The 72089-nt window shown below is 43.2% G+C and overlaps 1 protein-coding gene across 1 annotated transcript; it reads right to left on the bottom strand.

The window, feature by feature from the left end:
• Nucleotides 1-27688: 27688 nt before the first annotated feature.
• msx1 (msh homeobox 1) lies at nt 27689-33947 on the bottom strand. The gene is made up of 2 exons (XM_008115904.3): nt 33403-33947; nt 27689-28506 (listed from the first exon to the last, which is right to left on the bottom strand). Exons 1-2 carry the CDS (start codon nt 33797-33799, stop codon nt 28058-28060), a joined length of 846 nt encoding a protein of 281 aa, XP_008114111.1. The 5' UTR covers nt 33800-33947; the 3' UTR covers nt 27689-28057.
• Between the last annotated feature and the right edge of the window lie 38142 nt (nt 33948-72089).

Here is a 72089-nt window from a genome sequence, read left to right on the forward strand (position 1 = left end):
CTTCACCAAACCCCTTTCCTCTTTCACCAACAGTCTCTTTGTCAACAGTTCCTCCCATCCATCCTTCCAGCTTTTCCCCCATTTCCTACCTCTCTCCCACATTTCCTGCCTCTCCCCTCACTGTTCTCAGCATTTTCCCCTATCAAGCCCTGCTCCACAGTATCATCCTCTCTTTTTCACCCCTCCAAGCTTCCACACTGTTCTCTATTAATTGTTTCTATCCCACTGTGCTCTTCCAAGTTTCACCATCTCCCCTTCAACTCAGGATCCTCTGCCTTCATTTAGCCTAAGGCGGTTTCCTCTGTAAGTGCAACTTGCTACAGTGGTTTATTTATTGTGTCAGAAGCAAATTGAGGGTACAGTTATAATGTATTTCAAAAACACAAAGTTAAAACTTGACATTATATTAGATTTCCTTTGACCAGAAGCTAGCCACTTGCAGTGCCTCTGGTGTTGCTGTGAGAAGGTCTTCCATTGTGCATGTGGCAGGGCTTAGGCTGCATTGCAGTAAGTGGCCTGTCCTTTGCTTTTCTCTAGTGGTGCATTGTACTTAATGGCTAATCTGCTGCTAGTGTTTTGAATCCTGCTGGTTAGCACCAAATACAGTAGATCCATTGACTCTGTTGCTGAGTACATTGTCAATACATTGGTAAGTCCCATGTATTCGATGAGTCTACTCTATTTAGAACTAGCAACAAAATATGGACCAGTTTTCTGACTTAGTATAAAGTAGCTTCAGACAAGATTGGGAATGTTCAGGGTGGTATGACCAAGCCTCCAGATCTGCTATCACTTTTCCTTAGGTCAATTCTATGCATCATCCCAACCAGGTTTAGCATGCTCAGTGCCATTACTCCTGGCATCTCTTCATTGCGAGGGTTATGAAATAGTTCAGTAGTGGGCAGAGCAGGTTTATAAGTTCCTTGGTCCTGCATAACTGAATAATTGTGGTGAATATTCAGTCTCACACTGGAAGAGTAGGGAATTTTTTTCTCTGTTCCATCTGCATTTCCTCAGCAAAAAGAAATAAGCCTCATAAACTAAGTGATACTGCTTTACAAGCAATAGGTGATAGGTTCAGTCCTGGGCATTGCTCATTAAAGGCTCTGAGACAGCAAAGCTGGAAAAGAATTTAGAGAATCTGTGTCAGTTATAGTAGATACAAAAATGGGCTTAATGACACCCAAGAGAAGCCTTTTACCATTATTAATTTCTCCAGAACAGCTAAAATGTCTTTAATATATACATTCCCTTGGTCACAGTATAACAATAGACATGAATGGATCTGCTGTTCCATTTTTCCCCCAATATATTGCGTGTCATGTTTCCTGTTCTCTTTTCTTTCATTTGTGCTTGAGAATTTTTCCTATGAGTTTTGATTGGATGCAAAACATCGAGCCGCATTATTTCACGAAGTACAAAATGTGCCTGGAGGGACAGATTATCTTTGCTTGGAATGCATATCATTGGGTTTTTTCCTGTTAGGACCCATAAGGCAGACAGAGTGACGGGTGCTTTGAGGGAGATGCACATTTGATTATTCTATATGAAAAGTTTATTTCACTTATTTTCCGGAGTCTTCAATTAAAATGCATGGGTTAGATATACAATACTGGGGAGTTACTTCTGAGAGACCTGTCTCCTACTGCTTGGTATATTACTTTGAAAACAATATATCTCTACTGTTCACAGATTTATAAAGACAATAAGCAGAAATAGTGCTACTTTAGTCAAATACATCTGATAAGAAGAAATCAACTACTAGAGGAAAGTGTTTCATGTGTGAGTTAAACAGAGGAAGTGAGGGGAAGAAAAAGGGAATGTGACAGTGCTATACTGAAACTGAAAATAGCACTTCATTTGTACACCTCACTATGTACACCTCCCCACCTCCAGGGTTATGCCAATGCTATAATCAAACCAACCAGCATCTTTAGCAAAAGTGTTACCTACTCACCACCCCACTATGCTCCTTATGATTTCTACTTCCCTACCCTGAGTCCAGCATCTCACTTGGTCTGATTTCCTGAATCTTTCTTCCATCTAAATCAGATAGAACAGGCAGCGGTGACGAAAACATACACAAATGCAGGGCTTGCCACTTCCTCCAGTCCGTTTGCTTGTACTCACTACCACTCTGCTCGCGATACACACAGGTGCTCTAGTCTCCTTTTCTCCTCTATACTTATCTGCTTCTCACTTGCTTGCTCTCTCATTGCCTGGTGTACACATATATGACTGAAATACCTAATCAACCTAATATTTTTCCCCATATTCTCTCTCTCATGACCAGCAATCCAAGTGCAGGCAGCAGCAGCTTCTTGAGAATCCTCCCCTAGAGGGCACCAACATGGAGTGAAGAAGGAAGAAGTGAAGTTTAGGTTGTACTGGGAGTGGAACTCCTGCTCTCATTGCTCCTACCCCCTGATCCATTCCCTTCAAAACAAACCTGGCCACACTGGGCAACAGCAGTGACCAATGCCAGCAGAAGCAGCAGTTTGCATTGACCATGCCAAGTAGCAGTAGTGAGGCTTTCCAGGGGCTGGTCTGGGTAACTGGGAAGCTGAGCAGCGAGATTTGGGGGGTAAGGACTAATTTTTAAAAAACAAAAAAATGAGTTTCAAATAAAAGGGATGCGTCCTAGAATAAAAAATGCCCCCCCCCCCCATTGGATTTCAAAAATCAAGCTGCTTCTTGTTGATGGTGTCTTATAATCAATGAAATACTGTAAGTCAGGAAGTACAGACACATTGATAGGAACAGCTAGCACTGCTAGTATCTGGAAACAACTGAATCGAATAGTCTGAAAAGTAGAAAGATAGGTTACAAGATAGAAATTTCACAATGCCTACTTTGGCTACAGTAAAATTCTTGGAACTATCCTTCTCATCATAGCTTCTTAAATTATCTTTGTATCATTGTTTATGTAATATAAATGAAATGAGGAGAATCTCATTTCCACCTAGCTGTTTTCCATTTCAATGCGTAAATGCACCAAAGAGTACCTTGCTACCAAAATTTTTTCCAGTTACTTTAGAAGAGTTCCAAGTGCACAAGTTGATGAATGCCCTTGCTGGAGAAAAGACCATAAACTGAAGGGTCTTACTAAGTACATTATAAAACACCTGGAGGTACTCTAGAAGTTATCCAGAACATGCATGCTGTGCTCAAATAGTTATTCCTTGAAATTGCTATTTAGAGGTCTCTGCTGCTGACTGTTTCATTCAGCAATCATCACACCTTAAAAGATTTTTTGTTATAACTATAAACCACCCAATAATATAACTTAGTAGGATTTAAGGACCATTAAATTCATGACATTGCATTGAACTCTGAATATTTCTAATTTTACCCAAACTAGAGGGCTTAATGTTAATGATGATGGAATTGTGAATGCTATCCTTTACACTTTTGGTGCGTTCCTAATATTTGATCAGGTAGCCTAACAGGTATTCCCTGAACCACGTTGGCAGTGGCAGAGAATCTCTACTCTCCAGTTCAGTGCCCCCGGGCAGGGGACCTACCTGGTACTTGGGGTGATATTCTGCCTTCTTCCATGTCACATGACTTGAGAAGGAGGATGAGAAAGGGAGAAGGGAAGAAGCCCCTCCCTCCCTCCCTCCCTTCCTTCCTTCCTTCCTTCCTTCCTTCCTTCCTGCTGTCTCCATGAGTCATAGAATCATAGAATCATAGAATAGTAGAGTTGGAAGAGACCACATGGGCCATCTAGTCCAACCCCCTGCTAAGAAGCAGGAAATCGCATTCAAAGCACTGTTGTCGACCGCGCTTTAGGGGATCGGGCCCTTAAGGAGAGTCCCGATCCGGTCCTGAGAGAACGGACCTTGGCGGAGCCAATAGGAAAATATGAGCCGCAATACAACCTGAAGCCGAAATGAAGAAGGTCCGCCAAAGTTGAAGGAAAATTCCGCCAAGGAGTCTTTATTGAGCAATTCAGCTGAAGAGGACTCTAGTAGCGATCGTTCAGTCTACTAGGGTACCATATAATCAAAATAAAGCCATATTTATACAAAATTTCAGTCTGACAGCCCTTTGAATTTCCCGCCCCGCTCCCCCGCCCATCTGATCGCTGATAGGCTAGAGGGTTGAACGAGGCGGGCTTTCGTTTCCCGCCTTGCTCTGTTGGCCCAATAGGGAGCTGCTTTTTGTCTCTACTCGAGCCAATCAGGAAGGAGAAGGCGGGAGTTATTGAAATAATGAAGTGACAGGGCAGGAAAGATCGGATTAATTCCTGCTAGGCTGATTTCTAAAGGGATTAATGGCAGCAATCAAGGATGTCCGGGTTTCTGTCACGTATACAGATTTTAGATATGCCTTGGGGTGTCAGGGGTGGAAGTAGAGATGGGTGGTGATGAGCCATAATTGACAGGCTCTGCAGGGCGCCTTCCTGAGGTGTCCTGGATTTTCCTTTGGATGAGATATGACAATGTTTGCCTTGGGGGCGAATCACCTTTAGGTCAATACTCCGAATTCGGCGACTCAAGCCCTATATTGTCCATGCAATCTGAATTTGATTGGGTTTAGCGGTGGCAGATTATCCTTTTGTTTTTGGGAAGGGAAGCCTGGGTCATAGGAAATGGGATAGGTTCTGGGGTTCAGGTTGAGTTCAAAATATTTCCTATTTGATTTCATGACTTGACAATTATATGAAATAAAATGAAAAATAAAATAAAGTTGGAATATAAACCCTGCTGGGAAAAATACATATTTTCCGGGGATCCCAAAGAGTACAAATACATATAGGCAGATAGATAGATTTCATGGAAATAAGGGAGAATCCATAAAAGTAAGTTACATTGCATAAAGGGGAATCATGAATGATATAAACAATTGAAAATATTTGATAAGAACGAAGTTCATAACATCTGGAGAACCCAATATGGAAATTCATAAAAGTGGAGTTTTAGCAGCATGATTTTACAATTCATGAAGTTGTTATCTCTTGCCTCAGAGTGCAGGGATAATCCACAGTAAACTCCAGTAAAAAGTCTCAATCACCTTCTTCTATAAATATATGGAATATAGAACATAAAGTCTTGATTTTTGAACTATCTTTTACAAAGTCCTGGGGGGGAGGGTGGTCACCTCGATCACAGCACCCCCGACAGATGGCCATCCAGCCTCTGCTTAAAAGCCTCCAAGGAAGGAGCCTCCACCACGGCCCCGGGGAGAGAGTTCCACTGTCGAACAGCTCTCACAGTGAGGAAGTTCTTCCTGATGTTCAGGTGGAATCTCCTTTCCTGTAGTTTGAAGCCATTGTTCCGTGTCCTAGTCTGCAGGGCAGCAGAAAACAAGCTTGCTCCCTCCTCCCTATGACTTCCCCTCACGTATTTGTACATGGCTATCATGTCTCCTCTCAGCCTTCTCTTCTGCAGGCTAAACATGCCCAGCTCTTTAAGCCGCTCCTCATAGGGCTTGTTCTCCAGACCCTTAATCATTTTAGTCGCCCTCCTCTGGACGCTTTCCAGCTGGACAACTTTAAAAGTTACACATCCTTTTGCAACTTCAAGTTGGCTTACTAAAAACATTGCTTCAATAGGAATTTTTCTGCATGGTTCACATACTCTCATCCAGACTTTCAGCATGTACTGTGCTGCTGGCAAACTATCAGCTGTTCTTTTGCTGGAACATTTCTGGTTATTGTCCCCAAATATCTTGTTGATGGCAGCTAGTCGGAATTTTTTTTGCCTTATGAAATAGATACCAAAATGCATATTTCTTTCCATTGTACCAAGTATCTCAGTCAGAAGCCAAATGTTCTTCTGTTTTGAGAAAAATAAAAATCATTAATACATAAAATACTATTTCAGGGTTTTCTTTTGTTTTGGACATATCATGCAATTGATTATTAAAAACATACATACACACACACACACACACACACACACACACACACACACACACACATATATTCAGTGCTTTTGTGTAAGTGAAGTTTTGAACCCTTTTAAAAAAAATAGATTCCAGAGATCTCTTGGCAGCAGTCTGTCTTTCCTTAGGCTCTACTCTCAGCTCAGGGTGCCCCACCGCATCCTTAAACTGACAGGATGACCCTCCATCCAGGCGTCAGGCACCAACTGCCCATCCACCCCAAGCACTACCCCCCCCCCACATCAACTACCCTGTTGGTACTTTAAAATCTCACAGGCATGGACCTTGGAAAACTATGACTCCCAGGACTGCACAGCATAGAGACATAATAATAATAATAATAATAATAATAATAATAATAATAATAATAATAATGGGTCCCAAAAGCATTTATTCTCCAGTGCAGATGCACCCAGAGAAGGGCCTGGGCCTTGGGAAACTATAACTCCAAGGACTGGATAGTATGGAGCTATGGTATTTAAACTGGGGTCCAAGAGCATTCATTCCATAGTGCAAATGCACCCAGAGAAGGGTATGGACCTTGGGAAACTATAACTCCCAGGACTGCACAGCATGGAAACATGCCATAATATTAATCCTCCTCCTCCTCCTCCTCCTCCTCCTCCTCCTCCTCCTCCTCCTCCTCCTCCTCCTCCTCTCCTCTCTCTGGCTTTCCCATGCAACACAAGGCACAGGTATACCATGGAAGGAAGGGATGGAAAGGAAAGGACCCAGAAAGGCTATTTTTAAAAAAGAAATTGTTCTGGCAAAGTAAAAACTCGGTGAGCAAAACGTAATGCTTTCCCTAGCAAAGATACTTTTGGCCCCTCCCACAATTTCCCCTCCCACAAATTGTGGAAACGTTTCATTTTAAACCTGGGAGCAACAAATGCCATCACTTTACAGAACTAGCCAAACATCCGGATCATTTCCAAAAATCCATTTCCCCACCACCTGAAACATTTTAAAAGAATGCTGGCCCCCATGCTTAAAGTATGTAAAGAATGCTCTATTCTACACTTGAAGCCAAGCGTATGTGATGAGAACAGTGGCTTCCCGGATTTTAATTGTAGCACTCAGTAAAATTTAGTAAATGTGATGAAGTGATAGATCATAGAATGTGGAAAGTACCTCCCAGTTTGGAGGAAGTGTGCCCCAATTACACCAAAGCCCTAATACTGGGAGAGGGATATTTAACTTACCCCTTTCTGCATGGAATTTTCCTCATCTGTATTGTCCCCACAGTGCTTCTTACTGAGGCAAATAATAGGTTCAAGAAAGAAAAACAAGGAGGTGGAATGAAGGGATGGATGTTAAACCCTTCCATCGTGGTGCTCCAGTCCAATCCTAGGCACTCCTTAGATTTTAACTAAAAATAGAAACTTGGGAGATACAGTCAGGGACCTCCTGCATGACACATAGTTTGGCCCTGTACTCTCTGTATTCCAATACATTTTATGATTTCACTGTTTTCTCCTCATATTACCAGACTGAAAAAAATATGATATTCAAACCTTCGCTCATGACTTAAATACATTTCTTATAAATTTTAATACTGGTGCCTTACCACACTTAACAGCCACAGGGGACTTGAGAGTGGGGGGAAATTACATGGAAAGTCAGTGAGAAAAGATCTGGTTTCCTCTTTATAATGCAGTAAAAAAAGGCATGAATTGAAAAATGCATGTTTTAATATTTTACACAGCCAGGATTGGGTGCTACGGGGAATGAATAAATTGAGCCTGAAAGCTGCTTCTCCGCCTTTTTTGTCGGTGGTTAATTTAAAACTGTATGGAGCGGTGATGATTATAGTTTTGATGTCTGTGTTCATATGTGCGTAGCCTGGAAAGGTGTCTGTAAAGAGGTGAGCACCCTGGATGCTGAGTTTATGACCACTTCAACTATTGCTGGGAGTTTTTTTAATCTGAAGAACTTTCCCTTCAAGGGAGGCAACCAATACGTGGATTGGATTAATGGTGGAAAAGGGAATTATTCTGAAATCCTGGAAAGACTGAGCTCCCTCAGTAGAGGCAGAGTGGATAACTAGCTTTACTCAAATTACACCTCTTGGGAATGTACTTTATAAAACACAGAACAGGGGGGATTTATTCAAAAACATATGGAAACTATTTATGGATTATGTTGATGGGCCTGGGATTAATGTATGAAACTATGTAATACTACTAAATTTGTTGGAAGGATTGCTACATAATGAAGGCTTCGTCTGTAAATTATGCATTCCCTCTTCACGTCATATGTTCAAAGGATTGGGTGGGGGTGTAAAAGGGGTTTCTTTGTTTTAGAGGTGACCTATTAGTTTGGTGCTACTACATTCCGTTTTGAAATAAATATAATTTAGAGACAAGGAGATCACCATATTGTGAACTGGAGCTGACATTGGGAGCAATACATGGCTATATAGTTGGGGTATATTCCTAGCAAAGGCTCAACAGGTACAACTATAAGTAACAGCAGAAATTAAATCAGAATATAAACCACACGACCAATCTGCAAGTCCATTGTCAGCTAATAGTTTTTCTAAAATTAAAGCTTCAAATGCGGGGTGGGGGTGTGTTTTGCATTTGATGGCACCTTAGATTCTTTTTAAATAGTTTTTAGAGTTTTCCCTGCATGCACAATACTGTTTTTGTTTTAACAAGGAAGTCAACCTCTCTACATAAATCTATTATTCTAAGTCTATGGGCCCCTTGGACAGGTGTGGAAGCAGGAGGTGGGGTTTAGCTCAGCTAGACCAGCAAACAGCCTCGTGGCTGAAGCGGAAAACAAATGATAAGGCTGTCAAACCCTTTGGGGCTGGATCTCTTTCTCCTTCTCTTCCTCTCTATGAGATAAGACAAATTTCATTTTTAAAAAAACACATACACACACACAAAACAAAACAAAATTGGATCCCTCTAGGTGTGGGGTCCTTCCGCCACCTCATCAACATCAAGGTAGGCACAGGCCCTTTTTACACTGTCACATAATCCAGATTATCAAAGCATATTATCTAAAACTACACTGCCATATAATCCACTTCAAAGCAGATAATCTGAATTTTATATGGCAGTTTAGAAGGGGGCACAGGTTTGTTTGTTTTTTTGCTGTTTTAGGGGGCCCTAAAAAACCACAGCTTTAACGCCCTATTGATTGCAAGGCAAACACCCTGTTTTGGGAGCCCCCTATAATTGGGGAAAGTGTGCCTTAGAATTGGTGAAATACAGTACGCCTAACCTGGAATTGGCTTTTTTAAAAAAAATTTAAAGCAGCAACACAGAATTTGTAATGAGCTATTCATTGCAAGCAAAAAAAAAAATTAAAAAATCTTTCTTGTGTACTCAACATCAGCTCAGACCCTACCAGTGTATGTGAATTTAAGGGTTTTAGTCCTGGTATGTCACATGGGTTGCCTGTAGTGAATTTTAATTGTCATTTAGTGTCCTGCAAATGGAAGGAAAACATTTCTGCTCTGTCCATCACAAACAATGTGTATTATCAGCCAACCAGATCCCCTCACTTTTCACACCCAACTCCAGATCATTATGAGTGACTTAGGACCCTTCCACACAACTATATAACCCAGAATATCAAAAGCTGTGGTGGCACAGTGGATTTAACCCTTGTGCCAGCTGAACTACTGACCTGTAGTTTGGGTTGCTGACCTGAAGGTTGCCGATTCGAATCTGCGAGATGGGGTGAACTCCCATCTGTCAGCTCTCGCTTGCGGGGACATGAGAGAAGCCTCCCAGCTAACACATCCAGACGTCCCCTGGGCAATGCCTTTGTAGACGACCGATTCTCGCACACCAGAAACAACTTGCAGCATGTTCTCAAGTCGCTTCTGACACGATAAAAAAATCAAGGCAGATAATCCACAATATCTGCTTTGAACTGGGTTATCTGAGTACACACTGCCATATAATCCAGATTAATGTGGATTTTATACAACTGTGTGGAAGAGGCCTTAAAGAGCATTAGAACTAATTTCCATCACCATTGCTCATGTCCCTTCATGGTTTGGTCCACTGTAAGGTGCTCTAAATAGGGCTACTTTTGAAAACTGCTCAGAAATTTCAGTTGGTCCAAAGTGTTGTGGCCAGGCTATTGACCAGGGTTGTATACAGAGATCACATTACAACCTCCCCCTCAGTCCCACCACCTTCAGTGCAGTGTAAGAACTCAGGAGAGAGTATAATCTGGCTGCTTCCAGGCTGTAAAACCACCTTCCATGAGAGGTCTGGTTAGCCTCTTCCATTCTATTTCCACCAACAAGTGAAAACAGCCTTATTTAAGGAGGTGTTTGGTGCTGGTAGATAGGTGGGTTTAATTGCATTTTCATTTTTGCATTGAGAGTTTGATAGGTGGGTATATATCGAATGTGTACCCATTCCTCATCTAGCCTTCTTAAGCCATCAGTTGCCTACTTAAAAGGCATTTTCTGTGGTGTGTATGATAAGGTGCTAGGTTTGCTAAAATGTATTTTGTGTGGGACTTTTCCAAAACACAATCTAGTCACTGGTTTGCTCCTGCCTATATGTATACCGATACTTTGAAAACATTCAAAATGAGTGAATGAGGACATAACGTTAGAGAGGCCTTGTTGATTCTTTTTGACAGACTTTGCCTTTGTATATAATCAGCAATTTTATCTTTACCAACACTTTACAGTTCAGCTAAAATTTATGTTAAATTAATCTATATTTACTAGATCCCATCTTCCACGTCCCCTTTTAAAAATTGTCTCTTTTAAAGTTTGGTGCTATGGCTAAGTTGCACATTTTAGATAGGATATCAGGAATTTTACATTTGAGTTTTTATGGACCCTCAGATGATTCATTTTATGGACCTAATGATTTGTTTATTCATTATTTGTCAAGAACATCTGAAACGTTCTCTCTCATCACCACAATCTGCCTCAACAACTCATCCTTCTCCCCTAAAAACACAAATTCAGATAAGAATAGCTCCTGTACATCTTGAGCAATAAAGACAGAAAAAAATTAACTTTAATTTCTTATCTTCTTTCAGTACTCTGTTTACCCCCATTGTTATCCAGTAGAGCAACAGCTACTCTAGTTGATTCTTTGCTCTTAGCTTGTTTGAAGAACTCTGTTGCTGTTTATGCAATTAGCAGTAGAAACCTTTTATGGATCCCTGATTGACTGCCTAGATTTCCTATCTTTTTGCTCACATGATTTAGGGAAGACTTTTGTTTACTACCTATGCTGATGACCTCCCAAACATTTTTTGGCGCTTAGTAAAAATGGAGTCAAAGGAGACAGCATCTCAGAATAGGAAGAACACCATCATATTGAGCCTTGGGAAAAATGGGTAAGAAATAAATTGTTGTTGTTGTTGTTGTTGTTGTTGTTGTTGTTGTTACCCACCACCTCAGGGAAAAAGAAAGAAAGAAAGAAAGAGATGCCTACTGCCTTCCTGCTTGTTTCAACTTATTCTGAACCTGATTTTTTGTGCTGGGCAATATGATGGTGGTCTGGCTATGGATGAACTATTTCCATTGTTACAGACAGATCACTACCTGATGGACTTTGGATTTACTGGGACTCAGGTGTGTGTGTCTTCAGGGGGGCGGGGCGGAGACAGATAGGATGATCCACTTCAGAAGCTTATGAATCCAGATGTATTCCTGATGGCCCTTGAAGAGTATCCTGTTGTGTTGGTGGGCAATCCTGTCAAAGCCCTGGCTGATCTCTAGAATAAGAAAATGGCCAGGGCATATTTACCCTTAAGTATCCCCACCTATGGAATAGAACATACTGACCCCCTTCTTTACTAGGAAACTGGCAATGATGAAATGAGAGAGCCAAAGACTACCGTATCTGTGCTGGAAGATATGTGAGAGTGTCCAACTAATTACAGGACAGAGCCCATTGGAAAGCCTACTTCATGCAAATGGTGGCAGCAAAGAAATGATGAGTTGCTTACCTGTAACTGTGGTTCTCCAAGTGGTCACCTGTGAAAACCACACATGTGGTACTTGATGTGCATGTGCACAGCAGGTTCGGAACACTTAACAGCTGAATTAAATGATTAATTATGTCCCCGCGCTCCCTCCCCAGCGGGTATATATATATGGCTAAGGAAGGTTACAGCCTCTGTTCCCCCGCCGGAAGCGGCAGAGTCAAGAAGGCATGACAGACAGAGGGGAGGAAGGGCGGGGATGTGCGGTTTTCACAGGTGACCACTCCGAGAACCACAGTTACAGGTAAGCAACTCATCGTTCTCCCACGTGGTCCCTGTGAAACTGCACATGTGGTAGATTAGCAAGCTACTCACCCTGAATGGTGTGCATCATGCCACCATTGAAATAAGACTGCTCTCCCAAAATCAGCATGCTTCTTGGAAAGGAGGTTCATTTTGTAGTGGGAGACGAATGTTGAAGGTGTGGCTCATGTCGCAGCCTTACAGATGTCTTCCAAGGCGACTCCATGGTTGAACACAACTGAGGTGGTGACTGATCTAGTGGAATGGCCCTTGAGGTGTAAGGGAGGCTGCTTGCCCTGTATTTCATAAGCCAGTCTAATGGTGGAGACTATCCAGCCTGAAAGGCGTTGAGAGGAGACTGGGTGACCTTTTGTATCCAATTTGTACTTGAGGAAGAGTCGGGGGGAGGAGTTGGAAGGGTGCTGTCCTGGTAAGGTAGAAGGAGAGGGCCCGTTGAACGTCCAACAGGTGGAGAGAACGCTCAAGTGGTGTCGATGGTTCTTGGAAAAAGGCTGGTAAAACTACATCCTGAGAAACATGAAATAGGGAAACCCATTTGAGCAAAAAGGATATGTCCAGACGCATGACAACCTTGTCGGAGTGGAATAGGATGTAGGATTCATCAGATCTGAGAGTGCAGAGTTCGCTTGTTCGGTGGCTGGAAGTTATTGTGAAAAGAAATGCAGTCTTCCATGTGAGATAAGCAAGGTCGCAGGTGGCCATGGGTTCAAAACCCTGCCTTGTTAGGCAAGTCAAGACCACGTCAAGTTCCCACGGGGGTGAAAGAGGAATGTGTGTGGGGTTAGTATTCTTGTAACCCTGGAGGAAGAGTTGAACCATAGGATCTTTAAAACAAGAAGGTAAGCCTTGTTTTCTCCGATGTGCGGTAAGTGCAGCTAGGTAGTGAATAGAAGAGAGTAATAGTCCCTCAGAAGTTAATGACGCCAGGAACTCGAGAAGAATGGAAGTTGGTGCGAGGAGTGAATCAACACCATGGAGTTGGGCAAAAGAAGTGAACTTATTCCATTTGGTGTCGTATGACTTCCTTGTGGATGGCCTATGAGCAGCCTGTAAAATATCCTTTACTGCTTGTGAGAAGCAGTGTTGTGGATTCACCACCCTGTGAGCCGAAGACGCTCGATGTCTGGGTGGCGTAGAGTTCCGTTGTGCACTGTGAGGAGGTCTGGGCGGCGAGGCAGAGTGTGGTAGTGCCAACCTGCCATGTGTAGTAGAAGGGGAAACCAGAGTTGATGAGGCCACCAAGGTGTGAGGAGAATACAGTTGGAGGTGTAGGAGTAGATCTTGGCCACCACTTTGGATAGAAGGGGAATGGGAGGAAACAGGTAAAGTAGAGGGCTGCCCCTGGCACAGTAAAGTTGGCACTTGGCATTGGATGGGGACGCGAATAGATCAATCCAAGGTTGGCCCCAGATGTCAAATATCTTGGAGATCTCCTCGTTGTGAATAGACCACTTGTGGGTGGTGGAGATCGAGCATCTGAGAAGGTCCGCCATGGTGTTGTGTTGTCCAGGTAAGTGAATTGCAATCAGGGAGATGTTGTGTGCGATACACTAGTCCCAAATTGTGATGGTAAGGTTGAGAAGGGATCTGGAACGCGTCCTGCCCTGCTTGTTGATGTACCACATTACTGCAGTATTGTCCGTACATACTTGGACTACTCTGCCTGACAGAATATCATGGAATGCTTGAAGGCCCTTGAACAGAGCCAAGAGTTCTAAGAGATTTATATGGAAATTTTGTTTGTGGTTGTTCCAGTGGCCATGGACTGATAGAGTGCCTGAGAACGCCCCCCAGCCATGAAGGGAGGTGTCGGTTGTAATGGTCGCACACAGACTGGGTGATCGGAATGGTAGACCTGCACAAACTCGTAGTGTCCACCATCTCATGGCGCGCCAGATGTGAGGTGGAAGGCAGAGACGGGTGCGTGGGTCGTCTCTGGATGAATTGAAGACCTGGAGGAACCACGCCTGGAGCGGCCGCATCCGAAAGCAGGCTTGTGAAGTGAGTGCCATTGTAGAGGCCATATGGCCTAGGATGGTCTGGATTTGGTTTGGTGAGGTGTACGGGGAGGAGAGGGCTTGCAGAAGTGATGTTCTGAGGGCGCAGAAGCGTTTGTCTGGAAGGCGAGCCATGCACGTGGGGGAGTCTAAGGATGCCCCGATGAATTTTATGTTTTGGATGAGCTGAAGCTTGGACTTTTTGGTGTTGACTACCAATCCTAGGGTCTGGAGAAGGGAAAGGGTAAGGTGAATATTACATAGAAGAGATTGCTCTGAAGTGTCTACAAAAAGCCAGTCATCAAGATAAGGCTAGATCATGACTCCCTGCAGGCATAGGTAGGCCACAACCACCACCATGCATTTGATGAATACACGCGGGGCTGTGGAGATACCAAATGGCAAAACACGAAAACAGAAAGCCTGATCACCTACCATGAAAGCCAAATATTTGTGGTGATGGGGGGCTACAGCAATACGAAAATAAGCATCCTGTAGGTCCAGGGTCGTGAACCACACTCCCCTGGGTAATAAAGGTAAAATAGAGGCAACAGAAATCATCCAAAATTTGCGGGTATGGATATAGTGGTTTAGAGGCTGCAAATGTAAAACAGGGCAGCAACCACCATCCTTTTTTGGGACTAAAAAATAACGTGAAAAAAAGGTATGAGGAAATAATGTAGGATCTAGAGGGGCAACCGCCCCTTTCTGTAACAAGACAGTGATTTCCTGCCATAGAAGTGTGGATGAGGGAGTGGACTTAATAGAGCCCGTCCTGAGCTGTGGGTGGAATTCTATAGAGTAGCCATTGGCAACTACCTCCAGGACCCATTTGTCCGAGGTAATCTTATGCCACTCGTTAAAGAAATGTGAGAGCCGATTCCCAAAATAAACGTCAGACTGTTGATAACTTGTCACAGCCTTTATTTCTGAACAGGGAAAAACACCAGGATCATGCATAAGGCCCATCACCAAGGGAAGGGGGGGGGCAGGTATCTGGAAAAAGAGGGGCTGCTAAAAGCGAGCCCTGGCTCTTGGTTGATAATGCCCTCTGCCTTGTGGGCGAGTTCTGTTGTCGGGGGGGGGGGGGGCTGACTCTGGCTGGAGCAGGTCTGCACGCTCTCCCCAAGCTGGCGTAGCCAAGGCCGGTTGTGTATGGTCCGCCCCTATTGAGTGCCCTTTTGACGTGGGCGGGGATGTGAGCTGGGCGTCCAGGGAAGGAAGCACCAGGACGCTGGCATCAGCTGAAGCCAGGGGGTGCTTCTTCCTCTTCTTCTCCGGCACCAAAGTCTCCGTGGTGGAGGGAGACTTAGAATGGCGGCTTTTGCTAGCCCTGGAAGGGGCCAGAGAAGGGAACAGAGCTGGAGAAAGCTGGAGAGAGTGGCCCAGAGTTGGAGGAGCAGAGGGCGCTCTCTGAGGTAATTTTTTGAAGTAATTTTTGAGGAAATTTTTGAGGCGTTTGGGGCAGCAGTAAGACACACTCGTATAAGAGGGCCTTGAGGCAAGATTCCCTGTTCTTCCTCACCTGAACGTGAAAGAACGGCAAACGGAGCAGGAGGTTACAGAGTGGGTCTCCCCGAGACACAAGAGGCATTTGTCATGCTTGTCTGAGTCAGGGAGTTTGCCCCCACAGGACAAACATTTCTTAAATGAAGCAGTCAACATATTAGAGAGTGTTCCTACTACTGCTGGTGACGGCGGAAAAAAAGGGAACTGAGGCCGTAACCTTCCTTAGCCAGATATATATACCCTCGGGAGGGAGCACATAATTATTTAATTCAGCTGTTAAGTGTTCCGAACCTGCTGTGCACATACACATCAACTACCACAAGTGCGGTTTCACAGGGACCACGTGGGAGAACTAACATCTCTGCCAGCATTTTATCTATAGAAACCTTTAACACTATACTACTCAACAGTAAGTAGTAAGTAAGTAAAAGTTTATTTGTATACCACCCTCTCTCCCAAAAGGGACTCAGGGCGGTTTCCAAGATAAAATCAGCATAAAACATAAAACACCGAAAACACTATAAAATGCTATAAAAATACAAAAAAAACACATAACAATTGACTAAGACAATCACATAAACAGAATAACATATGAATCACAGAAGAAGAAAAAAAAACACTGGGATGGAGGAGAGGGTGGCCTGGAGGGGCCACTAGAACTAAAGTGCAATGTGATATTCTCAGATGCTTTGGGGCAGAGGAATAAGGTGCAGTGTTTCAAATCAAAGAGATGACCTGTGCAACTACTTTAGCTATGGGCTCGGTTATCCAAAGGTGCAGCGGAACAGCCCACGTTAAAGAATTAGCAAAACAGACAAATCGCTCAGAACCACTCAGACTTGGATGCTGCAGTTGAAACAATGTATGTAATCTCTGCACATACTTATTCTATATCATTAGATGCATTTTGGTTTGTGCAGCCTGAAGATGTGGACAAGATCCTTGGAAAACCACCATATGCATATAGGACTCTTGCCGCTCTTGGCTCTTGAAAGCAGCTTGAGGGGAATTGGCTGAGGCGGTAAGAGGAGTGGTGAATGCCTCAGGGCAACAAGACACATTTTCATCCTGTCTCTATAGTGAGGCTATTGCTAAAACAAAAACCCCGAATCCCACAATGCTTGAGAATTATAGGCCAGTTTCAAACACTCTCTTCTTGTTCAAAATCCTAGAACACATATTAGCTCCTCAGATCCAGGGATTCCTGAATAAAAATTGTTATCTTGATCCATGTCTCAGGCCTGGTTAAAGGCTATAGGAAACACTCGGGAAGAATTCCTCTTGATCCCACCCAGGAGCGGCCCTAGGTTTTTTCAGTATGTAAGCGAACTTAGCCCCCCCCCCCCCGAAATTACGCCCCCCCCCCCCAACTTACCGGCGGCGGCGACCATTGGGTCACTCGCCGCAGTACAAGGAAGTACTTGCTATTCTCGTGAGATTTCGCAAGATTTCTGCGAGATCTCGCAAAATCTCGCAAGAATAGCAAGTATTTCCATGTTCTGTGGTGAGCGACCCAATGGTCGTCGCCACTGCTGCTTCGAGAGCGCCTAGCAAGGGCTGCGGCCGAAGCGGTGGCTTCATGGGCCTCCATTAAGAACCGGCCCTGAATTCCCACCACCACCAAAGCCTCATTTGTTGGGGACATGAGAGAGACACACACAGAGAGGGAGAGACAGAGAGGAGAGGAGAGGAGAGGAGACTAGCTGGAATTCTCTTCTATAGAGTGTTAGGCTGAACTCTTCCTTTCCTTTCCTTTCCTTTTGCCACCAGGCAATGATTTCTTTTGTTTAAGCAAACTTTTAATGTGTGATAACTTTTGCATACCTTTTAAATAATTGTATGCTGTTGTAATTTGATGATCTCACTTTGTAGCAGCAAATGTTATAAATTATTTACTTGTTGCACTGGCTTATCTCTTCCTGGAATATGGACTGTACATTACAATTCTTTATAGTTCGGAGTGTCTTGGCTTTGAGACTGTCTAGAAGACGTGTCTCCCAATTAATAATAGCTTTTCAATTTATGGCTAGCATCTAAAGAGTCCCACTTCCAACATTGAAAGAAAGTGGGGGGGGGGGGGATCGTAGCCAGCTATTGAGCTTACACTTAAATCTTCTAGTTCGGGGTTCTCAGTCTTTTTCATTTGTCACTCCTTCTTCTTTTCCAGATGAGATGACAATGAGCTAGCCTTCACAGTTATACCTAGCTATCTCATACTTTATCCTATGCAAGTAACTCCGTGGAAGGATAATTATAGCTACTGTAATTCACATAAAAGTAAGTTTGGGATATAGGTTCACAACAGAAGCAGATGTACAAGTGAGTGGCAAAATGGAAGGCAAGTAAAAGGCATCCTTAGGCGACAATCTGATGAATTATTGTGTAGCTCCTGCTTCTTAAGAAGAAGTTAAAATATTAAAATATGCTAATGAAATGGACTGTATCTGTGGATACAAAACATCTTGGGCTATGCTAAAAACAGGGCTTTGTTCCTGATAATGAAATCAACGACTTAAAATATGCTCCTGTACACTCCAAGAACTTTGACTTTTAATAAGTTGCTGGTGAAGCTACCCTAAGCCAACATCATCACAAGTTTTTTAAAGGGTGGGGGGATTCATTAAAGATAATTAAACAAATTGAATTAAGGCTTTTGTAGCTTCTTAATAACTTCCTTTTATTTGTTTAATGGCCCCTTTGGGTTCAGCCCAGAACCAATTCTGTTAGAACCAGACCTTCTAATCTGTATTTTACAAGAAACGGATGTGCTAAAGGAAGCAATGAGCCAACAGTGCTTCTGGTTGCATTTTCAGCTTGATTTATGAAGCTATAAAACAATCTGCATCAGGGAGCTGCCACTGACTTTAAAAGAGCTGTAAACATTTGTTTTCCCACATGACTTCCTAGCAGAAAGAGACATTGGAAATTGTCAAGAAAAAGTAGAAATGCCAAAGCTCTACAGTAGATGGAGCTGGGCTAGCACTGGAATAGAGACTGGGAGAAAAGCTAGCTAGAGCAATAGGATCAAGATTTTTTTTTTTTCATCATGATCCATCCTCGTGGTCATCAGGGCTGCTGTTGTTATTTTATTTATTATCCCAACAAAATGACTGAAGAAGTCTTAAAAATATTTTTGTTAGCATTAGTATAGATGGCATCACCCATCCATATACACATAACAAAAGCTAGCCTGCTGTTCCTGGAGTCAATGGCCTATATTTCAACAGCAAGGAACATAGCAATCAAAGAGGAAAGAAGAGACAAGACATGAGAAATGAATGCAACATGGGCAATTTCATGTTCCTGTGCTTCATTAAATTGAGTGTATGGACAAAAAGGAATAGGGTTTAAAGCTTTGTGGAAAATAAGGTATTTGAGGAAGGATGGGAGCAGAATAGCATTTTGTGTTCTAGATGGGGTGCCAGATACAAGGAGCGTAAAGGGCAAAATCATGAGGGAAACCTATTTAGGGAAACTGAAAACTGAGCTTTACAGAAATTGAGAAGTGGCTAGAACTTGCTGTCTCAAGATAAGGCAATGGGCAACAGATTTGGGCTAAACAAAGCTGACTATGTGGTGTGAAACTGACTGTGCAGGGTCAGCTTCTGAATTAGAATCCAGGTACATCAACAAAGAAGATTTAAGTTTTCTGTTTCACTTGTTTTCCTAGGTTATTCATTCACACATGCACAAGCATGTACACATATTCCCATATATAGGGGCTAAAAAAGAAGATAAAGGTGCAATGAATGTCAGGGAAGGGTTTTTTTTATTGCTTCATGCTGGAGGAGGGATGATATTTTGGGGAGGAAAAGAAGAAATGTGAAGTCTTTCTACCACATGAGGTTCTCTTGATCTAGAATGATTGTGTGATTTGCATCGCTCCAAGTTGCTTTGCTGAGTTATGACAGTCTCCCACCCAAGTTCTAAGCAAGCGGATCTGGTACACTGTAAATAAAAAGTACAGCAATTTCACTGCATGCTATATACTTTAAAAATAGCTTAAAATTTAGTTGACTTTAAAGGAGGACTAGACAAATTTTGGAGGACACGGCTATCCAAAGTTACTAGTCAGGAAGCTGTCTATGAAGACAGTAGTATCTATAGACCAGTTGCTGAAGAATTTGGGCAAGAAGGTGCTATTATCCTCATGTTCTATTTGTCAGTTTTCCACAGCTAGTATATAAACAAAGGTTAAAATCCTCTTTAAAGCCAGTGCAATGTGAATCTCTGCTTGTGTAGTTATGTACAGGTGATAAATCAGTCGAGTGGCTTTGGGGACAGTTCGGCCCATGGCTTCAGAATCTACCCCACAGGCAGTCACTGACTGTTCTCATCAGTGGGTGCACACAGCTGTTTTCAGATGTTGACTTACCTATAAATCAGCCTGTGGTGCTATCAGTTGACTGTGCATGCTTACATATGGAATTATAAGACTTTTCCTTTTAAAAAGCACCATCAGGTTCCTGGCCAGTGGGCTATGCTGGAGAGAGCCTTGGATCCATCCAGCATGTCTATTCTTGTGTAGGTCAGAAGCAATGATATATCAGAAGATACGTTGTGATGTAGTTATCTATATAGGGCTTCTTAAACCATGTGTCCCAGCCTCAAATGGGGTCCCCTGAGCTTAATGTTGGGATCATGAAAAATATGGCAACAGTAAAAGGTTTCTGAAGGCCAATCAATTTACACAAATCTGTTTGCAACAACATGCAGCATTTACAGTGGACTCTGCAGGATTTTTTTTCCAGCTGTACTCCACAAAAAGGAAAATCAGCTTGTTTAGCAAGCCAGTCAAACACTGATTGTCTGTCAGTAAATGTTTTATTTTCATACCTATTTTATATACCTGTAATCAGGTAAAAAATGGAAAGGGGTCGCAAGTGGGAAAGGTTTTAGAACACCTGACTTAGATCACTGCTTCTTAAACTGTGGGTCCTAACTCCTGAGCTCAATGTTGGGGTCATGAAAAATCTGACAACAGTAAAAAGTGTCTGAAAACCATGTAGTGACTGTTAGAGACATTTCCATGAATATGTTGGCAACCACATGCAGTCATTACAGTGGACTCTGCAGAAAATGCTGTTGTACTACAAAAAGAAGAAGAAGAAAATTGGCCTGTTTATCAAGTCATGCAAATGTAGAATGGAGCCTAGAATTCAGAGCAATGGGTTCAAATGACAGAAAAGGAGATTCCACCTGAAAGAAGTTTCTCATTGTAAGAGCTATTCAGCAGTAGAACTCTCTGCCTTGGAGTGTAGTGGGGACTCCTTTTTTGAGGCTTTTAAACAGAGGCTGGATGGCCATCTGTCAGGGTGCTTTGAATGCAATTTTCCTACATGGCAGGGAGTTGGACTAGATAGGCCGTGTAGTCTCTCCCAACTCTATTACTGTATGATTCTATGTTGGGGGTTTTTAATAAGTACTGTAAATGTTCGATTTTTATATCTATTTTATATACAGTGCCTATATATCTAGAGTCCCAGGGCCCTTCCAGATGGGCCCTGTATCCCAGGATCTGATGGCAGGTTTTCTGTTTATCCCAGATTATCTGGCAGTGTGGACTCAAATAATCCAGTTCAAAGCAGAAAACTGGGGATCGGATCTTGGGATATAGGGCCTGTCTGGAAGGGCCTGCAGGAAAAAGTTATTGGGTGGAAAGGGATCACGAAAAAACACACTGGGTGGAAAGGGTTCATGAGTGAGAAAGGTTTAATAATCCCTGATGAGACAATGGAACTGCCCCACAAGCAGGGCATCAGGGCAGCCCTCCTGCTGCCAATGGACATGATTTCCCATTGTGCTTAAGTTGCTTAAGTACAGGGCCCCATTGACCAAGGGGCCCATTTCCTGCTGCCAAAATTAAATAAAAATAGGATGGATTTTATTTAAATGATTCATTTCTAGCTTTGAAAGCATTGTTTCGGAGGGCTTCCAGACATAATGATGAAATTGATAGTCTATGGGAGCATGCCCCAAAGCAAGCAATGTAGCCCTACTGGGCATATCTCTTTTAGAGCCTTTTAAAAATCATGTCAAGTCACTTTTGGTTTGAGAGAATTTGCTGTCTAGCTGTTACCATCCTGCCAGGAGGCTTCTCTCATGTCTCCACAAACTAGAGCTGATAGACGGGAGCTCACCTGGTCTCACAGATTCAAACTGGCAACCTTCAGGTCATCAACCCAACCTTCAGATCAGCAGTTCAGCTGGCACAAGGGTTTAACCCATTGTACCACTGCTCCTACCTAAGGGCCTAAGAGAGGGGGGGGGGGTTATCACTTAACACAAGGGCCTCATTTGGCCTCAAATGCTGGCTTTAAATTCACAGAAATGTCTGAAACCTTTACATGAGCCTGTTGGCAACCACACAGAGTAATTACAGTGGACTCTGCAGAAGATGCTGCAGTTGTACTAAATGAAAAAAGACAAACTGCCTGTTTAGCAAGTCATGTAAATGTGTACTAGAGTCTAGGATTTGGAAAAATGGCTTCAAATGACAGGAAAAGAGATTCCACCTAAACATTAGGAAGATGTTTCTCATGATAAGAGCTGTTCAGCAGTGGGACTCTCTGCGTCAAAGTGGAGTAGATGCTCCTTCTTTAGAAGCTTTTAAACGGAGGCTGGATGGCCATCTCTTGGGGTTACTTTGTGCTTTTCCTATATGGCAGGGTGTTGGATTAGATGGCCCATGTGTTCTCTTCCAACTCTATTATTCTATGGCTTGGAAAGTAAGGGGGCAGAGGCCTGGACAGTCCAAGCGGGGAAGGGAGTCCTCTGGCGCCGGCGTCGCCCGGTTAAAAGCGAGGCCCGCTTCCCCGCTGAGCCGCCCGTCAGGCCACAAAAGGACGCCGCCGAAGCGGGCTGGCAGCGCGGGCGAAGGCCGGAGGCAAACGGCGAGAAGAAAAGCGAAGGCCGAAAAGCGCCGGCGCCGCCTCTCTCTGTCCTGGGGCCTTTTGTGGCGTCTTCTCCCATTCAGCGGGGGCGCCCGGGCGTGCCAGGCCCAGCGAGTGTCTCGTCGCCGCCATCAATCGCTCTCCTCGGAGTTTTAATGCAGCAGGCCAAGGACTTTCGTCCTAAGGGTCGAGGGGAGGACGAAAGGGGGGCTGAGGAAGGAGAGCGCTCAAGAAAGGGCCTGGTTTTGTAGCAGCCAGCTCCACAAGAACAAGAACAACAAGGCGAACGCAAGGAAGGAGAGAGTTTGGCGCGAAGAGACCTGTTCGTTCTTCTGAACTCTCCACAGCCTTGGGAAGTTTCCCCTCACACATACTCTAAGCGAGGCTGTCTTCCCTTTCCTCTCGCAGGGGAGATGAAAGTCCCTTCCACACAGCCCAATATCCCAGAATATCAAGGCAGAAAGTCCCACGTTACCTGAATGTGGACTCAGATAACCCATTTCAACGCAGATATTGTGGGATTTTCTGCCTTGATATTCTGCGATATAGGGCTGTGTTCCGCCATCGCCTCTGCAAAACGCCCTCAACCCCCTTCCACACAGCTGTATAAATTCCCACATTCTCTGCTTTGAACTGGAATATATGGCGGTGTTGGCTCAGGGCCCTTCCACACAGCCATACAACCCAGAATATCAAGGCAGAAAATCCCACAATATCTGCTTTGAACTGGGTTATCCGAGTCCACACTGTCATATATTCCAGTTAAAAGCACCAAGTGTGAGATTTACTTCAGTGGTGTGGAAGAGGCCTCAGGTAACCTAGTTCAAAGCAGATCTTGTGGGGTTTTCTGCCTTCATATTCTGGGATATAGGGCTGTGTGGGAGGGCCCTGAGTCCACACTGCCATATATTCCAGTTCAAAGCAGATAATGTGGGGTTTTCTGCCTTGATAATTCTGGGTTATGTGACTGTGTGGAAGGGCCCCGAGTCAATACTGCCGTATATTTCAGTTCAAAGCAGATATTTGTGATGTTATGGGTTATATAGCTGTGTGGAAGGGCCCTGAGTAAACACCGCCATAGATTCCAGTTCAAAGGAGATAATGTGGGATTTTATACAGCTGTGTGGAAAGGGCTTGAGGGCGCTTCAGGAGACGAAAAGAAAAGGCGCGCAGAGGCGATGGCGGAACACATACTCTTCGGAGGCTTTCCACACAGCCATATGTATCCCAGAATATCATGGCAGAAAATCCCACAATGTCTGCTTTGAACTGGGTTATATGAGTCCACACTCAGTGTGGGGTTTTCTGCCTTGTTATTCTGAGATATAGGGCTGTGTGGAAGGGCCCTTGCTCTCTTTCTCCACAGCCTCCTTTTTGGGGAATGGAGACGGGACACAACTCTTGCCGCTTAATAAGGGGAAGGGGAATGGCTGATTCCTCGCTGGATAAGAATTAAAGTGACCACAATGTGGAGAAGGCTGCAGTGGCTTCCTCACAGGGACAGCGCCAAGGCGCGAAAGCTGAGGGAAACGCAAAGGCAGTCGAAGGAAGCGAGGGGGCAGGGGCGAAAAGCGAGGCCTGGGGGGCCTTTACAGCCATATAACCCAGAATATCAAGGCAGGAAATCTCATCTGCTTTGAACTGGATTATCTGAGTCCACACTGTCATATATTCCAGTTCAAATCCAATAGTGTGGGATTTCCTGCCTTCATCTTCTGGGTTATATGGCTGTGTGGAAGGTCCCTGGGAAGCAAGGCTCGCCTCAGAATCCACGTTGCCAGTCCTGAATAGAGCAGGCCCGTTAAACCCATAGGGCTCCACAGTTCTGTGAAATCGTGGCAGTCTCGTTTTTCGCCTTCTCCGCCAAAGAGCACGCAGACTACAAATCCGAGGAGCCCATGGCTCTTCAAATGCGGCCAAACTGTTGAATTCTACCCCAAGAAGACTACAGCCCGGCCTTCTTCTGGGTCCCCGTTGGAGTCGCCTCTCCGCCCCCAAACCCTTCTTCTTTCCTGACTCGCCCGCTCTGGGAAGCTCAAGGCAACAAAAAGAAACCCAACCGCCCCAGCATGCTTCCTCCTCTCTCTGTCAGCAAAAATGCAACAAAACATGCAACAACTATCGCTTTCACGCCTTCCCATCTGATTCCCTCCTGATTAGGGCCGTAGCCAGAAAAAATTTTTGGAGGGGGTTTGGAAAATTTCGGGGGGGGGGGGGGGGTTGAACCCCTAACCCCCCCCCCCCTTACAGACCTGTCAATATCTGCGTGAGATAGTGCCTGGAGGGACTCTTAATTTTTTGCGTCTCATATACTTAGCATGGGGATTTGGTTAACCAGTTAAAATTCATGAGTAAACCAGTTTTTTTTAACCTGAAAAATTTCGGGGGTGGTTTGAACCCCTATCCCCCCCCCCTTTTACAGGCCTGCTCCTGCTGTATAGTAATCCCCACAATGAGGTTGCTCTCTAGTTAGAAGGGGTGACAGCTTAGTTCAGAGGAGATCCCCCTCCAACAAGCTGTAGCTAAGGGGGCACTTTAGGGCTTCAAACCAGCCCTGAATTTTTTCAGGTCAAAACAAAAACAAAAACAAAACTGGTTTACACATGAATTTTAACTGGTTAACCAAATCCCCATGCCAAGTATACGAGAAGCAAAAATTAGAGTCCCTCCAGAACTGCAAGCGCTATCACAACAAAATTTTGATTATTCACACTGTCATTGCCTACCTTTCTACCAAGTCACATTGCAATAGCTGACATAGTGGAAGTGACCCAGTTGGTTTACACGCAGCCAGCAGGCAAAGCCTACGGTTGGGGGGGGGGGGGGGGTTGGCTTGGACTGGAGGTGCAAACTGCAGTGTCTACTACTGGTTTGTCTAATCCAAGCCTTGCCAAAGAAACCATGGAAGAGGAGCAAAGAGAAGAAACTGGGCCATTGTTAGACTTTGGACTTTATATGAGTAAGACTGTTTCTGATGACCAAGTGAAAGCTCAATTAGTGCAAAATCCATGGACGTCATTGCCAGGATATGCATTTCCTGTGGATAAGAAGAGGCACATAAGTTTTCGACCCAAATGGTTCAGCATTTCCCTGGTTGGCCTACTCTTGTCATGTACAAGGTCCACTCTGTAAGTACTGTGTGGTATTTGACTGAGAAGTTTGGGGTTAAGATGGTTAAGCTTGGCGCATTGGTTGCTAAACCTTTTGTTTGATGGAAAAAAGCAAAAGAAGTCTTCAATAGACACCAAAAAAACAGTACAGTAGAGTCTCGCTTATCCAACTGGATTATCCAACGCAGTTTGACTCCTGCCAGGATTCACAGTTGTTTCTTAAGGCAGCAAGGACTGAGCCTTTTATGGATTTAACTTCCAACAATGTTGTTACTGTAAGTTCGTTTTATGTAATTTTATTAGTAATCAATTTTTTTAGTAGTCAGTGTTTTTGTAGTCAATGTTTTCAATACATTGTGATGTTTTGGTACTAAATTCGTAAATACAGTAATTACAACATAAAGTTACTGTGTATTGAACTGCTTTTTCTGTCAATTTCTTGTAAAACATGATGTTTTGGTGCTTAATTTGTTATTCAACATTTTCACGTATCCAATGTTCTTGTTGGATAAGGGAGACTTCTACTGTACCATCAAAACAACTTGTACTGGGTTGAAAACTGTCATCCTGATTAAAGGACCTTTTTGGCAACAAGAACTGACTTAAAGTGGGAGCAATGATTCAGGGCCTGTTATCTGTGAAGAACCTTTGCATAATGATGGTAATTTCAGGGCCTTGTTGAAATCTTGTGCCAGTTCAGGAGACACTAGTCTGGAAAGTCATCTTAAGACAGAACATTCCTCCCCGTAGTCTTCCTCTATATAGTCCTCTATATATACCTCTAACCACTCTAGATAGAGAAAGATAGTCCATTATATGGGGAGGGGGTTATTACCCCCACCCATGTCATTGTCTAAGTTATCTGCCTTGATATTTTCGCCCCGGCTGGGGATAAACAGCAAAAACGAAATGATTGTTCTCCTTCAACTCCCCCCCCCCCCCCAAATAAATTGAGTATAATTCTCTCTCTGGGCCCCCTTTTGGAGTCTGCCTTGATAATGGAGCAATACCTATTCAAGTGAGAATTTAGCTCAGGACACAACAACTAAGGGAAGGAAGCTCCCTTAACATTTAAAATAGAATCTTCCATAAAGTTGTAGTCCAATGCCCAAACCATTACCTCATGCTGCCTCCCAATCCAGTCTATACTTTGTCATGAATAACTGGATAACTATGCAGGCATGGATCAAATCTGTTTTCATATTTCTTGTCGCAACACTGTTCACAACTATAGTCTAGCAATGTCTCTTCAGAAACAAGACCAGTTGAGTTTTTTGGACTGTATGGCCTTGTTCCAGTAGCAGTCTCTCCTGACATTTCACCTGCATTTATAGCAAGCATCCTCAGAGGTTTGTTCAGAGGTCTGTTAGAAATGTGGTAAGTTCCATACAGCCCGAAAAAAGAAATTGGGCAACAAAGATTTCCTGAAGCCCACTCATTTACACTCATCTATGAGCAACAAGCTGCAGTGCTTACAGTTGATTCTGCAAAAATTGCTGTACTGCACAAAAAGGAAAATCTGCCTGTTTAGCAAGCCCTGAACATGCTAATTTGTTATCAATGAAGTGGGAAATAAATTCATGACACTATGTAACACAATTCTTGTTCCTGGGTTTTAAATGTAATTTCCTAATTGGTTCTATCATAAAAACTGGGACATCTCGCAGCACATTTTGCTATACTTTTTCAATGAATATTTCATCCAATTTCAACCAATTCAACATAGTTTGTGGTAACCACACAAACAAAGTTTCTGAAGTATAACAACTACTTACAAAGTAAGTACTGCACAATTAAACAGGAACAACACTTTTAAACCAGGAGCAGATTTTCAAATGTTGTTACATAGTGTTATTATGAAAAAGTTTTAAGAAGCCCTGACCTATGACCAGCATTGGCATGGTCTTTTTTTGGGGGGGGGGGCATTTTAAGAGTCATAGGATATGTTTCTGACCAACTGAGACATCTGAGAATCTGTGGGCTTAGTGCAGGCACAATCTTGTAAAAGGCTTCGAGAGGTGATGTCCAACTTTACCAAGTCACGGTCGTTTAAAATTAATTTATTTATCAAATATAGCTATTAATATAAACGATAATAAATTTTCCAACTGTACAGGTATATTACATGGGACACGAGGGAGGGAGGAACAGTGCCGAATTGACCATTGTGCTTATTTTGAGGGTGGATGTGATTCTGTTTCTGAGCAATTCCAGACATAATGATAGAGGTGAAAGTCTATGGGAGTGTGCCACAAAGCAGGCTGTGAAGGCCTACCAGGCCGATTTCCTTCAGGGCCCAAGGAAGGGGCCTCATCACTTAACTAGCACAGGACCTCATTTGTCCTCAATCCGGCACTGGAAGGAAGCAATGTCTCCTTCATTTTTGATTATTTTTGTGGGTGGGAGGTCCCCTCTAGCTCAGGTGGTACATGCTGTAGCCCACGTGGGCTGCTGCGTAGAGTCCGACAGGGCTGACGGGCAGGGTGGCACCCCGTGTAAAGGGTCCCGAGGTGTAGAGCGAGGCGCCAGCAGCCAGGGCTGGAGGGCCACCCAGAGGGAAGGAGAGGCCAAAGGCAGCAGCTGCAGCAGGGGGCAGGAGGGGCTTGGCGGCCATCTTCAGCTTCTCCAGCTCGGCCTCCTGGAGCCGCTTGGCCTTGGCGCGCCGGTTCTGGAACCAGATCTTGACCTGGGTCTCTGTCAAGCTGAGTGAGCTGGAGAACTCGGCCCGCTCTGCGATGGACAGGTACTGCTTCTGGCGGAACTTTCGCTCCAGTGCCAACAGCTGCGCTGTAGTGAAGGGTGTCCGGGGCTTGCGGTTGGTCTTGTGCTTCCGGAGTGTGCAGGCTGGGGGACTGGAGCGCCCTGAAGGGAGAGAGACACACACACAGAGATATTTGGGAAAGCCCCTTAAGATCCGGACCAAGATGTGCAGGCGTGGACCCCGCCTTCCCAGGGCCCACCCCTCAGTGTATGGAGCTGCCAAAGATATCCACTTCATATTACCGCATTTCCTTGATTCTAATACGCCATGAATCTAATGCTCACCTCAGTTTTCAAAACGCTGCAACCAAAAAGTATTTGCTGCTGAATGTAATGCACAATGGCAGTAAGTGCCACTTCATATTATATTTAATATCCACTTTATATTACTGTATTCACTTGAGCAAAATGCACCATCGAATCTAATGCGCACCTCAATTTTCAAAACCCAATTTTCAAAGGCCAGGCTGTAGCGCAGGCAGCTGCAACAAATCACTCTGACCATGAAGTTGGACCCAGCCGTGCCTGCATCTGTCTCTGTCTCTGTTATATGTTTGCCTTGCATTGAATGTTTGCCTTATATGTGCAATGTGATCCGCCCTGAGTCCCCTTCGGGGTGAGAAGGGTGGAATATAAATACTGTAAATAAATAAACAAACAAACCCTGGGACCAAAAAAAAGGATTTGATGCCAAATGTAATGCGCAGTGGCAAAAACTGTACTCTTTGTTAATGAGACCCCAAATATTCCAGCAATGGAAAACAAAAACCTTGGAATGCATCTATGCTATGGAATGAACCTTCTTTAATTGTCTTGGTTCAGTGCTATGGAATCCCAGGGGCTGTAGTTTCAGAAGCATTCTTTGGCTCACCAAGCTACAAATCCCAGCATTGCGTAGCATTGAGTCATGGCAATTAAATTACACTATGTTAGATAGATTTTTGTTCCTGGGTTATAAATGTCATTTCTTAATTGATTCGATCATAAAAAATGGAAACGTTTATTAAACTGCAAAAATCTTGTCTTAGCGGGACACCCTGCAGCACATTTTGCTATAGTTTTTCAATGAATAGCTCATCCAGTCTCCACCAATTCCACATAGTTTGTGGCAGCCACAAAAATGAAGTTTTTGGTGTATAACAACTGCTTTCAAAGTAAGTGTACTACACAATTAAACAGGAAAAAACGCTTTCAAACCAGGAACAGAATTTTTTTCCAAATTTGTTACATAGTGCTAGAAATGAGGTCACTCAAATTGGAGCTCAAGGGATGATTCCAATCTAATGTAATTTAGGCCTGGGTGCCATTGCTATTCCCAAGCAGAGCAGACCCACTCTGTGCCTGGAGTTAAGCCTTTTCTCACTGATTTAGGTGTATTTTAAATGCAAGCATGTTAGGAATAAATCGAGTCTGAGGGACAGGAGTGCTTCCTTGATTTAAGTAAGATTTAAGTAAGATTTCAGCAAGGTCCTTTATGCTATTCTTGCAAACAATGTGGTAAAGTGTGTGCTAGACCAGAGCTTCACTTGGGAGCCTGTGTGACCCCATGTATATAGGTCTAAAGATCAAACATTTACTGATAACAAAGACAGATTTTCCTTTATTAAACACAGCAGAAGCATCTTCTGCAGAGGCCACCAGTAAACACAGCATAACAGATTCTTGTTTGTGACTCAAAGAGCCACTAGGTGACATTTGGGGGGGGGGGGGGATTGCGACCCCAGCACTGAAGCAAAGGAATCGAACCCGCAGGTCGCAGGTGAAGAAGCAGTGCTTTAGAGAAGGTCCTTCAGTGCGTTCCTTCCCCTGTTTGACTTCTGTTCTTTCTTGTTTTATTTTGGAAAGCCATGCCTATTTGGCTGCTCCCAGGATATTAAACTGTCGTCTACCAGCAACTCAGATCAGTTTACTTGAAAGCAGAAAGCGGACATAACAAGAACATTAGGCCCCATCTACACTTCATTATACCATCAGTGTAGACTCAAAATGCAGTTAAACTGTATTACATGAGTCTACACTGACAATACTCATTCAGTTCAAATAGGTCCAAACCCACCAAGTGGGTCATTTACGCTGGTAACACTATGTAACACAATTTTTGTTTCTGGTTTATAAATGTCTTTTCCTCATTGGTTCTGTCATACAAATCTGGAAAAAAGTATATTAAACTGCAAAAACTTTGTTTTTTGCAGAACATCCTGTGGCACATTTTGTTATAGTTTTTCAATGACTATCTCACAGAGTCTCAACCAATGCAACATAGTTTGTGGCAGCCACAAAAAAGAAGTGCCTGGAGTATAACTACTTCCAAAGTAAGAACAAGAAATAACACTTTCAAACCAGGAACAGAAAGTATTAATGGACAGAACATAATACTTTTTAGAGGAAACTTCTAAGGGCTATTCCTAGTTAATTTTGAGAGCAACTCACCAAATGTTTGCAAATTGTACTCAAAGGGAGGGGAGATCCGGTTTCATGCTGTTTTACAGGAACTAAATTTTAATCCTGGACAGTTTATGACGGAGCGAAGGTGCCATTCTTGGGGGCCAGTCCCATACAAGTTTGTAGATTGAATTCCAAAAACACCGAATAAAAGGAATGCCTCTTGAGGTCAACACTGATCTCTGATCCCATTATCGGATTTGAACTGGATTATATGAATCTACACTGCCAGATAATATGGGATAATCAGATAATCTGGGATCAGATCTAACTTTGATCCCGCAGCCACTTCAGAGTAATGAAAAACTCCCTACAGAGGCATCCCATCTGGATCCTTACTTGAACTGGGCAGGATCTCCTCCGGATTGAGTCCTTCCAGCTTTTCCTGGCATAGAAAAATTTAGACAATATTTTTTGTAGTACCCGTTATTGCTGACCTGATAGTTCAAGTCTTTGTAATACACACACACGCACACACACACACACACACACATATACATACATTCCTTGGGGAAAGTGGCTATGTTGTCATATTCTCAACCCTTTCTTTCCCCCCCATTACTTCATTAGGGCATCTCATAGAGGGCTGCTTCTTAAACTGTGGGTCCCGACCCCAAATGGAGTCCCTTTAGCTCAATGTTGGGGTCATCAATTTATTGTTGTTGCTGTTTATTTACATCCTGCTTTTTACACAAATCTGTCAGCAACAAAGTGCAGTGTTTACAGTGGACTTTGCAGGAAATGTGTCAGTTATATTCAGATACAAAAAGGAAAATCCGGCCTGATTAACAAGCCCTCCAAATGCAGTAATGCCTGGCTTTGATACCTCTTTTCTATAACTGTATATTTAAAAAAATATATCGGTGCAAAGGGCTGGGAAAAGTGAGAGAAACCCGGTATTGGGGAAGCCAAAGCCAGGAAATTTCAACACGAAATATAAAGAGTTCTTTTAAAGGAATTAGGAAGGCTGCCTCCAAAACGGCTTGCCAGGAAGTTATCCCGAGTAATCTGTATGTATGTGTGTGTGTTTTTAAAGTAGTTATTAAATACAGCAGTAAAATCGTTTGCCGGATTCCACAGCAGCTTTGTTTGCATCCGTCTATGTATCGAAAATCTGCTTCTCATTAATTTCGAAACAGCCCAAGCTCAAATGTAAAGCCTAGGAAATCTTGGGTAGGGATCTACACTTCCAAAGAAGGCGGTTTGAACTGCATTATAGGGTCACTGCAGTTAACTGCATTATATAGGATACTGACCAATCCAGCCAGGTGTGTGTGTGTGTGTGTGTGTGTGTGTGTGTGTGTGTGTGTGTGTGTGTGTGTGTGTGTGAGAGAGAGAGAGAGAGAGAGAGAGAGAGAGAGAGAGAGAGAGAGAGAGAGAGAGAGAGAGAGAGAGAGAGAGAGAGAGAGAGAATTCAACAATTTGTTCATACGCCAATGGCCCTGCAGAAACCGAGAGGCCATAATAGACACGGGGCATAACCCCAGTGTTTTTCACCCCTTAGATAGATAAATAGATAGAACTGAATTATTGGGTCACTGCAGTGAATTGCATTATATAGGATACTGACCAACCCAGAAAGGTTTATCTCTGTGTGTGTGTGTGAGTACAGAATATGTGTGTGTGTTTGTGTATTCACACATACATATATAATAAGCTGGCTGGGTTGGTCAGTATAGACTTATATAATGCAGATATATCTATCTACCTAATATATATAATACATATTTGCCTGCGTTGTATTTTTTCCCACGGCCGCCAATTGGGCGTTGGACAAAAACTTTAGGATTGAGTCCCTTTCGCTTCGGGCGGCAGCGAAATTGTCTTTTCGGCACCCCTTCGTTTGAAAAACGTTTCCCCCGCGAGGAAGAGGAAAGAAAACAGAACTGATGCTTTCGTTAGAGAAGACTCCAATGTCTTCTTCTTCATAATAATAATAATATAATAATAATAATAATAATAATAATAATAGTTTCGTGTCAGCAACACTTCTGGTGTGAGAGAATTGACCCTCTGCAAGGACATTAACCAGGGGACGCCCGGATGTTTGATGTTTTACCATTCTTGTGGGAGGCTTTTCTCATGTCCCCGCATGGGAAGCTGGAGCTGACAGACTGGAGCTCACCCCGCTCCCCATTCAAACCTCCAACCTTTCGGTCAGCAGTCCTGCCAGCTTAAGGGTTTAACCTATTGCGCCATGGGGGGTGGGGGGGGGTCCATAATAATGATAATAATACTTCTGGAAAATGGCCATACAGCCCGGAAAACTCACAGCAACCCAATAATATAAACACCCATCTTTGCTTCCAATTCCTCTGGCTGACAGGCGGCTCCTGAGCGTCTAAAGCAAGCTGTGTCTACACAGAGGCCCCGAAAGGCCTTTCGTTCTTCAGGTCTGATTTCCAAAGAAGAGCGACAAGTTTTGCGTCGACCCCAAAGTCAAGAAGGGGGGGGGGGGTCCTAAGCTGCTTCCTCTGGGAACTTGGGGATCGTTTGAAAAAGCCCCTAGAAACGCCCCCCTTCTTTCCTCCCTCCCTCCCTTCGTGTCCCACTTACTTGGAGGCGGCGGGGAAAAGCGAGGGCTCTGCATCCAGGGCGTGGGGTCCGCTTGGTCGGGGCTCTCGGCTTTGAGCAGCGCCTCGTCGGGCAACTTGCCCAAGGCTCCGACGGCGCCGAAGCGGTTGGCGAGGGCCCTGGGCGAGGCGGGCCTCCCTGGCGCCGAGGGGCCCGCCGACTGGGGGCTCAGGCTCCTCCTCGGGGCCCCTCCCGGCTCGGGCTTCCTGTGGTCGGCCATGAGCGCCTCCACGCTGAAAGGCAGCGGAGCCAACGGGGCCGCCTTGGGCTTGTCCTCTCCTCCTCCGCCGCTGCCGCCTCCGCCCTCCTCTTCGGCCCCCATGGCCGAGGCCCCCTTAAGCCCGCTCTGGGCAGAAGTCATCGCCAACGCCGGGGCCATGCAGTGCCGCCGAGGCTCCCGCGGGCGCGACGCCGCTCCCCGCCACCCATGGAGTCCTCTGCCCTCTTCTTCCTCCTCCTCCTCTTCTCTTCGGGACACTTTCCGAGGCCCAACTCCAGCGCCGGACTTGCTAATAAAGCGGGACCAACTCCGCCAGCGGCCAATCAGGGCGCGAGGGCCGCCCCCCTAGCTTCCCATTGGCCGCGGCGCGCCTGCTGCTCGCGCGCCCATCCGCTCGGCTCTGCTCAGCGGGGAACCGCGCCCGGTTGCTGGGGCCTGCTTGCCCGCCCGACTCTCTCCTCCTTTGGCTTCCAGTAGCTCGCGTTCACACAAGGATTTTGCACCTCAGGGTTTCGTTTTGTTTTGCTTGGCACCCCCCCCCCCCTTAGAATTATTGTTTTTAAATCTATTATTTACTGGTTTGCTTTGAGACCATGTTCCAGAAGCATTCTCTCCTGACTTTCGCCTGCATCTATGGCAGGCAATCCTCAGTGGTTTTGAGGTCTGCTGGAAACTAAGAAAGCGGAGTTTATATATCTGTGGAATGTCCAGGTTGGGAGAAAGAACTCTTGTCTGTTTGAAGCAAGTGTTACTGTTGCAGTTGGCCATCTTGATTGGCATTGAATAGCCTTTCAGCTTCAAGGTCTGGCTGCTTCCTGCTTGGCGGAATCCTTTTGTTGGGAGGTGTTAGCTGGGCCTGATTGATTCATGTCTGGAATTCCTTTGTTTCCAGAGTATTTACTGTCTTGATTTTAGAGGTTTTTTTTTTTAAATGCTGGTCGCTAGGTTTTGTTTATTAGTTACCCACTTGTCATTAAAATCGCTTCCGTCTGAGCCTTGTCATGCTTTTATTGAAATTGTGTTTAGTGCATCGAATAGGAATTATTAAATGCAATTTATTTCTCCCCAAATTAGAAGAAGATGAGGGATGCCGAAGCAGAAAAATGATATACCCGTCTCCTAAATATGTGCCTTACCTCTGTTTAGTTAAATTGCATGATATGTGGACTCATATAATCTAGTTCAATGCAATTAAACTACATTCTGAAACTACACTGTCACATACACATGTCTATGTACAGGCAGTCCCCGAGTTACAAACATCCGACATGCAAACAACCTATGGTTACAAACGGGGTAAGACAACAGGAAGTGAGAGAAATCTATTCCCAGGAAGGGAAATTCACTCCTAGAAGAGTTATCTTGAGGAAAGGGGGTCTCAATTGAAGCTTATTCACCAGTCCTTGTTTACACGGCAAGCCAAATATCTCAAAATCCGACGATCACAAGAGACAGAAAGCGAGGCGAAATCTTCCAAATAGGGGCAACAGCCAGCCAAAATAAATAAATAAATAAATAAATAAATAAATAAATAAATAAATAAATAAATAAAATCGCAGGGATGTTAACCCTTCTCTATGCTATCCAAAGCTAGAGAGAGAGAGAAAGAGGGAGCGAGCGAGCTTTGGATATGAATTGGCTTTGGATATATAGTTTTGGATAGCATATATCTTTATATATATATATATATCCAAAGCCGTATGTGTGTGTGGGAGGGGGGGGGCAAAGATATATGCTATCCAAACCTATAAACATATTTTTGACTTTTGCATTCCTTTGGATATATATTTTCTTTGACTTTGGATATATAGTTTTGGATAGCATATATCTTTATATATATATATATATATATATATATATATATCCAAAGCCGTATGTGTGTGTGGGAGGGGGGGGGGCAAAGATATATGCTATCCAAACCTATAAACATATTTTTGACCTTTGCATTCCTTTGGATATATATTTTCTTTGACTTTGGATATATAGTTTTGGATAGCATATATCTTTGGATATACAGTAGTATGTAGGTTGGTAAAGGTATATATCCAAAGTGATATATACACACACATACACAGACTTGTTTGGCTTTCCTTTCCTTTGGATATATATTTCCTTTGGCTTTGGATATATAGTTTTGGATAGCATCTATCTATGTATGTACACACAAAGATACATACACTCAAAGATAGATGCTATCCAAAACTATCCAAAGCCAAAGGAAATATATATCCGAAGGGAAGCAAAGCCCAAAAAGTGTGTGTGTGTGTGTACACGCACACAAACATACTTTTTGGGCTTTGCTTTCCTTTGGATCCTGAAAATAAGGTAAATTCTCTTTCCTTCTCCTTCTGCCTCGTTTTAATTTTAATGTTCATAGATGGAAACCAATCCTGCGCTCAACCACCAGAGATTTGCTAACATTGGGCCAAAGGCGAAGAGTTTCTATATGAAAAATCAAGGTGAGGGTAAGAAAGGAGGGCTGCCTACGCACCCTTGCAAGGCGTGTGTTGGCGATCCACGACGAAGGGCCCGAGGAAAGTCCCAGGGGCTCCGTGGGGGACATCAAAGGGGGCAGCCCTCCCCACTCAGGCCATGATTGCCCCTCCGCGGCGTCCCTCCCGAGCCCCTTCTTGTGTTTCGCCGAGATTAGAGCCCCGCGGCCATCAATAAACGTCGCCCAGCAAGCGGCCCAATCCCATTATGGGGCCGAGGCGCGCCTTTTTACGGCAACATCCGTCCTGGCCGCGAGGATAAGGGGCTCGTAAAAGGCCTGCCGCGGAACCAAACCCCCTCTTGAAGACCTCGGCGAGAGGGTTAGCCTTCCTGTCGGGCCTTGTGGAGGGATCAAACGACACGAAGCCCCCGCCACGTCGCGGCTCTTATCGGGAGGAACACACGCAGGAGAGCCGAGGCGAGGGACGTTCGTGCCACGCTCCCTTTTCGTTCGGTTGCTTTAATTGCCGCTTTGGACGTAGAGAGGGAAGCAAGGTTTCCCCACCCTTTATACCCCAAGTTTGTCACAACCAGGGCAGCTCACAAGGAACGGGATCTTTATATTAAGTGGGTTTTTTTAAAATTAAGTTAACAGGTATACAGTTGCAAACATCATAGGTAATTAAGAATGGGTCTGAGACAATAGGAAAGGAGAGAAATCTACTCTTCGGAAGGAAAATTCACTCCTGACGAGTTATAATGGGGGGGGGGGGAGTATTTCCACTGAAGCTTTATCGCAAATCCTTGTTTCTACAACAAACCACATTATCACGGGGACGGAAATTGAGGCGAAATCTTCTAAACAGTGGCACAGGCAGCAAAACAAAGACCAGAGGAGTGTTTGTTTACTCTTCCCTATACTGTCCAAAGCTGATAGATAGTTAAGCATCCCCCATGAGGAAGGGTTAACACCAGTGTTGTTGTTGTTGTTTTGCTGTCTGTGTCCCTGTTCAGGAGATTTCCCTGTGATATTTTGAACATTTTGGCTTGCTGTGGAAACAAGGATTGGAGATTAAACTTCAGTGGAGACCCCTTTCCCCTATGATAACTCTTTCAGGAGTGAATTTCCCTTCCAAGGGGTAGATTTCTCTCACTTCCTGTTGTCTCACCCTTATTCTTAACTAGAAGTCGTTTGTAATGCGGATGTTTTAAACTCAGGGACTGCCTGCACATGCATATTTACAATTGGATCTCTATTTGCATTTATGTATACTCTACTTGTGTTTCCATCGCGTGTGAAAGGCCCCATCTACACTGATATATAACGCATTTACCGGCTTATGCTCAGTGTAGAATCATAGAATGCATTTCAGTGCATTAGATGAATCTACCCTGAGGGTATCACGCAGTTTCAAACAGTATTGTTTTGTTTTGATTTGGAGCGTATTGGCACCGTTTTAAGTACACAAAGGCATTCAGAGCAACTCACAAAATGTTAGTTTCCTTCAGGCTTACAGTCCACATAAGATAAATAAGATGCAATGCATAAGATGCGAGGTAGCTTGGCAGTGGAGATGGGGTCAAGAGCTACCGATGTAGTCAAGGAAGGGAAGTGCAAATACACACCTATACGGTATCCTGAGATAGAATGACTCCAAGGGATGGAGTAGGATGGGGAGTGGGTGCCTTTCGGCTGTTTGGGAAAAAGGTTGACGATGACTTGACAATATTGGGGAAGTGATGGCACGCAGAAAGAGAATAATTTTGAATGGAAGTATCAGTCGCCATAGAAAATACACACTGTTGCAATGAAAGATCATACAAATGTTGTCGAAGGCTTTCATTGCCGGAATCACTGGATTGCTGTAAGTTTTCCGGGCTGTATAGCCATGTTCCAGAAGCATGCTCTCCTGACGTTTCGCCTGCATCTATGGCAGGCATCCTCAGAAGTTTGTGAGGTCTGTTGGAAACTAGGCAACTGGGGTTGATATATCTGTGGAATATGTCATACATGATTCGGGAATGTACATTTCTCGTAGAATCACAGACCACACGGGCCATCCAGTCCAACCCTCATTCCGTTCAACACACAATCAAAGCGCTGCCGACAGATGACCATCCAGCTTCTGCTGGATCTCTCCATTGCGCTCCCAGGCCCCTTAGCTGAATAAAATCCCACATATTCTGCTTTGAACTGGAATATATGGCAGTGTGGTCTCAGATAACCCAGTTCAAAGCAAATATTGTGGGATTTTCTGCCTTGATATTCTGCCTTGATATCGCTGTGTGGAAGGGCCCCCAGATAGCATATACCTGAAATGGTAGAAAAGCAAGACACTCTCATAGATTATCCTTCTCGCATCTCTGTTTATTTATTGGGGGGTCTCCAGAACACAGTAAAACAGCCAGGACATGATAACCGGATTGGTTGGGGCTTTGCCTCAATGTTGAAATCACTGTACGAGAAGTAGATCATAACCGAATAATGGGAGTGATGTATTATATAATTAATTGTATTTAGCTTTATATCAGTTTAATCGTTGTTTCCTTTTTTTAAGTATTTGTTTTGCTTTCAATTTGTTATGCTATTAGCCACCCTGAGTCCTCACGTACAAAGAAATAATAATAATAATAATAATAATAATAATAATAATAATAATGGGTTGCTGTGAGATTTCCAGGGGTGTATGTTAAAGAAACTATTGGAAACTAGGCAAGGGAGGTTTATATACTGTATCTGTAAAAGGTCCACTATACCTCACAACCTCTGAGGATGCCTGCCATAGATGCAGGTGAAACGTCAGGAGAGAATGCTTCTGAAACATGGCCATACAGCCCGGAAAATTCACAGCAACCCAATGATTTGAGCCATGAAAGCATTCGACAACACAATAATAATAATAATGGTGGGATTTTGTGGGGCCGAGTTTTAAATGTAATTTTAATGTTATGCATTGTATTTTGACTTCGGTATCCGCCCAGAAAATGTTTCATTGTTCTTTTAGCTGTCTTATTATTTTTTTTAATTAAATGTATGATAGTTTTATCCATGCAGGCTTTTAAAGAAGGCTTTTAAAATCAAGTCAAGGCTACTGTGGTTTTGAGCTTCCAATATGTTTTTATGGATTTTAAACGGTTTTTAAAAATACCAATGAGGTTTAATTCTGTTTTAATATTTGTATATTTTTAGATTTTGAACTGAATTGAAATGCTTGCAATGTACGCCACTTTGGGTCTTCTTGTGGAGAGAAAAAGCAGAGTATAAATAAATATAATAATAAAGGCCATTCAATGCTAATCAAGGTGGCCATTTGCAACATTCCCACTTACCTCAAACAGACTAGAGTTCTTTCTCCCACCCTGGACTTTCCACAGGACCCCACTTGCCTGGCTTCCAACAGACATCACAACCTCTAAGGATGCCTGACTTAGATGTGGGGAAAACCTAAGGAGAGAATGCTTCTGGGACAATGCTACAGCCTGGAATACTCACAGCAACCCAAATATAATAAACATAATAACAATAAACATAATAATAATAATAATAATAATAATAATAATAATAATAATAATAATAATAATAAATAATTGTTCGCAACCTTGAGTCTCCCCAGGGACAAAGGCAGGGTATAAATAAATATTATAATATTATTGACGGTGAAATTTGGGTTGATCAGTTTTAAACGTAATTTAATTGTCTTTCTTATATTTTATCCGCCCATAAACGTTTCATTCTTGCAGCTGTTCTAGTCGTGTGATATTTATTTGCAGGCTTGAGTCCCTATGGGGATAAAGGTGGGATAATAAAGCTAATAATGACGACGACGACGACGACGATTATGTCTTATTTTCAATTTTTATTAGGCGTGTGATATTTGTATTGTGGAAGGCTTTCATGGCCGGAATCATTGGGCTGCTGTGAGTTTTCCATGTTCATGCTGTATGTCCATGTTCCAAAAGCATTCTCTCCTGAGATTTCACCCACATGTATGGCAGCAGGCATCCTCGGAGGTTGTGATGTCTGTTGAAAACTAGGCAAGTGGGGTTTATATATCTGTGGAATGTCCAGGGTGGGAGAAAGAACTCTTGTCTGTTTGAGGTAAGGAAACAGCCAAGCTTTGAAGCTGCAAGGCCATTCAATGCTAATCAAGGTGATCAATTGCTACATTCACACCTGCCTCAAATAAACAAGAGTTCTTTCTCCCACCCTGGACATTCACAGATATATAAACCCCATTGCCTAGTTTCCAACAGACCTCACAACCTCTGAGGATGCCTGCCATAGCTGTGGGCGAAATGTCAGGAGAGAATGCTTCTGGAACATGGCCATACAGTCCGGAAAACTCACAGCAATCCAGTGATTCCGGTCATGAAAGCCTTCGACAACATGTTGTGTGATGTTTGTTCACAGCCTTGAGTCTCCACGGGGAGAAAGAAGGGATAATAAATCGAAGAAGAAGAAGAAGAAGAAGAGGAAGAAGAAGAAGAAGAAGAAAAAGAGGAAGAAGAAGGAGAAGAAGATGAGGAAAAAGGAGGAGAAGGAGAAGTCTTATTTTAAATTTTTATTAGGCACGTGAAACTTAAATCCCCATGGGGAGAAAGTTGGGATAATAAAGCTAATAATAATAATAATAATAATAATAATAATAATAATAAAGTCTTATTTTAAATTTTGTTTAGGTGAGTGATATTTGTCTGCAAAATTGAGTCCCCATGGGGAGAAAGTTGGGATAATAAAGCTAATAATAATAATAAGAATAATAAAGTCTTATTTTAAATTTTGTTTAAGTGTGTGATATTTGTCTGCAGAATTGAGTCGTCATGGAGAGACAAGCGGGATAATAAAGCTAATAATAATAATAATAATAATGATGATGATGATGATGCTTATAATAAGCTGTCTTATTTTAAATCTTTATTGGGCCTGTGATATCTGTTTTGCAGCGGGGAGAAAGGTGGGATAATAAAGCTAATGATAATGATGATGATATCAATATCATCATCATTATCATAAGCTGTCTTATTTTAATTTTTTGTTAAGTGTGTGATATTTGTTCACAGCCATGGGGAGAAAAGTGAGATAACAACGCTAATAATAATTATAACAATCATAATAAATCTTCAGTCCAACCAGGAGGAATGAAAGCAACTCTCCTTCCTCCTTTTTTTCTCCCTTCTTTCCTTCGCTCCCAGTCCGTGGCCAGATCCCAGTCTCCATGCTGGTGGGAACCAAGCAAAGGCTCCACTATATTTGAGGGGGGAGGGGGGTGAAGGCGGTTCGGTCCAAGCGGAGCTGATTGGGGGGAAGGGGAGGGAGGGGCTGCTCCCAGGAGCGGCTGCGTCGCTAATTGCGAGAATAAACAATCTGTCACGATTAGTCAGCGCTTCTAATGGGCAGACAAGTGATGTTGTCTTTAGGCGCCAGCGGCGGCGGCATCAAAGGCTCCCGCTGGAGGGGACCATTGAGGACGTTAACCCGCGTCCAGGGGGAAAGGCGCCGGAGCCCTGGGACAGCGGCACAGTTCAGCCGGACGAAATTAGCTGCACCCCCCCCCCCCCCCAAAAAAAAAAACCCTCCTTCCTTCCTTTCCCCTCCCCTCGTGGTCCCCGGCCTTCTTTGGGTCTGTTAGGAAGTGCCTGGGGAGGACAGTATAGGATGCAATCACTCCCCAAGGCAAAGAGGACCCCGAAAAGGGCTGCTCAGTGCAGTGCTTGATTGAGGACAACTAAGCTTGTGGTTACACCAAATCCAAGCATTTGAGTCCCACTGGTTGTAATGGGAGACTTCAGAGCTTGATAGTGATTAGATAGTTCGTCATTCCAAGAAGGAAGGAAGTTTTCCTAAGGTTCCTTCCTACTACAGTTGGAGAGACAAACGAACAACACAACACTCAGGCCACAGCTGAATAAAATCCCACATTTTCTGCTTTGAACCGGAACAGAGGGCAGTGTGGACTCAGATAACCCAGTTCAAAGCAGATATTGTGGGATTTTCTGCCTTGATATTCTGGGTTATATGGCTGCCTGGAAGGGCCCTCGCTATTCATATACAATAGAGTCTCACTTATTCAACATAAACGGGCTGGCAGAATGTTGGATAAGCGAATATGTTGGATAATAAGGAGGCATTAAGGAAAAGCCTATTAAACATCAAATTAGGTTATGATTTTACAAATAAAGCACCAAAACATCATGTTAGACAACAAATTTGGCAGAAAAAGTAGTTCAGTACGCAGTAATGCTATGTAGTAATTACTGTATTTATGAATTTAGCACCAAAATATCACGATATATTGAAAACATTGACTACAAAAATGCGTTGGATAATCCAGAACGTTGGATAAGCGAATTTTGGATAAGTGAGACTCTACTGAATCTTCCTTTTTAACTTCCCTACTCTCCCATTGACAACAATGACACCCAATGTTATCATCAAACAATGGCCACTTCTACACTGTCATATAAAATTCAGATGTGTTGTCGAAAGCATTCATGGCCAGAATCACTGGGTTGCTGGAACATGGCAAGGCCGTCCTGACGTTTCTCCCACATCTGTGGCAGGCATCCTCAGAGGTGTGAGGTCTGTTGGAAACTATGCGAGGTTTATATATCTGTGTAAGGTCCAGGTTGGGAGAACGAACTCTTGTCCACTTGAGGCCAGTATGAATGTTGCAATTGGCCACCTTGATTAGCATTGAAAAGCCTTGCAGCTTCAAAGCCTGGCTGATTCCTGCCTGGAGGAATCCTTTGTTGGGAGTTGTTAGCTGGCCCTGATTGGCAACTGTTTTTGAGTTTTTCTTTCTTTACTGTCCTAATTTTAGTGTTTTTTGAATACTGGTAGCCAGATTTTGTTCATTTTTATGGTTTCCTCCTTTCAGTTGAAATTGTCCACATGTTTGTGGATTTCAATGGCTTCTCTACATAGTGGTTGTTAGAGTGGTCCAGCAATTCTGTGTTCTGTAATATGCTGTATCTATTTCATCAAGTGCTCTGCTATGGCTGACTTCTCTGGTTGACATAGGACCCTTCCACAAAGCACTATATCCCAGAATATCAAGGCAGAAAATCCCACATTATATGCTTTGAATTAGAATATATGGCAGTGTGGACTCAGATAACCCAGAACACGACAACACTCGCTATTCATCTATCTTTCTTTCTAACTTGCCTACTCCCCCATTGACAACAATGACATCCAATGTTATCAAACAATGGCCCCTTCTTGGCTGCCATATAAAATCCAAACGACCTGCTTTGAACTGGCAATGTAGATTCATACAATCCAGTCCAAAGCAGATAATGTGGATTATCTAATTTGATAATCTGGATTACATGGCAGTATAGAAGGGGACAATATCTTCACCATTTGAAATCCAGGACCTTCTGCAGCCAATAAAGTAGTTCTTCATTTCTGTCTGGTCTGAAAGTATACTGGATAGATTCAGATCTATTAAAAGTTACTTGTAGGAAAAAAAAATCGCTTTGTGTGTGTGTGTGTTTTTAAAAGAAAGGGCTCTCTGAGGTCATATTTTTCAAATATGACTTTGTTTTTTTTATATCTGAGTGCATATTTTAACTGAGAGGTTTCAAGGGAGGGTATATATTTTGGGCAACTGCAATTTCAACTTCAAAGAAACAAACATCCTCTGCTAATCAAATATATTTTTGTAGTGGCATGTCTTTGTCCTTGACGGTTCAAAGACATGGTTCTTCAGTTTAACAGCTGAGTTACCTGTCTGCCATTACACGAATGCTTATGTATATCACTTGTTCAAAGGGCTGATTTCTAACAAGGTCATACTTTTCTTAACTTGGGGTTTTCAAAAGGTGGTCTCCACATGTTCATGAAGAGTCACGTTTGCCAAACGGATGTGACATCATTTTTTCCTTTTCAATAAAGTTCTGATTGCCATTGATTTCCAAAGGGATATGTGCACAGAGACTGTGTGCAGCTATTTCCAGTACCCCCACCCCAAATCTCTGCTCTGACCATAAAAACCAGTGGTTCTCGACCTGTGGGTCCCCAGTTTACCAGCTGTTAGGATTTCTGGGAAATGAAGGCCAAAACATCTGGGGACCCACAGGTTGAGAACCACTGATATAGTCACTACCTAAACACTACATGAGGGTAAGATCTATTTGGCAGTGGAATAGGAATGTGACGTGGTCTCTTTTTCGGGAGCTTTTGACGCAGAGGTTGCCATGGCATCTGTCAGGAGGGCTTTGACTGTGTTTTCGTGCCTGGAAGGGGAATTGGACTCACTGATTCGCTTCTCAGGGACTCCGGTCAAACAGACCTTTACTCTCCCTCCCACACATATGGGTGTGTGTGTACAAAAAGACATGCCCCCCCTTGCCTCTGGAAGGCTGGCTGCTTAGAAAGGATGAATGGCGGGCCCTATTTCAAGTGGCCCAAATTAATTTGATCGCGACATTTTGATGCACTTGGGCAAAGATGAAAGCCCAAGGCTGGCCGTCTCCTCCCGAGATCTCTATAATTATAGATAATATATCCTATTTCAAAGCAATTAGCTCAATCAGGCGTAACGAGGCACTTGGCTGCCAGGCAGTTAACAAAGCCGGCCCTGACGGTTATTTAAGCTTCAAGATGTCAAGCAGACACCGCGCCTCTTGGCCCGAAAAGGGGGGGGGGAGCAGAGAGAGGGAGGGGGATAAAGAGAGAGAGGGGGGCTCCCCACATTCTTCCCTAGCTCCCCCCCCCCTCTTTCGCGTGGGAAGGAAGCAGCATACAAGAAGGTTTAGCCTACAAGAACCGAGCCTTGGGTTCATAAAGGAAGCCACACGACTGGGTCAAGCTATAATGTGTGTCGAGCCTCCAGGGGAAAAACACTCTGGGGAAGGCTATGCCTATCATATAATGCAGTTTCATAATCGGGGCTTCGCTTCTGACACGAAAAACAATAATAATCCGGACTGCTATAGTGCCCATTCAGAACGCAGATCAACTGCCTTGAACTGGATTATATGAGTTGGCACTGCCATGCAGTTCAGTTCAAGGCAGTTAATCTGCACTCTGAATCCGCATCACGTAACAGTGCAGATTCAACCGCAGTTTAACTGCATTATGTGGCAGCCCCTATGGAATAGCGTTTGGGATCCGGGGAGCGGGGTGAGCTCCCGCAGTTAGCCCCAGCTTCTGCCAACCTAGCAGTTCGAAAACATGCAAATGTGAGTAGATCAATAGGTACCTCTGGTGGGAAGGCACATGACCAAGGAGGCGTTTAGGGACAACGTCAGCTCTTTCCTTGGAAATGTGGATGAGCAAGTATCACCCCTCAGAGTCGGACACCACTAAACTTCATGCCAGGGGAATTCCTTTACTTTTACCTATGGTACTAGGAGCCTCCGATGGCCTAGGGGATAAAAGCCTTGTGACTTGAAGGTTGGGTTGCTGACCTGAAAGCTGCCAGGTTCGAATCCCACTCGGGGAGAGCACGGAAAGCTCCCTTTATCAGCTCCAGCTCCATGCGGGGACATGAGAGAAGTTTCCCACAAGGATGGTAAAAACATCAAAAACATCCGGGCGTCCCCTGGGCAACGTCCTTGCAGACGGCCAATTTTCTCACACCAGAACCAACTCCGGTTGCTCCTGACACGAAAAAAAAATCGGGAGGGGCTGGGATTTTGGTTGGGGGGGGGGGTCAGTCTGAGCGGGAGAGGGTCTACCCTAGCAAACCTTTTGTATTGTTATCCCAACACCCCCATGCATATGGGATATATATTGAGTATGGTGATCAGATCATGATATGAATAAACATAACAGTTTAAATAATAAATGTAAGGCCTTCTCCCTGACCACCCTGAGAATTTGGGGGGGGGGGGGGCTGAAGCCCCTCAAGCCCCCCCCCCCCCCACATGCCTGGTACTGTGGACTGATATAATCTAGTTTATGCAGTTAAACTGCATTGTATTGCAGCGTTGGTGGAACTGGATCTACACTGCCAAATACAGGCAGTCCCCGAGTTACAAGACCATTCGGGGATCTCATCACACTAGAACTTGGATCCATTTTAAATCCACTTTAGGGAGGGGTTTTTAAACAGCTCAGCCAGCCAGGTCTTGGGTCTCACCAAACTACAAAACCCTACAATTCTGCAGGAGGCAGAAACTGGATTTAAAGTGGATTCATGCTCTAGTGTAATGAGGCAGATGAGAGAGAAATGTACTTGGAGGAGTTATCCTAGGGAAAAGTGAGTTTATTTGTCTGGAGAGACTTAGCTTCTGGTGTGAGAAAATTGGCCCTCTGCAAGGACGTTACCCAGGGGATGCAGGGATGTTTTGATATTTTTACCATCATTGTGGGAGGCTTCTCTCGCGTCCCCTCATGGAGCTGGAGCTGACAGAGGGAGCTCATCACCCGTGGGTTGGATTCGAACCAGCAACCTTCAGGTCAGCAGCAAAATCTTCAAGTCATCAGTCCTGCCGCACACGGGTTTAACCCACTGCGCCACTGCTAATCCTTGTTTCCACAATAAACCATGTTTCTCAAAATCCAATTGTCACAGGGGCTGAAAGTGAGGTGGAATCTTCTGAAATAGCAAAACAAACACCGCAAGGATGTTGACACTTTCCTATACCATCCTAAGCTATATAAGGTAAAGGTTTCCCTTGACGTTAAGTCCAGTCTTGTCTGACTCTGGGGGTTGGTGCTCATCTCCATTTCTAAGCCAGCGTTGTCCGTAGACACCTCCAAGGTCTTGTGGCCGGCATGACTGCATGGAGCACCCGTTAAGCTATATATAGGCTGGAATTACATATCATAGAATCATAGAGTTGGAAGAGACCTCATGGGCTATCCAGTCTAACCCCCTGCCAAGAAGCAGGAAAATCACATTCAAAGCACGGCGACAGATGGCCATCCTACCTCTGCTTAAAAGCCTCCAAAGAAAGAGCCTCCACCACACTCCGGGGAAGAGAGTGAGGAAGTTCCTCTCACAGTGAGGAAGTTCTTCCTGATGTTCAGGTGGAATTTAAAAACAGACTTACAAAACAGTTCAACTTAAGAGCAAACCTACAAAACCTTTCTTGTTGGTCACTTGGGGACTGCCTGTAATGCTCTCCAAACTACATTATTTGTCAGTGTGGAGTCAGCCCCAGCCGACTGGACTTTCTTCTGCCTGGAAGTTCGCTCATCATACCTTTTGTTCGGAATCATTTCCACCCGGGGTCTATGCATGAGTTAAGGAGGGACAATTCACATTGTATTTTCGCGCTCGCGGGAATCCCTTGAATCCCGAGTCCTTTCTCCCTCCTGTTTTTTTCTCCCTGGGGGCTCTTCGATTGGAAATACATTTCCCATTGGATCTGGAATGATTCTGCTTGGCTGCGTCTACACTCTGGAATGAATGCAACGCGGCACTACCTTCACTATCCTGTCCTAACTCTGTGCTATCGGAGTCCTGAGATGTATAGTTTAGTGTGTCACGGGTCCCAGAGAAGCCGAAAGACTTTGAGAAACTATAACTCCCCACGATTCCGTAGCATCGAGGCACGCTAGCTCAAAGTAGCATTAGTTCTCCCAAGAAGGGACAAAGCTGGGCTAGGAACGACTAAGTGCCGAGGAAGACAAGCATGCCTCAGGACACCGAGTCCTTGTAGAGATTGACTGGGATTCAATAGGAAGAGGTAATTTGAGGTCATCAGTGTCGGAAAAAGTGACAACGAACGCGCCAGTCCTCCCGGTCGGAAAGTTTGCCTCCTGTTGAACGATTTAGGCACAAGATCGCCTGCAGGTTTCTCCTCTCAATGCAGAAGGAGATTTTTAGAAAACAAAAAAAGCGAAAGGAGTCATTGATGCCTCTTTGGTTTCCCCCAGAAAGCTCTTCCCTAAAAGATGGGTCTTCATTGTGTGAATGGCATTTTGGCACCCTGTAAAGTCGGGGGGAAATAGCGTCGAATTCTGTATTATGGAATACAATTTGAACTGCGGCGTAGAACCAGACAATTCACTTTAGTGTGTTGCCGAAGGCTTTCATGGCCGGAACCACTGGGTTACTGTGAGTTTTCCGGGCTCTATGGCCAAGTTTCAGAAGCATTCTTTCCCGACGTTTCACCCACCCACATCTATGGCAGGCACCCTCAGAAGTTGTGAGGTCCGTTGGAAACTAGGCAAGTGGGGTTTATATATCTCTGGAAAGCCCAGGTTGGGAGAGAGAATTATTGTCTGTTTGAGGCAGGTGTGAATGTTGCAGTTGACCATCTTGATTAGCACTCAATGGCCTTTCAGCTTCAAGCTCTGGCTGCTTCCTGCCTGGGGGACTCCTTTGTTGGGAGGTGTTAGCTGGCACTGATTGATCCATGTCTGGAATTCCACCGTTTTCTGATTTCTTAGCAGTGTATTGTCGAAGTCTTTCATGGTCCGAATCACTGAGTTGCTGTGAGTTTTCCGGGCTGTATGGCTATATTCAAGAAGCATTCTCTCCTGAAGTTTCATTCACATCTATGGCAGACTTGGAAGGTTCCTGGGTTTTAAATTGAGACCCTGTCGCTGCTCTATAGCATCCTGTGCGGGACCTACACTGCCATCTAATGCAGTTCAAACTATATTGCCCTATAATGCAATTCAAAGTGCATTATAGGGCACTCTAATGGCAGTGTAGTTTGAACTGCATTACATGGCTGTAGGCTGACTATGGCCTTAGAGGGCAATGTAGATCCAGCCTTCAGGGCCCTTCCAAACAACCATATAAGCCAGAATATCAAAGCAGAAAATCCCACAATATCTGCTTTGAACTGGGATATCTGAGTCCACACTGCCATATATTCCGGTTCAATGCAGAAAATGTGGGATTTTATTCAGCTGTGAGGAAGGGGTCCGAGTTTTCCTTCCTCGACAGGGAGATTATGATTTGGGGTCATGAGATTTGGGGTCACATTTAGCCAAACCGAACCAGTCAAATCCACCAAGGCTGCTCCTTGAATATCATCGTCGATTCAAGTTAGCACAACGCTATGCGTTTCCTTCATCCTCTTGCACGCTCACCCGCACAACAAGTCTTGGGCATAGTCTGGTTTCCTGGAAATTTGGGATTTTTAATCTGCGTGGCTTGTTCTGTTCTTGCAAATCGGTTCTGCCTCCAACTTGCCGCCCTTTCCCAAACCAAGCAGGACAGGAAGCGGCGGGAGCATTGCTGATCGGGCCCCAGAGCCTCGCCAGGCCGTCGAAAGGCACGCCAAACAAGACCGCAGGCGCTCAAGCAAGGGCCTCCTTTTCATTCATTGACCCGCTTCAGGTACCAGATTTCGCTCCTGGAGGAGTCCTCTCTCTCCCGAGTTCCACCGGATGTCTGCTTCCTGGCGCTCGGCTTCGGGTCCGCCGTAGGAGCTCTTTTTTGCGCAGACCCGCGACAGAAGATTCCGAAGCGATCCGAGGTCGCCCTGCTCCTGCCGGATGCGTCTTTTCGGGACGCTTCATCTCGGTGAGCCCGCCTCCCTTATAAACCCTGGAGTGGGGAACCTCACGCGCGGACAGGCGCTCCCACGTAAGGAGTTCACCTGGCTCACTTATTTGAAAGCTGTCGCCGGGCGGACTTCCTCAACACCCATCCCTCGCAACAAGGAGGCTGTCAAGCTGTGTCAGCAATTGGGTTACAGTGGGTTGCTGTCAGTTTCCCATACGGCCATGTTCCAGAAGCAATCTTTCCTGACGTTTTGCCTGCATCTATGGGAAGCATCCTCAGAAGTTGTGAGGTCTTTTGGAAACTAGGCAAGAGGGGTTTATATATCTGTGGAAAGTCCAGGGTGGAAGAAAGAACTCTTGTCTGTTGGATGCAAGTGTGAATTTTGCAATTGGCCACCTCGGTTAGCACCGAATAGCCTTGCAGCTTCAAAGCCTGGCTGCTTCCTGCCAGGGGGAATCCTTTGTTGGAAGGTGTTAGCTAGTCCTAACTGATTCATTTCCGGAATTCCTCTGTTTTCTGAGTGTTGTTCTTTATTTATTGTTCTGATTCTAGAGGGTTTTTTTTAATACTGGTACCAGATTTTGTTCATTTTCATGGTTCCCTCCTTTATGTTGAAATTGTACACATGTTTGTGGATGTCAATGGCTTCTCTGTGTAATCTGACATGGTGGCTGTTAGCGTGGTCCAGCATTTCTGTGTTCTCAAATAATCTGCTGTGTCCAGGTTGGTTCATCAAGGGTTTTGCTTTGGCTGACTTCTCTGGTTGACTTAGTCTTCAGTGCCTTTCATTCTCCTTGATTCATGCCTGGGCAATTCTGCTGCGTTTGGTGGTTCCTATGTAGATTTGTCCCCAGCTGCATGAAATACAATAGACTCCTGCAGAGGCGAGAGGATCCCTCTTGTCCTTTTCTGAACTTAGCATTTATTGGATTTTCATAGTTGGTCTGTAGATAGCTTGAAGGTTGTGGTTCTTCATCAGCTTCCCTATGTGGTCAGTGATTCCTTTGATGTATGGTAAGAACACTAAGTTTTTTAATACTGGTAGCCAGATTTTGATCATTGTCCTCATTTCTGTTGAAATTGTCCACATGCTTGTGGATTTCAATGGCTTCTCTGTGTAGTCTGACATGATGGTTGTTAGAGTAGTCTAGCATTTCTGTGTCAGCCATAGCAAAGCACTTGATGAACCAACCTGGACACACCATATCATTTGAAAATACAGAAATGCTGGACCACTCTAACAACCACCATGTCAGACTACACAGAGAAGCTATTGACATCCACAAGCATGTGAACCATTTCAACAGAAAGGAGGAAACAATGAAAATCTAACTACCAGTATTAAAAAAACCCTCCAAAATCAGAACAGTAAATAAAGAACAACACAACAAATGAATTCCAGACAGGAAACAATCAGGGCCAGCTAACACCTCCCAATAAAGAATTTCCCCAGGCAGGAATCAGCCAGGCCTTGAAGATGCAAGGCCATTAAATGCTAATCAAGATGATTAATTTCAACATTCACACTTGCCTCCAACACACAAGATCTCTTTCCCCCACCCTGGACCTTCAACAGATATATAAACCCGCTTGCCTAGTTTCCAACAGACCTCACAACATCTGAGAATGCCTGCCATAGATGCAGGCGAAACGTTAGAAAAGAATGCTTCTGGGACATGGCCATACAGCCCGGGAAACAGACAGCAACCCAGTGATTCTGGCCATGAAAGCCTTCGACAACAACTTGGGGTACAGTTCCATAGGAAGTGAGTGAACTGTCTGTCATGGGGTCTTGTTTTGTGGTTGACTTCCTGAAATGTTACATCTCGTTTGGATGGGACCTCTGTGCAGCTCAGGTTGTCTGGGAGACTAAACCTCCCACTTGCCTCCAGTGGGACGTTTCTGGGAGCCTTTAGACACCGAGAAGGCTTTCCCACCAGATGAAAACCAGGCTCTGGATCATTATGGGGCTAATGAATGACCAATCTGAAGTGACACCCCCACCTCTTATAGTAGCCCTTGGACTTGAAGGGATCCCTGTTGCTTTGGGAAGCCAAAGAATAAACAAGGCCATCCAGCTTGTTTAAAAAAACACCAGAGAAGGAGACTCCACCACATTCCAAGGCAGCATATTCCACTCCTGAACAATTCTTATAATCCGGAAATGCTTCCTAGTGATTAGGTTGAATCTATTTTCTGAAATTTGAATTCATTACTCCTGTCTGAATCCACATCTTCATTGACCATTTAATGCAGTTTGACCAAAACTTGAAACTGTGCTGGCAAACTCCCACAAAAGCACATGGAAGAAAACCCTTAATGTGATCACTGTTCTGTGGTTTGTGAACTCAGCATCTGGGTATTAAACTGGCTCCTGGTATCCCTATCTAATATCTGCACAGTGAAAACACTTTTTATTCAATGCTTCATTTAATACTTCATTAAATTGTCAGTGTAGGTGGGGCCTTAAAAGTCTATAAGTGCCAGAAAACAAGTTCACCCCTTCCTCAATGTAACATCCTTTCAAATATTTAAACATGGACACCATGTCCCCTTTCAACCTTCTCTTATTTAAGCTAAATATACCCAGGTCCCTAAACCACTCCTCATAGGGCTTGCTGCAGGGGGATTTGACATTTGGGGTGTTTACATTTTTCTTTGCAATAAGACCACAGTTTTACCAGAAAGAGTTAAGATCTCAGTTTGCAGAGGCCTGCATTACATTTCAGGAACCAAAGGGAAAAAGTTGTTGCCAACAAGAAGACACAGTTTCCCCCAAGGAATACTAGTTAAGAATTGCATCAATAAATATTTTCCTTTCTATGTGACACGTCAGTTCAATTTATGGTATTCAGGTCTGTAATTCTGCTCACATATTTTATTTATTTACTTATATCCTGCCTTTCCCCCAGCACTAGAATAGACATTTTCTTTATTTACTTATATCCTGCCTTTTCCCCAGCACTAGCATAGACTTTAAAGAATAAGTGAAAAACTCACAACAGGAGAAATATATTTGTAAAATAGTTCAGATCCACCTAATTGCAGCATTGTCTAGGCCCCAGTTCACCTGCTTTTCTGCAAGAAATCTCATAGGGGACCTTGTCAAAAGCCTTAGTGAAATTAAGATATACTAAATTCACAGCACTCTCCTGAAATACCAGACTTGTAACTTTATGTAAAAAAAAACTAGCTTGGGTACCTGACATTGCCCAAATTATTTGAAAAAGTCAGTTTTTAATTGTACAAAATGCATAAGGTTGTGAGTGAACTACAACTCAGATCATACCAGGTTAATCCCTCAAAAAAACTCTATCAGTACTTAAAGTTTGTCATGTTGGGCAAGTTTGCTTTAGATGCAACATCGATGGGGTTCAGTGTCCTCTCTGGCTGTAGGGTAAACTACAACTTCCAATATGGGGACTCAGTCCCCTCAAACCCATCCAGTAGGTTGAATTGGTCATGGGGGTTCTGTGTGCCAAGTTTGGTCCAGTTCCATCATTGGTGGAGGTCACAGTTTCTCCAGTTGTGGGTGAACCACAACTCTCAGAAAGGAAGGTCAGTTCCCCTCAAAACCCACCAGTATTCAAATTTGGGCATATTGGGTATGCATGCCAAGTTTGGTCCAGATTCATCATTGTCTGAATTAATAGTGCACTCTGGGTGTAGGTGAACTACAACTCCTGTAAATCCTATAACACTGGGATGTCTGTGGTAGAGGAAACACATAAAATCTAGGATAAAATTGTCCCCATATGAAAGCCTTAACTTGGGTGGTGGGCCGTATGGTGTCTCTGGAGGACATTGGCAGGGCTCTTGGACATGTTCATGGTGCTCACGATAACGTGCAATGTCATTGGAGAGAGGGCCATTGTGTGATGTAATGAAAAATCAAAATGTGTACTCCATGCACTGCCTTGCCAGAGAAAGAAGATATGTGCCACGCAGGTGAATATTATGGAACAAGTGGTTTATTCTTCTTAAATCCAGAACAACATATGTACAAGATGATCAGTTGCACAACTCACATAATTCTCAGGGATTTTTCAAAGCCACAAAGATCATCTACAGACCAAGAAACCATAACATCCAGCCTCTACGCTCATCAGATGGAACCAAACTTCTGAAGGCCAAAACATCAATTGCACTACGTTGGAAAGAGCACTACCAGAACCTGCTGAATCGCAGCTCCAATGTGGCCGAAGAGGCCCTCTCACAAATCCCGCAACAACAAACCAGAGATGAGATTGCAGCACTGGCATTGCTGACTGAAGAAATCAGCAATGCCATCAGCCAACAAAAAAACAACAAAGCCAGCGGACCTGATGGGATCCCTGCTGAAATCTTCAAAGAGGGTGGACCTGAGCTGATACAACAACTCCACCAGCTCATTGAAAAAGTGTGGGTGACCGAGAAAATCCCAGCAGACTTCAAGGATGCCACCATCATCACCCTTTTCAAGAAAGGGGATAGAACAGACTGCGGAAACTATCGCGGTATCTCCCTTCTAACCTCCGCTGGGAAAATTCTCGCAAGAATCCTTGTAAACCGCCTTCTCCCTGTTTCAGAAGACACCCTCCCAGAATCCCAGAACGGCTTCCGTCCCTCCAGAGGAACAGTGGACATGATCTTCACTGCACGATAGCTTCAAGAAAAATGCAGGGAACAAAACCAATTCAATGTGTCAAATGCCTTTGCAAGGTCAATGAATGCCATGTACAGAGGTACATGGCATTCATTGACCTTGCAAAGGCATTTGACACATTGAATCACAGCGCTCTCTGGATCATCCTCCAAAAAATCGGGTGCCCTGACAAATTTGTGAACATTCTGCGGCTCCTCCATGATGACATGATGGCAACAGTCTTGGACAGCAACAGCTCCCAAAGTGACCCATTTAAGGTGGAATCAGGTGTCAAGCAGGGATTGCCCCTACCTTATTTTCCATCTTCATCGCTATGATACTTCACCTTGTTGATGGGAAGCTTCCCACCAGAGTGGAAATCATCTATCGGACAGATGGCAAGCTATTTAACCTCAGCAGACTGAAAGCCAAAACCAAGGTCACTACAACATCTGTTATAGAACTCCAATATGCCAATGACAACGTAGTCTGTGCGCACTCAGAAGAGGACCTACAAGCCACTCTAAACACCTTCACAGAAGCATACGAGAAGCTCAGCCTCCCATTGAACATCGAGAAAACCAAAGTGCTCTTCCAACAGGCACCATCTAATCCCTCTGCAATGCCAGGAATACAACTTAATGGTGTCACATTAGAAAACATTAACCATTTCCGCTACCTTCCCAGCCACCTCTCCACAAAAGTCAACATCGACACTGAAATACAACACCGCCTAAGCTCTGCGAGTGCAGCATTTTTCAGAATGAAGCAGAGTGTTTGATGATCGGAACATCTGTAGAGATACCAAGGTGCTTATTTACAAAGCCATTGTCCTCCCAACCCTGCTCTACGCCTGCGAAACGTGGACAGTCTACAGACGTCACACTCAACTCCTGGAGCGTTTCCATCAGCATTGCCTCAGAAAAATCCTGCAAATCTCTTGGGAAGATAGGCAGACAAATGTCAGCGTGCTTGAGGAAGCAAAGACCACCAGCACTGAAGCGATGCTCCTACGCCATCAACTCCACTGGACTGGCCACGTTGTCCGAATGCCCGATCACTGTCTCCCAAAGCAGCTACTCTACTCTGAACTCAAGAATGGGAAACATAATGTTGGTGGGCAGGAAAAGAGATTTAAAGATGGGCTTAAAGCCAACCTTAAAAACTGTGGTATAGACACTGAGAACTGGGAAGCCCTGGCTCTTGAGCGCTCTAATTGGAGATCAGCTGTGACCAGCAGTGCTGCAGAGTTTGAAGAGGCACGAGTGGAGGGCTTAAGGAAGAAACGTGCCAAGAGGAAGGCCCGTCAAGCCAACCCTGACCGGGACCGCCTTCCACCTGGAAACCGATGGCCTCACTGCGGGAGAACATGCAAATCAAGAATAGGTCTCTTCAGCCACCTAAGAACCCACCACCAAGACACCAGAGATAGAAGACAATCTTCCTCGAACTACGAGGGATCACCTAAGTGAAGTGATATGTCTTAAACTACAACTGGAAACTTCATTTGGTCATGTTGCAAAGATGCAATCCTACTGAGAGAGAAGACAAATGGTTAGGGAAAGTTGCAGTAGGTGCCCATCAAATTCATTGGGGCCTATTTATGCTTTTATGCTTTTTATATGTTTATGTATTAATTGTAATTGAATGTATCTTATGTTGTATTTTATTGTTGCATTACTGGGCTTGGTCCCTATGTAAGTGGCCACAAGTCCCTTCAGGGAGATGGGGCGGGATATAAGAATAAAGTTATTATTATTTTTATTATTATTTCTCCAGAATGCGTTTATGGAGTACTTTTTTATACACCAGTGGTTCCCAACCTTTTTTTGACCAGGGACCACTTTAGGTTGTTTTTTGTTAGCAGGGACCACAAGTTTCAAGAATAATAAACTGTATTAATTTAAAAATAAACTTTAATGAAAACTTTTAACATATTTGTTAAACTTAATAGTAACATGAATTAAGAGTACTATTATAATGTAAAAAAGAAAATTTTAATAGAAAATTAAATTCAGTTTGCATCAATGTGATTTTTGAGCTTGCATCTTTGGGCTGTTCCACACAGCCATATAACCCAGAATATCAAGGCAGAATAATCCACAATAACTGCTTTGAACTGGAATATCTGAGTCCACACTGCCATATATCCCAGTTCAAAACAGATCATGTGGGATTTTATTTAGCTGTGTGGAAGGGGCCTTCTTTACAAGATGGGTAATCCTGTGGATAATATTATTGCTCAAAGCTGCACGCATATCATCACTTATTTTTAATCTATTCCTGGACTTGTTTTTACCAGCAAAGCAGAAAACCCTTGTTCAAGGTTGTGGAGAAGATCATAAGATAGTACAAGGTGATTCCTCGAATTTTAGTATAAAAATTGGTTTTTTTTACACCAAAACTCTTCAAGAGAATCAGATTCAAATGCATCTTTGCAGTTTCTATCATTTTGAAATTCAATGAGCTCTGGATTTCTTCTGCAACCTCTCCAATTTAGATCATCATTAAATAAGCCAAAAATGCATATGAATATTGAGGACTCATGGTCAATAAAACTACTGAAGCCATCGAATCACTAAACAGAAAAACAATCACTGACACAGCCAAGCAAGACAAAATAGTGCATACAGCTGACGCTGGGTGGCATGAGTATGTGACACGTGATGTGGATCGCTTGCCCTCCCCCTGGCCTCTCATGCTCATCCGATGTCCTAATTGCTGGCACTGCCCAAGTAGCAATACATTCTTTAAAAAAAATTAATTTAAAATGAATAAAGGTTTAAATTTTGTAATGTTTCACGGACCATATTTTAATTCTTGTGGACCATTGGTGGTCCGTGGGCCACTGGTTGGGAACCACAGCTATACACTGATATGAGTGTTTGCTTTATTTTAAAAGTTTAACTAATGTGCAGTTTGAAAACAATGTATTGCTTTACCTAGCCCAGAATCATATATGTTCTGTACCCAAATATTTTAGTATTTTACTTTAATCTAACATCGTTGCAGCTTGATGATGAAATGACTGGCTTGGCCAAACACTGCATGATAATGAGAACATACAAACAAAACAAAACAAAATCAAATGACAACAACAAAACAAGTCTGTGAAACCTTCTTGCCCTCTGCTTTATTGTGATAACAAATATATCATTATTTTACTGAGACCTCTACAGATATAAAGGAGAGATCAAACTCTGTCTAATGTGTATGTTTTTAGTCCTCGGATATGAGGGAGCCTTGAGAATGCTTCTCTGACCTCAATGTAGCCCAATTATGTGAAAACAGAGCCTGGTTTATCACTCCCAGCATCACATTCGGGAAGAACTGGAGAAGCGTGTTGGTTTGATTTTTCCTTTTTAGCTACACTTGCTTTCAAACCCTCTGGAAATCTTTTGCCTTATCTTTGATGAAAGTTCTCAGAGGAGAGAAAACAAGCCTTTCCCCCCAAAGGCAGAGAGATTAGGGAAGCTGCAGACTTACTTAAGAATACATGGAAGAAGTGTAGAGAACTTTTTAGTATTAGCCATTACCTAGATTACATTTTGTTTTTATGTACTTTGTCCATGATCCAGCCAAATGGGGGTATCCACTCAAATTCACCCTTAACTTGCCCATTAGTTCCGATGGCGGAGTTATAGGTGGGTTTTTTTTCTACTGGGAATTTATGAAACTTGAAAGTGTTGAAACCTATGCTACTAAGACTGGGAAGAGTGAATGTTGGGCGCAATCCATCTAAATTAAGCATCTTTAAAAACACCGAATGTTCAGGCACATGTTTTAATTTCTTCATTAATATCAGTGAAACTTAGAAGAGCTCAGTAGTAGGATGCCTCAATAGGAACTGTATTATTTTTCCTGGTTTCCCTTCTTTCCTGCCGTGATAGTGATATTAGGCAGTGACAGAACTTTATTGGGAAGTTATGTTTTCATTGAAGTCTCATGGCAAGAATCCTGTTATGCTTGGCTTGTGACTAAGAAATTAATTTCAATGTGGAGCTGTGTCTGTGATATGGTGGAGGTTGATTATCACTTCAGGATTCACATCATGCAATCACTTAGAAAGGAATGCTCTGATTACTAAAAGTCAACATGGATTTCTCAAAAACAAGTCATGCCAGACTAATCTTATCTCTTTTTCTGATAGAGTTACAAGCTTGATAGATGCAGGGAATGCTGTGGATGTAGCATATCTTGATTTCATAAGGCCTTCGACAAAATCCCCGTGACCTTCTTGCCAGCAAACTAGTAAAATGTGGGCTAGGCAATCCTACTATTAGGTGGATCTGTAATTGGTTAAGTGATTGAATACAAAGAGTGCTCACCAATGCTTCCTCTTCATCCTGGAAAGAAGTGACTAGTGGAGTGCCACAGGGTCAGTCCTGGGCCTAATACTGTGTTCAATATCTTTATTAATGACTGGGATGAAGGTTTAGACTAGTGAGTGTGATTATCCTGTTTGCAGATGACACCAAATTAGCAGGGATAGCTAATAATCTATAGGACAGGATTAAAATTCAAAATGACCTGAACAGATGAGAGAGCTGGGCCAAAACTAATAAAATGAATTTTAACAAGGACAAATATAAGATACTGCACTTAGGCAGAAAAAGTGAAATGCAATGATACAGAATGGGTGATGCCTGGCTCAACAACAGTACACGTGAAAAAGATCTTGGAGTCTTCGTGAACAACAAGTTGAGCATGAACTAACAGTGTGATGCAGCAGCTAAAAAAGCCAATGGGTATTTGGGAGTCAAAAGGAGTATAGTGTCATAGATCAAGGGAAGCCATAGTGCCCGTGTATTCTGCTTTGGTTAGACCACACCTGGAATATTGTGTCCAGTTCTGGGCACTACAGTTCAAAAGAGATATTGACAAGCTGGAAGGTGTTCAGAGGAGGACAACTAAAATGATCAAAGGTCTGGAGGTCATGCCCTATGAGAAGCATCTTAAAGAACTGGGTATGTTTAGTCTGCAGAAAAGAAGGTTGAGAGGAGGCATGATAGCCATGTATAAATATGTGAAAAGATGTCATAAGGAAGAAGGCGCAGGTTTGTTTTCTGCTACCCTAGAAACTAGGGCTCAGAACAATGGGTTCAAATCACAGGAAAGGAGATTCTACCTGAACATTAGGAAGAACTCCCTGACCATACAAATTGTTCAACAGTGGAACTCTCTATCTCGGAATGTGGTGGAAATTCCTTTCTTGGAAACTTTTAAACAGTGGTTGGATGTCCATCGGTCAATAATACTTTGTGCTTTTCCTGTATGGCAGGGGATTGGACTTGATGGCCCATGTGGTCTCTTCCAACTCTATTATTTTATGATTCTATCTAATTTTTACACCTTTGTCTCTTGACAGAGCGAGCAGAGCAAATCCCATCTCCCCTTGAGCCACATTAATAGTTGACTGCAGCATTGGGTGTATTTCTTATAACAAATGAGAGGTGAGTCCACAGTATGTTTGGCCTTGTAGACATGACCCAAACACACATTATATTGTTTCCCCAACAGGGATTGTAATTTTTTTTGTATAAGGGGGAGGATAACAAAAGAGTAGGAGGGGGGACAGACCGTGAGGCTATTAGTGGGGGGCAAGATTCTTTTTTTATGTCTGTAGACTTTCCTAAAACAGTGAGCAATTGCATGTATACTGACCGCGTGTCCTTGTTACATTTTTGTTGAGTGTTCATGTTTTAGTCAATACCTTTTTGAATTAACATGCCCTTCTCAAAGGAGAATTTCCCCTATCAACACCTGCTGGTAACAAATCTATTCCAAAGAATGTCCTGTGAGGGCTCCTATGTTCACATGTAGAAGATGCAGATTGGGTTGGCTGAACAAAGGCTTTGCCTGCTTTATTTATGAGGCCCTGGAGCATGGCAGCATGGTTATCAATGGACCTTGCCAGTGCCTTTTTATCATTTCTCATTCCTTGCATCCTCTGCATACATGTGCCGCATATACCCAGAAGAGGCCTCAGCATCCTTCTGCAAGACAGCAAGAAATCTATTGTTCTTTGCGGTTGCATGCTTCATTAGCCATTCTGCAATGTCATGGGAACCGTTTCTATTCTTTCTGCTTCATATCATGGCAAGATGCGTAGCAGGTGACACTGTTTACTTGCAGTTAGGAAGCCTAGAGTCTGAAATGAGAGACACATAATAAAATACAGTGTTGAATTAGGCACTGCCATTAGCTTTTGGAAGTGTAATTTCTTGCTACCAGTAAGTTATTAGACTCCAATCAGTATTTGCACCAGTGGTCCTTGCCGCTAGCCTAACTGTTTTGAGGATTGTTTGAAGTTATGTGCCTGCAATTCTTGTTAAAGTTGGTGTAGGATGAACTTGAGTGGTTTGGGAAGAATCTGTTAGTTCTGATACATGTATTAGCCTTCCCCATTTTGTAGCTTATATGTTGAATGATATGAAAGGGGTAAGTGATTATTTCGTGGCTGGCATTCAGCAAGCACTGCAGGCATGTGAGAATAGTTCTGTGTAAGAAGCTAGATTATGTAAGTGATATTGCTGCATTCACCTCTTTTTGATGAGCGCATAATCAAATTATGAGGAACTTTGGGAGCATTAAAAATAAACACACTCAAAGGCATATGGGTGTAAAGGAAAATACAACCAACAGCTTCTCTGTATTCCTAAGGTTCAGCCCACTGTGCATGCTTGCACAATGTATGATAAAGGAAATGGTGGCCTGATGATTTTTGTGATGGCCATCATGCCACTCAGGTTGCACATTCAACAGGAACATAAATATTTGTTTTCTTTTTCACCAAGTCTTCAAGACTGGAAGATGTGAATTCCACACTAACATGGGCACCAGCTGAGCGTCCACTTAAGTTTATCTGTGTTGATTGTCCACTGAAGTTTATCAATGGAGCCTGATTTCTAAATTATTTTGCATTATGGAACTACTCTTCATGATTCCCCCAAATAAAGTCCCCCCTTGCTCCCTGACATTTTTTTGGTTATGGTTCTGTCTCACAGCATATATTTTAGGATTCCAATGAATGCAGAAGGTAAGCAACAAATTTAGCTAATAGCAAAAATGTAACAAATCATACAACCTGCAGTTTTAGCTATGTCCCTATGTACCCCTCTACATTTATGATTCAGAGGATGTCTGTAACTCTTAGCAATGGGATGATGGATAAATGGCCGCTTAGTATGCATTATTTTAATATGTATTGAAATGTACTTGGATGGTGCATCTACATGAAGAATCCTGGGAAACTCTTTCTAATACGACCAAGAGACTGCATTGTTGTCCATCTCCAATCAGGTACTTCAGTTAAATGCACTTAGTTGTGGAGTGCCCTTCCAGAGTAAAATGCTTAAGAAGGAACAGTAGATGCTTAACTGCTTCCTTTCATACTCAGGCAGAGCTACACTACCATATAATGCAGTCTGGAACTACATTATATGGCCAGGGTAGACCCATATAATACAGTTAAATATAGTTAAACTGCATCATAGGGTTCTATGCTGCATTTTAAACTATTGCTATTCCAAGAAAGGATTTGAGACTGTGTATTTTTTTTAAAGTACTGGCAAATTCATAGTAAGATGGGCAAGACATCATTCTTCAGGAGTTTCATCAATCAAGCTTGGTAGTCATAACAAAGGTTCTATAGCATAATTCCCACCACTGCAGAAAATCTGTATTGCCTTGCAAGTGATCATCAAGACTTTGCTGGATCACTCAGCATTCATCTACTAGGGAGAGTCTGTCACTCCCCAAGGCATTTTGTTTTACTGATGACCTGATTACATCATTAGATTGTTCTTAATATTGATGCATCAGACCTATAGCAGGTATATTGAAAAAAATTCATTCTAGTCCATCTGTGCCTGTCTTGGAGGAGAACTCCTTCTTTGGCTGAGACAGGAGCAGGTAGTGGTGGAGTAAAGGGATAGAAACGGCAGGGAAGGGCCATGAACAGAGGCGGTCCAACCATAAGGCGAACTAGGCACTTGCCTGTGGCACCATTGTCCTGGGGGCACCTTCATCCCAGGAGGATGGCGTCACCCCCAACCTCCTTCTCCTTCGGGCCATCTGGCGGCCGCGCTGGTCCTCCCAGTGCCCGTCCTGGGCCTCCCGCCTTCATGCCGTGCGGGCCCACCTTTGGGGCCTTCAGAGATTGTGAGGTCTGTGGGAACTTGGAAGCTAGGTAAGTGGGGTTTATATATCTGTAGAAGGTCCAGGGTGGAGAAAGAACTCTTCTTTGAAACAAGTGTGAATGTTGTAATTAATCACCTTGATTAGCATTTAATGGCCCTGTGGCTTCAAGGCCTGGCTTCTTCTTGCCTGGGAGAATCTTTTTTGGGAGGTGTTAGCTGTCCCTGATTGTTTACTGTCTGGATTTTTTCTGTTTTCAGAGTGTTGTTCTTTATTTATTGTCCTGATTTTAGAGTTTTTCCTGGGGGCTATCTGGGTTATCTAAGTCCACACTGCCCTATATCCCTGTTCAATGTTTGGTGCTAAATTCGCAAATATAGCAATTCCTACATAACATTACCATGTATTAAACTTCTTTTTCTGTTGATTTGTTGTAAAACATGATGTTTTGGTGTTTAATTTGTAAAATCTTAATGTAATTTGATGTTTAATAGGCTTTTCCTTAAACCCTCCTTATTATTCAACATTTTCGCTTATCCAACACTTTTATTTTTCAGTGATTGGTTTTGGGGGGGGGGGCAAAATTCTGTTCGCCTACACTTGAAAATTATCTAGGGCCGGCTCTGGCCATGAATCATGGGCAAGTGAAAGCCCAGTTGCTGGTTTCATGGATTCAGGGGTTGTACTGTAATTGTACATATATATAACATATGGAAAGTAAATTGAGAGCTAGCATAGCACAGTAGTTTGAGTGTTAAGAGTAGGACTCTGAAAGAACAGGGATCAGATTTCCACTTGGCCATGGAAATCCATTAGGTGATCTTGGGCAAATCACATTCTCTAAGTTTTAGAGGAAGGCAATGATAAATACCCTCTGAATAATTCTCGACAAGAAAAAGATGTGATATGGTTGCCATAAGTCAAACATGGTTTGAAGACATGTAACAACAACAACAACAACAAGAAAATCAACAAGAAACATTTTATGTGGGGACCTCTTAGTATGCTCTGTTTCCATTGATTTGAACTTAGGTGGAATGTCCCACAGGATCCAACATCCTGAAAAAGCAGGGAATAGGTGGCAGTGGAGACATATAGGGTGGGTCAGTGTAATGACATTCCTTCTATCAAGTCCCTTCCATGTGCAGTCAGATACTATAACAGGGCTTTTGTGAAGAATATTTTAGAACCTCTAAGATTACCATTGGAAGCTAAGCAGAGTCCGCCTTGGTTAGTATATTCCTGGGAGACTTTTAACGAATACTGGATACTGTAGACTATATTTCAGAGGAAGGAAAAAGCACATTTGAATATTCCTTGCTAAGAAAACCCTGTAAAATTCACAGGTGATAAGTTGAAAGGTGATTTGAAAGCACACACATATGATTCCCATCTTGGGCCCCATGTATATTGCCATGTCATGCAGTGTGAAACTCCATTATATCGCAGTGTAGATGAGCTCTCTGTCCATGTATTCCCAAAGGATATTTAAATGGATTAAGAGAGGGTACAGCAATGACAAATTGTATATACTGGGCAGGCCATAGCCAGGATTTTGTTTTGGGAGGGACTGGGATTTTGGTTTGGGGGGGGGGGGGCTGAGTCTGAGCGAGAGAGGGTCTATCCTAGCAAACCTTTTGTATGGGATATATTGAGTATGGTGATCAGATCATGATATGAATAAACATAACAGTTTAAATAATAAATGTAAGGCCTTCTCGCGGACCACCCTGAGAATTTCGGGGGGGGGGCTGAAGCCCCCGGCTACGTGCCTGATACTGGGCTCAAGTCCCATTATACACAATGGTGCTATAACATAATGTCACTCATATAAAATGACAAAAACAAAGTTTGCTTTTTGGATTTTAAAAAATATTACGGTTGGCTGAATCCATGGATACAGAAGCTCAGCTGTATAATTTGTACTATGATGGCACATAGACTTGGAAATGCTAAAGTCTATGAAATTGAATTATTACTGTTTTACACATCAAATTTTAAGAAAGGGGAACCCATAAAGAGTACATAATGTCAGCCTGATTTCCTGAATATAATTTCAAACAAAAGAGTTTTACAAATGTGGATACATCATGGGGTGATTCTGTGATTAATCCAATTGCTTTCATTATCTCTTTATAACAACAGTGTGCCTATTCCCCACGTGTTATAAAACAATTCCTGGCCTAAAGCTCAGCCCCCGATCAGGAGGCTCCTTCCTCATCTAGCACAATAGCATTGCTTGTTAGTACTATTCTTTCAGAACTTTCCAAACATATGTCATTTTCCCTTTCATTCTGAGAGTGACTGTGCATTAAAGCAATTACAGGCAAACCCTTCCAGAGAGCCTGAAGACCAAAACGTCCTTTGTGTGGAAGTCCAAAGGCAATTATTGGCATTAGAGTTTAAGAGAGGCATTCCATCTCTCTGATGTAACAGTAGCTTTCTGAGCTATGGTAAATGAAGCAATTTGCTCTCTTGGATAATCCGGCACAAATTTGAATAATAAGTATTATTATCATAAAAAGATAAAAATCTGAAACGGAAACGTCATAGAAAAAAACCACATAATCAGTTTTTGATTCAGGACAACTAAGGGCACAGTTTGTTGGGAGGTGTTAGCTGGCCCTGATTGTTTCTGGGTGAAATGACTGGCAAGCGCGTGCACCGCCGCTTCCAGCGAGGTCTCTTGGAAAATAGGCAAGTGGGGTTTATATATATGTGGAATGTCAGTCCTTGAGGCAAGTGTGAATGTTGTAAGTGGCCATCTTGATTAGCATTGAATGGCTTTGCAACTTCAAAGCCTGTCTGCTTCCTGTCTGGGGGAATCCTGTTGGGAGGTGTTAGCTGGCCCTGATTGTTTCCTGTCTGGAATTCCTCTGTTTTCTGAGTGATGTTCTTTATTTATTGTCTTGATTTTAGAGGTTTTTTTTAATACCAGGGGCCAGATTCCCTTTCTGTGGCCTTTTAATTGCGGATTATCTGCCTTGATATTCTGGGTTATATGACTGTGTGGAAGGTCCTTCAGTGCTCTTCCACACAGTCATATAACCCAGAATATCAAAACAGAATAACCCACAATATCTGCTTTGAACTGGGTTATCTGAGTCCACACTGCCCTATATCCCCGTTCAATGTTTGGTGCTAAATTCACAAATATAGTAATTCCTACATAACATTACCATTTATTGAACTGCCTTTTCTGTCAATTTGCTGTAAAACACAATGTTTTGGTGCTTAATTTGTAAAATCATAATGTAATTTGATATTTAATAGGCTTTTCCTTAATCCCTCCTTATTATCCAACATTTTTGCTTATCAACGCTTTTATTTTTCAGTGATTGGTTTTGGGGGGGGGGGGGGCTCCAAAATTCTGTTCGCTTACACTTGAAAATTATCTAGGGCTGACCCTGAATCTAGTGTAGTAAATGTATTAGCTTGTTGCATATACATGATACATATAAGCTAATTCAATTGAATTGGGGTAAACCAATTAATCCATCTTGAAACTGGGTTAAAAACATCTGGAAAGGTCCTTTGAATGTGATTCCTGCTTCTTGGCAGGGGGTTGGACTGGATGGCCCATGCGGTGTCTTCCAACTCTGTGATTCTATGCTTCTATGAAATAATCCAGGAAGATCTGGACCTTTCCTGATGTTTTAGGAGTGGGCACTACCATTGCTGTACAGGAGACAAGATTGCAGCCTCACAGCCATCCTGCTCTCCATGGGCTCAGGCTACCCAAGGGAAGTGGGATGTTAAAGCCTTCCTGCCCCTCTGCCTTCCCATTTCTGCAGAAAACTACAGAAAATCACCCCTTACCATCCCTTCAGGCTCTATACTTCCTGATTCAGCATCATTCTGGTAGCAACAGAGCTTAGGGAACGGGAGGAGCTTACCATTCTCAGGCTCCATCGGTGCCAGAATGTGACCATTGCAATAAGCATTGAAATAAAACTTGAAGTGGGAAAGAATGTCTTGCCTGATTTGGTTGTTTCATTCCATGTATGCACATTGTTAGTTCTGAATGAAAAATGTATGGCACACATGTCAAATGCAAGGCCCGCTGGCTGAGTCCAGCCCATCACCTCATTTTATGTGGTTCGCGAAGGTTTTCGATGCCAGAGCAACATGGTTACATTTATGCAGTCTTATAAATGACCCTTTGAAGGCAACCACAAAGCTGATTTGTTTGGTCTTTGGTGAAAATAAGTTTGACACTTGCTTTATGGGAACATAATGAACTTCTCTTTCCTTCTTGTCTTCCTCCCCCTCCTCTTCCTCTTCTCCTTTCACCTCCTCTCTTCTTCTCCCCCTCCTCTCCCTCTTCCTTTTCTTTCTTCATTTGCCTGGGAGCATGAGGGGGGAGACACTATAAGTCCTGCCCCCTTTCCTGACTGTTGGGGTAGGGGCAGGGACTGGGCAGGACAGGGGAGATCCTATGGATCTGCATAAAATTATGCAGATCGGCATAAAAATATTAATCTGCATAAAAATATCAATCAAAAAAGTGTCCATATAAAGTTCACCCACACAATGTGTGTGAAGGAGCTGAGAAGAAAAGCAGCAAAAGAAGAAGGTTAGGCTTGCTGGCTAGGTCTACTTCAGCTGGTAAACTGGCTGGAATTTCTGGGAGCTGAAGTCCAAAACAACTGGAACCAAAAGTTGGGAACCACTGGTCTACTGGGAGTAGTGGTCCATCAACATCTGGAGGACTAGATGATTTGCAACCAAACATAGACCAAGCTGCCTGAGGTTGATGAGATGTGTGTCAAATAACATTTGGAAGGTTATTCGCTCTCCTCCCAGTGTTTGATAGCAGATTAGAAATATTCTGTCTCAAAAGCCACTGAGACCCCAGATTGAATATTTGGGATATATAGGTTTTATTAACATCTGCATCCTATAAAATGTCTTCAAGGAATCAGGAGCTGTGTTCTGCCTGTCCCCAATTTCATTCTCACAAGAACACTAAGAAATATGTATGTTGTCGTTGTGTGCATCTAGTTGTTTTTGACTTACAGCAACCCTAAGATGAAGCTATCATGGGTTTTCCTTGGCAAGATTCAGAGAGGGCTTGCCTTTCCCCAGAGGGTTTCCATGGCTGAGCAGGCATTTGCACCCTGGTTTCCAGAATCATAATCCAAAACTGAAACCACTAAACTATGAGTTGTTGAAGGCTTTCATGGCTGGAATCACTGGGTTGCTGTAAGTGTTCTGGACTGTATGGCCATGTTCCAGAAGCAATCTCTCCTGACATTTTGCCCACATCTATGGCAGGCATCCTCAGAGGTTGTGAGTTCTGTTGGAAACTAGGCAAGTGAGGTTTAAATATCTGTACAATGTCCAGTAGGGAGAAAGAATTATTGTCTATTTGAATCAAGGAAACAGAAAGGCTTTGAAGCTGCAAGGCCATTCAGTGTTAATGAAGGTGGCCAATTGCAACATTCACACTTGCCTCAAACAGACAAGAGTTCTTTCTCCCATCCTGGACATTCCACACACACACACACACATATATATAAAACCTCACTTGCTTAGGATGCCTGCCATAGATGCGGGTGAAATGTCAGGAGAGAATGCTTCTGGAACATGGCCATATGCCCGGAAAACTCACAGCAACCCATTAAACCATGTTGGGTCATGGGATAGATTAACCTGATGGGGGAAAAACAAGGTACCCAAGTATTTTTTTTAGGTGGGATTTAGTTTGATATTTAACAAAGGCTAAATCCTAGCTTCTTTGGCACAGAGCTATTCATTTTAATATATTAAAAATAATGTTTGTTTTTACATTTGTTTTTACCTCCCTTGAGCCTTCAGGCATAGATTGCGTGAGTACCCTGAGTACGTAAACACTGCCAAACCATTCTATTAGGATCAAAGGAAGATTTATTCTTAGGCTAATAAAGACCTTGTAAAGCTATCCTGAACCTCTCACTTTCCTTAATAAGGCCTTTTAAGAGGAGGTTTATCCTATATCTTGCTAGTCCTAATCCCTACAGGCTAAGCTTTAGAGTTAAAGAAGGAATGTCAGTAAAATGCATTTCTTCTGATGCATAGAAGGTGATAGTATGTCATTTTCTGTTTCAGAGTAATGGTAAAGGTACATTCGGTATGATGAAAGCACTCCGCTTAATCTGTCTGAAGCTTGGTGTCTCTGTGCCGCACTCTGGGGAACAGGAAATGAGCGGTTTTATCTGGGAAAGGAATCACAGAGGAACATGGTGGAGCGGGCCCTTGTTGGACAGTAGGTAATATTGTTTCACAAACTTTATTTCATCACTCCCAGACAAAGCTCATGCACGGTAAGTATCTATGACAGGGAACAGAAAACTATTATGAAGTTTTGGATCCGCTCTGAAGAGATACTACCATCAGACAACTGATACTTCTTATACAAAAAAAAAAGAGGAAGTGAATATGGGCTACCATTTGCAGTGAAAGAAACGGGAAGACTGCCTCCTCCCTCTGCTTACTGTGAACAACAGATTGTACACACTTGCAATTTGCTGTCCTAAAGGGAATCTAACATAGGTGTTTTTGGTGAGCAAGGTTATTATTCACTTTAGTTCTATCCCCATCATCATCATCATCATCATCATCATCATCATCATCATCTTGAACTTCCAAATTCAGACAGACAGAGATTTGGAACACAATTTTCTTGACCTCACGGTCGTGTTAAAAAGAAAAAAGTATGGATTGTCGATGTAGCAATCCCAGGTGACAGCAGGATTGAGGAGAAACAACTGGAAAAGCTGACACGATATGAGGATTTAAAGATCAAATTACAAAGACTCTGGCACAAGCCAGTCAAGGTGGTCCCAGTGATGATCGGTACACTGGGTGCAGTGCCTAAAGATTTTGGCCTGCACTTAAACACAATCGGCGCTGACAAAATTGCCACCTGCCAGCTGCAGAAGACCACCTTACTGGGATCTGCACGCATTATTTGCCGATACATCACACAGTCCTAGACACTTGGGAAGTGTCTGACGTGTGATCCAATACAACAGCCAGCAGACTGTCTGCTGTGGACTCATCTTGTTGTTTTTCAAATAATAATAACAACAACAACAACAACAACAACAACAACAACAACAACAACAACTTTATTTATATACCACTCTATCTCCTCAAGAGGACTCAGGGTGGTTTCCAGTATAGCAAAAAATTCAATTGCCGAAAAGAAACCATACAACAAATTAAACATAGTAAAAATAATAAACATAAAACAAGAACATACAATTCAAAACAATCACAAAGATTAACATCTGTTACAATATGCTCCATCAACGGGGCCAAATACAATGGCAGGGCTTCAGGGTGGGCATGGTCAACTATAAAGTGCTGGGCAAAACTAGTGCAACAGAATAACATAGTGCCAGGAAGTGGATAAAGTACAGAGCAGGGTCCTAGCTAGCAACCAGAGAGGGCCTAGGATTAATCCTGCTTGAAAACTTGAAGGAACCACCAAGTTTTCAGGTCCTTGTGGAAAGATGCGATCATGAAGATAGGCAGGGCCTGAGCTGCAAAGGGCTTTATAGGTCATCACCTGCACCTTGAATTGGGACCACCAGCTTATCGGCAGCCAGTGTAGCTGCTTTAGTAGGCACATTGTATGCTCCCTATAGTTAGCTCCAGTTAGAAGCCTGGCTGCCAATTCTTGAACCAGCTGAAGTTTCTGGGCCGTCTTCAAGGGCAGCTCCATGTAGTGAGCATTGCAGTGATCCAGTCTGGATGTAACCAAGGCATGGACCGTGGCCATGTCCGACTTCTCGAGGTACAGTCACAGGTAGCGCACAAGTTTTAGCTGTGCCAAAGAAAGGGAATTTGGAAAATTTTTGTTTTACATGACAGTGGCAGCTCGAATAGTATACGATAGATATTGGAAAACCTCAGAGGTACCTCCCTTAGAAGAATGAGAAAAATATGTTACAGATTTGCTGATAATGGATAAAATAAATATACTCATAAGAGGAGAACCTATAGAGAAATTTGCTAATGAATGGCAACCAATGATCCAATATCTCAATGTAAAATTAATCAAAAATGTACATAGGGGAACCTATAAGACTGTAGACAAGGAGGAAACGGATATTAATTTGGAACCTATAATACTCTTATATGTACTATTCAAATAGAGGACCCCTTAATGAAAATATATTATCTGAGAAAGTATTATAAAAGACTAATAGCTGTAAAGTATTGCACTGTATGCAACAAACACTCGCAAATGTATGTATATTTGAATGAATTAAGATAAATAAATATTAATAGAAAAAAAGCCCTCCCGGTCACTGCCGACACCTGAGCATCAAGCGTCAGGACGACTCCCAATACATCTAGAAACTAGCCCTTTGTGTCTATGTTCTAGTTTCATGCATATTGTGACGGCGCGAGTGGCGCCATCTATATGTGGATCTGTAAGTTGCAAGATTTGAATTGTTGTGTCATTCCTGATTTTGCCTTTACCCTGTAAATGTAGTTGGATTAGTTATTTATATCTGTCAATCAATGTTGTTTGCACCTGTTATATTGCTCACCCAGCTCAACTGTTTGACTCCACCCTCTTCCTGGAGTAGGACTGTGTTTCCTCCTTTTCATTCCACCAGCAAGCTCTCTACCAGATGGACGTGAGAGAGAGACTTGGCTCCAAAAGCCCTTCAAAAGTTACCTCTCAGCACCAATTCTGAGGTTCTTACCCTTGGGACTTACACTTCATGTTCAGGGCCAACCTGAACGACGTTGAGGAGTCTCAAGCGCCATAGCAAATCTTAGGGTTTGCGTTGGGATCACCATAGGTTGAAAAAGTTATCATGAAGGCACATGATAACAACAAAGGCACAATGACATGGGATTACAAACCCGTAACACTGCAAGGGTTTTGGATATTTTTGTCCAAAAGGCAAAATAAGATACTCTGGCAGTAACTTTCTTCAATTCTGTAGCATTCTTACTTGTTAGGATGAGGTGGGATGGGTGGTAAATGATTTCCATGAATGTTTTCATTTTATTGTAAAATGTAATACAGGATGTAGGGATGTTGATGTTTTGTAACACCTTTTTAAAAAAGAAAACACGGTCTCAGAACAGAACCTAAAGGAGAGATTGTGAAGAATCACAGATATTGTAAAAACATAGAAATTCTGAGTTAAATTAGAAATTGACCTTTAAACTTTGTATAATTTTTTTCCTGGTCATTTTGAACATAACCATCCAAAAATAGCCAGCACCTCCAGCAGCCAAGGGCTATTTGAAGATGAAAGATTTTGTAAATTGACGTTCTTAGAAGCTAATTAGAGAGCATTTGTCAGTCTTAGATACTAATCTGTTTAGTCTGGATCTGTAATCAATACTATCTATGCTTTCAAGTCACCTGTTCCCAAAAGCTTAAGTTAACTAACATCATAAAAAGCCAATAATAATAAGAAAAGGAAACTATGTGTTCAGAATGAAATGCTGGTTCAGTGTTCCAGAGATCTTACCTGCCAATCTTAACTCTGTTGCAGTAGGTTTTTTCCATTATGTTCTCACAAAAATAGTACAGACAGTGCCAAAATACAAACACCCAACTTACAAACAACTCCTAGTTAAGCATGGGGGATGAGACAGCAGGAAGGGAGAGAAATCTACCCCAGGAAGGGAAATTATTTAAGAACTTGAAAGAGTTCTTAAATGGAAAAGATGTCTCCACTGAAGATTTCTCACCAATGCTTGTTTCCACAACAAGCCACATTTTCAAAATTTTCAAAATCCAATTATCACAGGGACAGAAAATAAAGTGGAATCTTGTGAACAGGGGTACAGACAGCAAAAAACAAAACAAAAC

Source organism: Anolis carolinensis, chromosome 5, assembly GCF_035594765.1.
Source record: "Anolis carolinensis isolate JA03-04 chromosome 5, rAnoCar3.1.pri, whole genome shotgun sequence".
Lineage (NCBI taxonomy): Eukaryota > Metazoa > Chordata > Lepidosauria > Squamata > Dactyloidae > Anolis > Anolis carolinensis.

Excerpts from the sequence above, each read along its gene's own strand:
- msx1 (XM_008115904.3), bottom strand. The coding sequence starts at position 33,799 with ATGGCCCCGGCGTTGGCGATGACTTCTGCCCAGAGCGGGCTTAAGGGG. Across the intron at positions 28,507-33,402 it reads CTTTTCCCCGCCGCCTCCAA|GGCGCTCCAGTCCCCCAGCC; the intron begins GTAAGTGGGACA and ends CTCTCCCTTCAG.